Genomic DNA, 72,089 nt, shown 5'->3' with positions numbered 1-72,089 from the left:
CTTTTTGATGTCTGTCTGGCCCTTCCTTGGGCTTGAGGACTGTTTTTTTTCCCACTCACCTTGTAATTCTTTCACTTGGGGGTTAATTGGATCATTACAGTCTGTAGTGCTCCTATTAACCCCCAAGTGCAAGAATTGCAATTGGGTGGGTAAAAACAGTCCTTGGGCCCAAGGAAGGGCCAGACATCCAGAAGCCCCCCAGCCCCCCCCCCCCCCCAGCAGTCCAACCCTTCCCCAGCACTCCAACACAATAATGGTGTCTGCCAGCTTTAACTGAGGTGCCATTTTACCGGCAATCGCAGGCACCCGGAGCAAGATTCGGGGCCTGCGTGCATTTTTATGGCAGCCGGGAGCCTTGTGAGGCTCCAGCCTGTCATTCTATGCTTTCTATTATAGGCTACTCTATGTAGCCTGCAATAGAAATGCCAGATTTTTGTGATGCATGGTATTAGTGATCAGTCCCCTAGGCCCTAGCCATTAGCTGCTTTTTTTCAGCCCTCGCAACAACCTCTTATTACTCATGTGGCCCTCGGGGTAACCTGAGTTTGACATGCCTGCTGTAGATGGATAGGGGAAGTAGATGGGAATGTTGAAACTTTAGGCCAGCTGAATCTATGCATCTCCCAATTTTATACTTGATCACATCTGTTGACAGAGCCTGTTTAATTCTATTGAACTAAGGCTAGGTTCACACCTGCACCTGCTCTACCTCTGGGGTTTCCGTCCACAAATCCGCTTAAAGGGTGCATTCACACAGAAGAAAATGGTGAGGATTTGGTGTGGAATTTTAATGAAGTCAATGGGAGGGTCCATTCACATGGAGGAAAATGGCGCTGAATTTGGTGCTGAATTTCAGCGCTGAAAAAAAAGCTTCCCATTGAGTTCAATGGGAGGCTTTTTTTCAGTAGATGGTCAGTAGTATCTAAATCATCCACCTGGAGTCCTTCATGTCAAAAGATGTGAGGTCTTCCTTTCAAGGAGAAAATGGTGTAGTACTTGTTATTGAGAAAGCATGCAATGTGGAAGAGGAAGCCCCAGTGGTAGAATATCTGGGCCTTCTGTAATTCAAGAGTGAACAGGTTCATGGTTCTGCGCCTGTCCAAGATAGCCAGCGCCAGATTAGCAAAAAGTTGGAGGGTGGAACCATAGCTGGTAGAGGATACAGGTTAAAGGGGTTGTCCCATCACAAGGATTCTATCTATATTGCTTGTTAATGTGGATGTAAGACTTTTCCTAAATACATTGCTTCAGCAAAACTGCTTTGTTTGTCCACTATCTAACTTTATTCATTTTTTTTTTTTAAAACATCCCTTGACTTATCTGCTCGAAAGTCAAGTGATGTATCTGCTGCTCTGAGGGGGGAGGGAGGAGGGGCTAAGTGCACGGGAGCAAGCCTGTGTTTCTAGCTATTCCTGTGTCTCTACCACGTGACCTAGCTTCCTGCACTCAGATAGGGGAGAGGAGCTGCTTTCATTTCTGAACGTCTTCTGTTCTCCCAGTTATCAGGCTAGCTAATTCAATTGTGTTCATTATGGCAGAGACAGGCAGTCTCTGTATGTAACACAGAATGGAGTTGCTCCTGCCTGTACTTCATAGTCCAATATTGTGCATATAGTGTTTAAGGACCTTTGATGACATCACAGGCCCTTCAGCCGCCCCACAGGATCACGCTATGCGGTGGGCGGAGCTACACACTAATTTGTGGGCGGAACTAAATGGCAGGTTGCATGTGAAACCCCGCCCACCAAATGATGCAAGAAACCAGGAAGAAAGAAGATTTTACAGCAGTGAAGACTGGTGAGTATGCGACGTGGGAATACCCCTTTATGGGCTGCAGACAAGATTTGGTCACAAAACTCTGGGTAGTGCAGCTTAAGAATAATGTCCCTGTGGTTCTTAAAGGGATTCTACCACTAAATAGCTATTTTTTCTGCTTTAGAGGTCGGAATAGCCTTTAGAAAGGCTATTCGTCTCTTACCTTTAGACGTGGTTTCCGCAGCACCATTCCTTAGAAATCCAAGTTTTTACCGGTATGCTAATGAGTTCCCTCGCAGCAATGGGGGCGGGCCCCAGCACTCAAACGGGATTTCTAAGGAACGGTGCCGCGGAGATCACGTCTAAAGGTAAAAGACGAATAGCCTTTCTAAAGGCTATTCCGACGTCTAAAGCAGAAAAAAATAGCTATTTAGTGGTAGAATCCCTTTAAGGTGACCTATTGCTCTATGAATGTGATCTATACGAAGTTATGTGGGGTCGCCCTGTGGGAAAAAGACTGAAACCAAAGTTGTAATTGTTTCCTTCAGGGTAGACTCCGATTCAGCTATGCCTCTGATGCCAATGTTAGCTCTCCTAGATCTATTTTCTAAGTTCTCCAGTTTTAAAATAGCCTCAAATGTTTGAGCATAATCGTCAAGGTGGGTTTTTATGCTCCTCCATGGTGCAGTCACCTCATCTATTCTACCCTCAACCTCCGAGACTCAGGAGCCAAGGTCAGTGGCATAACTAAAATCGTGTGGCCCCGATGCAAATATTTGTCCAGAGCTCTCTAAGCCCACCCTACAGCAAATTTTTGATAGTGACAGTTACAGGACCCCACACAGTATAATATGCCCCACAGCGGCCCCCAAACAGTATTATATGCTCCCCACAATGGCTCCCAAACACTATTATATGCTCCCCACTCCTCTCCTCAGACCCCAAAGTATAATAATTGGAGGCCCAGGGAAGGTAATTAAAAATAGCAAACACTTATACTCACCTTTCCTTACTCACCTTGGCATCTACGCTCTGTCCTGCTGTCTTCTGCATCTTAGGCCCTTTTCAGACATCACTGCTGGGGCCTGGGATTGGGTCTCAGCACTTACATGTGGCACATTGACATCATTATACCGCCGCGCCCCATGTGACCTCTGAGGCTTAATCCCAGGCCTCAGTCACATGATGTAAGAGCGCCGGAGAGGCCAATAAGCCCAGGAGAGGTATTTATTACACAGGTCAACAGCATTTTTGGGGCCAAAGATATTTCAACGAATTTAGGGTAACTTTGGGGTGCTGATTCTGAATATGTCATCAGTTTTGCCAGATTGGCTCAAGTTTTTGAGATTTGAGATTCCATGTTAGGATACTCCCATTTTCGTTTCTTATGCTTATTGAATCCTTGCACTTGCACTGCACAGAAATAACAGTCATCATGATGATTTTTTTGCTCTCTCCACACCATTGGAACACCAAATTTGAAGCTTTTTCTTTGTCCTTTGCTCCATTTTCGTAATAATTCGATGCATGCTTTGCACACTATGTGTGGTGCCCAAGACTTGTCTTGGTCCCCAAGCATAACCTCAAAATAGGCCAAATACACTTTTTTTATGAAGTCTGTTATGTTTCTTCTATGTTTTTGCAGTGTATATTCACCACAAATGTAACAGAATGAGTCTGGATCGTTAAGACAACTTCTTCTTGATGAGTTCATGCTTTTCATTGGAAAACAGACAACAACATAAAGTTAGTGCAAAAATCAAGCTATGAACAAACTTTTAGAACACTAATTAACAAAAAACTATATTGAGAACTGTTCAGTTCAAGTACTAATCCAAAGAAATTAATGAGATGATGCGTCGCATTTACCAACAAGTGCTATAAATAAGATACCAAAAATCTCAAAAACTTGAGCCAATCTGGCAAAACTGATAACATATTCAGAATCAGCACCCCAAAAATACCCCAAATTCATTAAAATATTTTGGACACCAGTAAATTTTTTTTTTTTTTGTTGACCTGTGTTATTTTTAGTCAGGTCCCCTGGGCTGGCATCGATTGGAAAGGGGCCTGGTGATATGGCAGCACCCATTTCCATTAACAGTATGTATAGTAGTCGGGAAACCAGGCTTTCCCCGACTGGTATCATAGTGGTCCGGGGCCCTAACCATTTCTATCTGGTCGCGGGCCCGGTCGCACCCCCTGCGACCGTGATCATTACGCCTCTGGCCAAGGTCCTGTATTTGTTTAGTAAAGTCAGCGTTTGCTTTGCAAAGTTGAACAGTAGTCTGTTGCTTAATTTTAATGAAGAGGGTAGTGGGGACTAGATCAGCAGTCATCCCACCTACCATAGGCTCCTGGTCAAAAGTGGCCAAGGAGGTACTGTTATCGTGAGCAGAACCTCTTCCAGTAGATCCAGTCGGGCATGGTGATCTGAATAATTCTGGGAGAGTGTGCCAAGCAACAGGATCTTCTCTAGTTTTTCGTGATTTCGGTTTTTGAGAGCAAGAGGAAATCTTAATTGAGGCAGGTGATTCCAATTTTTGAAAGACCAGTATCTGGAGCAAAGGTAAGCCTGTAGTGCAGGAGGGAGAACCGTGGTGGATATCTGAGAAAATAACCAGACATGGCAGGTAGGTGTGATCCGGTTCAAGAAGCAGGCAGGGGGCACCACCACAGATATAAATAAGTTGCAGGTGTAGCAGAAAGTGTGGCACAGCAAGTACTGAGAAGTGACTTTAGGAGTGCTGTTAGAAGTATGGAATATACAGTGAGAAAAATAAGTATTTGCTACAATGGTGATTTAGCAAGTTTAACCACCTACAAAGAATAGAGAGGTCTGTAATTTTTATTGTAGGTACACTTCAGCTGCGAGAGACAGAACCTAAAAATTTCCCTAAAATCCGATTGTATGATTTGTAAATAATTAATTTGCTTTGATACAAAACAAAAACAGAACTTAATATTTGGTGCTGAAACCTTTGTTTGCAATTACAGAGGTCAAACATTTCCTGTAGCTCTTGACCAAGATTGCATACACTGCAGCAGGGATTTTGGCCCACTCCTCTATACAGATCTTCTCCAGGCCCTTCAATATGGGGCAGTGATCCTGTCCCCTTTGCAGAAAAGCACCCCCAAAGTATGATGTTTCCATCCCCATGCTTCACTGTCGGGACGGTGTTCTTGGGGTTTTACTCATCCTTCTTCTTCCTCCAAACACGATGAGTGGAGTTGATAACAAAAAAATTTGATTTTGGTCTCCTCTGATCATAATGACCTTTTCACAGGCCTCTTCTGGATCATCCAGATAGTCACTGGTGAATTTCAAACAGGACTGGACATGTGCTGGTGTGAGCAGGGGGATCTTGCATGCCTTGTAGGATTTTAATCCATGACGGTGTATTGTGATACTAACGGTAATCTTGGAGACTGTGGTCCCAGCTATCTTCAGGTCATTGACCAGGTCCTCCCATGTAGTTCTGGGATGATTCCTGACCTTTATCAGAATCATCCTTACCCCACGAGGCAATATATTTTCCCATGTCAAGAAAGATTGACAGTCATCTTGTGTTTGTTCCATTTTCTAATAATTGCGTCAACAGTTGTTGCCTTCTTGCCCAGCTGCTTACCTATTGTCCTGTAGCTCATCCCAGCCTTGTGCAGGTCTACAATTTTGTCCCTGGTGTCCTTAGACAGCTTTTTGGTCTTGGCCAGGGTGGAGAGGTTGGAATGTGATTGCTTGAGTGTGTGTTTATACAGGTAATGAGTTCAAGCAGGAGCAATTAATATGTTAGGTTTGTGATGTCTGCTGTGGCCCGTTTAAGTCTGCTGGGTCCACAGAAACTGTGCTTTAATTTATGTGCCGGTCCAGGTCTCTATAACCCCCTCCATTTCTCTGTTCCATGCCGGCTATTGGTTTCACCCTGGTTTTGGCTCCCATACCTGTTGCTTGCTGTTCCTGTTTCTCTGGCTCTGACCTTCAGATTGTGTACCTGGACTTCTCTTTGAATTACTTACGTTCTCTGGCATTTGACTCTGGCTACATACCTTGACCTCTCTTTCTGTTATTCAATCCTGTACTTTGTTGCTATCTCTGCTGCCTACCCTGCTCTGTGGTATACTCCTCATCTGGTGAGTTGCTTGCGATTCTGATTCTGGCTTCTTCTTGCAATAAATCAATTTGTGGCACATTCCTCTGTGTTGTCAACTCTAGTCGGGGATTGCCAAATCCATCTCCACCATCAGGAGCTCTAGTGAAAACGTCCTGAAATTGGCTTTGGCTCCTACTGGGTGTGTAGCAGTTTGATTATGTTTTTTCCACTAGCGGTTGTTAGGTTCAGTTCTGCTGCTTCTCTTTAATCTGTACCTGCATCTGAGCATCTCCTTGTTGTTTCTGTGGCCATACTTAAAGTTCTGAGGGAAGATATGAAGGCTGATAAACTAAAAATGTGTCAGACTCAGTTTTATGTGCAATAGTTCATTACAGTTCAAGTCAAATACAATGAGTCGGAGCAGTGAAAGCACTCAGTGTATCGGGTAAATGATATAAATATAGATTGCTGCAGACAAGCTGTTCACAGCATTTTTTCTACTTTCGCCAGATGCTAGTGATACAGGTTTAGTTCCTCACGTGAAAGCCCAGAGTAGAATTGCAGTCAGCTTACTAGAACCACCCATAGACCACTTCCCTAAAGCAAGACTCATGATTTGTGTCTTACAGTACAAATATGGTGTTACTTTCACTGTAAGAAGTTGTCTTGATGATTGTGTTATGTCTAGATGACATTTTTCCTAGATTATAATATTATAATTCTTCCAATATCATTCTTTAGACTATAAATAAGTTAAGTATTGATAATGATTAATTGATAAGGGATTAAAATGGTATAAGTGAGAACCCTTCAGCAGACAGGGATTTATGTAAATGTGGCACAGATTTAATAGTAGTTAAACAATGTCCTATATTCCAAGTGGAGGAAAAAAAAATCAGTCCTCAAGCTCAGGGAAGGGGCAGACAGACAACCAAAACACCCCCTCCCCTTCCCCAGCACCCAGCAACTACTGCACCCAAAAACTCCGACCATTTTAATTTTTTAAATTTTCCAGTAGCTGCTGCATTTCCCCCCCTCGGCTTATACTCGAGTCAATAAGTTTTCCCAGTTTTTTGTGGTAAAATTAGGGGCTTCGGCTTATATTCGGGTCGGCTTATACTCGAGTATATATGGTATATGTATTCTAGGCAAAGGAGTGATTTTGAACTTTTATTTTTATTTTTTTGTCTTTTAGACATGATAAATCTGGTCTGTTTTTCTCTTGCCGTTGTTTTTTAACAAGCTAATGATTTTTTTAATAATTCAGGATTAGCTGGGTCTGACATTTTTTCAGGTTTTTTTTCCTATATATTTGATTGTAAGAAAACAGAAATGGCTGAAAAAAACATGTTTGGATGAGCGTTATATAATATCAAATGCTGCAGGGTTATGGTGTCATAGTATATGAAGCATTAATGTTGGGTGTCATTTTTTAAGTGAAAGTGGCAGAGGAAAAAGGCCTTTGTGCAGAACGTTTTACTCTGCCGATTTTTGGTGAACACAGATGTTAACCTAGCCTGATTTGCAAAGTGATGTCACGGTACAGAGAAATAATCATAATTGCCAACTTTTAGCAGAGGGGGTTCAGGAAAATGGCTGCACCTTTTCTTCTGTTTACAGTTCACGGCAAGAGCCAATCACAGGCCTCATCAGTGACCTTTGCACAAACAGCACGTGACTACTGGGGCCAGTCAGTCATACTCTCTTATAAAAGTAATATTTCTGTCTCACTTGGAATCCTACAAAATGAAAATTCTGAATGTCTTGATATAAAATCATTGGTTTAAAATTTACAGAAGGGCCAGAGACATATGCAATTTACTGAATGTAGCTATTGCAACTAGAATGTTTACATTGCTGGATCCATTCTGGGAACTAGAAAACTGATTTTTATGACATTTTAGGAAATCATTCTGGATTCTCAAAATTAAGTCATATTACAAAAAAATCTGAACATGTCTGATGGAATGCAGGATATGATGCCTTTCAGATGTGGACTTACAGCACTGGGCATATTCTGATAATGCTGTTTGTGGACTCTAGGGATAAATGTGTTCCAAATTGCTAGGAAGCTGAATGTGAGTCACAGCCTCATGTCATTTCCTAGAATGCCTCATTTCTTGAGATGTGTGTGCTTACTGCATTCTACAGTGCAGCGTAATGATGCTTTATATATTTTGTGTGTGCGTCACCTACTGGTAACAGAACCCAAATATTTTATACATCTATTCAATCAGTGTGGGTAACTATATACCCACCTGGTGCCCAAATCTGACTATAACGTGGCAACTTTTTTCTCTTTTCTAGCGTGTACAGTAATTCTCTTTTACTGTATATACAGTGACAGATAAGACGCTGAGATCATACTATAGCAATAATTTATATACATTGAAAGACAAGATGAGATATCTCTTCAGCAATACTGTATATACATAGACTGCCTTTAAATACGTCAATCGGTGAAAGTCATTTTTAACTGAACACACATCGGAATAGCCTTTAGAAAGGTCATTCTACTCCTACCTCTTATTCATTCCTGCTCACCGCCATTTTTGAATTATATTAATTTATTCAGATATGCTAATGATGTTTAGGGAGCAGAGGGGGTGCTCCCACTGTTCTCTGAGCATAATACCGTGCTTCCCGAAAATAAGACAGTGTCTTATATTAAATTTTCGTCTTGAATATATGACCTGTCTTATTGAGCGGAGGACAACCGTCAGTCATGCTGGAGTGCCTTAGCGGAGCGCCGGCATCACTGCCAGTCGTAGGTGATGCTGAACGCTGTGCTCCGTGTGCACAGGAAACCCGGCTGCTTCCTCTGCTGTGATACCTTACATTGTATCCACTGTTCCTGCTGCTGTGGGAAGAGCTGGGAGAGTGGACTCCACGCAGCATACGATGCTTTCCCAGCTCATCCTAGAGCAGCAGGAACAGTGGATACAACGTACGGTATCACAGCAGAGGCAGCAGCACACGGAACATTGAGCACAGTGTTCAGCCGGCTGCAGTGTTTTTTTGGGGATGCCTTACTTTCGGAGGATGTCTTATTTTCAGGGAAACACGGTATCATCATATTTGTTACACGGCCTCCGTTGCCTTTTCAGCATGCCCCCTGCATCACCAGCTCATCCTTTTGAGTTTTGATGTCTTCAGCAGGATCAAAATCCCACACATGCCCTATTGGTGTGCTACTTTGGGTTCGGGCACAGCCGACAGCTCATGCTCTGCAAGCCATTCTGATTCTATTCCTACATGAGAATCAGGATGGCTGGTGAAGGATTCTTCAAATAAGGAGGAAGAGAGCAGCCTGGCAAGTGGAGTAAGAATCAGATTTCCATAAGATATAATACAACATTTACTATATTGACATGTGCTATTAAAAGTTGATTTATAATTGGAGGAATGCTTTAAATTTGAATTGATCACACAGTGCTTAGAAAAAAGGAGTACAGCCCTTTGAAAATGTAAGATTTTAATCAATATCTCACTTAACACAAGAACAATTTCCAAAATTTTAATAAGATTGAGTTTCATAGAACACTTATTTAAGCCATAACATGAAAGTAACATTAATACCATAACTTAGATTACAAAATCTTCCATTTTCTCAAATTAGTCTAGGCAAAAATCAATGAACTCCCCATCAAAAACTACTACATATAGTATTCTGTATGACCTCCAGAACCAAGTCCTCTAGACATGGAATGAACAAGTTGGCGACATAGTGCAGCATCTTTTCATTCTTAAATGAGTGGAATGGAGTGATGGTAGCATTTTCTTTCAATACAGAGCAGTACATGTGAATTTATGATACCATCAATGAAATGCAGTTCCTCGACACCAGCAGTACTCATGCTGCCCCACATAAGAAAGCTATCACCTTCATGTTTCACTGTAGGCACAATGCATTTCTCTTTGTACTCCTCATCTTTGCAACACCGTTTTGAAGCCATCAATTCCAGTAACGTTTATATTGAACACATCACTCCGGATTACACACTCCAGTAGTCTTCAACTTGTTCAGCATGGGTCCTAGAAAGTTGTAGGAAGACTTAATTGTGCATGGGCTTCCTTCTTGGTTGAAACCCATTCATGCCATTCCTCTGCCATGTAAGATGTATTGTTACAGGAAATACACTCTGATTTCTTTAAGTAACTGCAGTGAACTTGCATGGGGATTTTCTTCAAATCTTCTCATCAGAAGATGTTCCTAGGTGTTAAAGAGGACCTTTTATCACTTGGGGCACATGCAGTTTTATATACCGCTAGAAAGCCGACAGTGCGCTGAATTCAGCGTTCTGTTGGCTTTCACAATCTGTGTCCCTGGTGAAGCGTTAAGAATGCTGGTACCGTAGCTCTTCACTGTCAGAAGGGGGTTCCCGACAGTCAGTCAGGAACGCCCCTCCCAGTACTCGTCTATGGATGACTACTATCAAGAGGGGAGGGGGAGTTCCTCCCCGTTCTCACAGTACAGCGCTATAGGCGCTGCTGTGAGGAAGGGCGTTCCTGACGTTCCTTCTAACGGTGAAGAACTACGGTACTGGCACTGATAGCTCTTCACCTGGGGCACAGATCTTTGTTAGATGTTTGCATCACTTTTGATACAGTTTTCTGACTAATAAGTAAAGCTTTGCTGATCTTCTTGTAGCTTTTATTTTTCTTGTGTAAAGAAATTATTTTCTTTTTAAGGTGTAGCAACATTTCTCTTCTAAGGGGTACCATCAATGACACTACAAAATGGGAAGGGGTTTTCTTTCTTAAGAAACATCCATTTCAACTGTTTGATTTACACCTGTTTAACCCCTTTCTGCTCTGTGCCATATTATTATAGTTATCGCTTAGGGCCATAATAGTACAGCGCTGTAATGCCATGGGCACAGGAGCCCTGTCTACAGCATTACTCCCGGCACTGTGACACAGCCAAGAGCCAGGACCAGCCACTGGAGTTTGAAAATACTCTGACTCTGGTCAATTAAACTCCTGGATGCCGTTATCAATAGCGCTCACAGCCTCCAGGGTGTCCAGGGGTAAGATGCCCTAAAGTAATCTGAGGATTTGCCATGGCAGCCAGGGGGCTAGGAAATAGCCTCCTGACTGCCTATGCACAGTTCCCATAGGGAACATATGTCTGATATTCCATTGTATTGGGGATCTGAGATCCCAGGTTCAAGTCACCTTATGGGACATGTAAAAAGTAAAATTCAAAAAGTTTAAAACAAAGACTATAAAATACAAACAAATAATAAAAAGTAAAAAAACAACACATTTACATTTAAAAAAACACACAGCGTAAACAAAACAAATTTGAGTATAAATCCACACTATGCAAAAAAGGATTTATTTATCTGATACGGTAAACACTGTAAAAAAACGTAATGTGTAAATTAACATCTTCACTGCTGGGACCTGTCATTATGGTGGCATGCCCCACGTGCCTGCTGGGGCCCAATCGCAGGCCCCAGCTGTGACCCCTGGGGCACGAGACCTCAATCACAGGCTGGAAGAGCCCAGAGTAGGATGCTGGGGATCATCGGATGTCCAGAAAAGGTGAGTATAAGTGTTTGCTGTTTGTTTAAGGTTTTCTATTGCTAATGGTCCTCTTAAGGCTGCAGCACATTTTACATTTTTCTCTCAGGCTTGGGTAATGTAGAATAAAGAGCAGTCTGACCTCCAATCGTTTACTACTACTGACTCCTTTACATGTAATTGTGCCAGGAGTATCAAAGCAAACAAATAGCTGGGAAAATCTTAAGTACCTGTAATATAGGAGTTCCAGGGACACTGGAGGGCAAATCCAGGTTATAATGCGACTAAAAGGCTCCCTGACAGAAAAAGAGAGATCTGAGCACAATCAGGAAAGCTACTTACTGTTTATGACATCAAGCCAGCAATTATACAAGGAACCAGTACTGGACTGGGATGTCCAGTGGAATTGACTCTGGGGGGACCACCCTACTGCTACTACATACAAGCCATATAAAAAAAAAGTTGCGTCAATTTCCTGGCCCTGTCATATTTATCATCATTTACTGGAATAAATGGCAGAACTATACTCCAGCTAGTAGCTGGTGTGGAGTTCTGTATAGGCGCATGGACCTCGTACTATGTGCCTAATTTATGACAAGGTGTGCACTTCATTATAAATTAGGCACAAACTTTGGCAGGTGGAAAGCATTGTTCCTGACAAACTATATATATATATATATATATATATATATATATATATATATATATATATTTGTACACACTGCATATTCACTTATATTTTCTATATTACCTAGAGATGTTGTGATCTGTATTGATTGCAACATCTGAAGAGTTAAATGGCTGAGATTCTTATCTCAGCCACTATCACAGCAACATAATGGTACTGTGGTTGTCAAGAATAAAACTACAATTCTTGGCACATTCTAAGGATCCTGGACTGTTGAGGGTTGTAGTTCTCACAGCATCAGAGAAGAGTAAGGGCCTGTTCAGATGGCAGAACATGAAAATTTAATTTAATTTAAGCATTCTGCTGTCTCAGACTCCTCTTCATTTTCCACCCCCTCGGCAGAAAGCAGAAGCAGAGCTTCACCCACTGATCGTCCCTTTACTGTCCCGCATATGGCACAACGCATACGTGAGCTACCCATTTAAATCAATGGGAGGCACGTATCACATTGAAAGCAATAGGTAAAAAAGCCTCCCATTGATTTCAATAGGTAGCGCGCGTATGCCGGCACCCATAGAAATCAATGGGATCTGTTTTAACGCTGCTCATTCTGAACGAGTTTACGTTCAGAATGAGCGGAGCATAAACTCCGTGTGAGGGCTCCCTAAAAGTTCAAATAACCCCTTTCCCTAGAACAAATATAAAAATACTTAAACACTGAAATACATACACATTAGGTATTCCTGTGTCCAAAAACGCGAGCTCTACAAATCTCATAGATTGTAAGCCCTCGCGGGCAGGGCCCTCTACCACACTGTGCCAGTCAGTCATTGCTAGTATTATATCTACCTGTATATTCTGTGTGCTATATATAACCCCCAAATGTAAAGCACCATGGAATTAATGGTGCTATATAAATAATCAATAATAATAATCTATAAAAATATTTTTACCAAACGGTAAATGCTGTGGCGAGAGAAAAAAATCAAAAGTGCTAAACTGCTGTTTTTTCACTGTTTTGGCTGTGCTAAAAATTTTAATAAAAAGCAATTCAAAGCAATTCCCCAAAATAGTATAACTAAAAAGTACACCTGGTCCCGCAAAAAAAAGATGCCCTATACATCCCTGTATACAAAACGGTAAAAAAGTTACAGATATCACAATATGGAGACTTTTAGAAAAAAAAAATTTTTTGCACAATTTTGGATTTTTGTTAAGGGGTTAAAATGTAAATAAAACCATAGAAATTTGGTATCCTCGGAATCGTAACGAAAAATAGAATATAGGTGACGTGTCATTTTGGCTGCACAGTGAACGCCATAAAAAAGAAGCCCATAAGAAAGTCCCACAAATACACTTTTTCTTCAAATCCACCCCATTCTGAATTTTTTTCCAGCTTCCCGGTACATTGTACATGAAACATGGTGGTGGCAGCATCATGCTGTGGGAATGCTTTTGTTCAGCAGGGATAGGGAAGCTGGCCAGAATTGTTGGGAATATGGATGGAGCAAAATACAGGGCAATCCTGAAAGAAACCTGTTGGAGGCTGCAAAAGGAGATTCAACTTCCAGCAAGACAATGATCCTAAACATACAGCCAGAGCAACAGTGGAATGATTTAGATCAAAATATATTCATGTATTAGAATGGCCCAGACCTAAATTTGGCCTTTCCTGGCCTCCACACAATATAACGCCCAGTTACACACACTACAATGTCCCAAAGTGGCTTCCAGACAGTATAATGTCCCATAGCAGCCCCTCCACACAGTATAATGTCCCACAGCGGCCCCTGCACACAGTGTTATATTCCATAGTGTATAGTGTCTCTTCCAGTATATCAGAGGTTCAGGAGAGGTGACAAACATAAAAACCAGTGATACTCATCTCTCTTGGGCTCCAGTGCATTCCCTGATGTTTTTCAGCCCTCTTCAATGTCAACACAAATGTCACGTGGGCCAGGCCAGCATTGTAACGCATAATGACTATGGTCTGGGCCATGTGATGTCTGGGACGTCACTAAAGAGGCCCGAAGATTGCAGGGATTCATGCTAGAGAGGAGAGTAAGGGTGCATTCACACTGAGTAAACGCTAGCTTATTTTGTAGAGTAAAATTACACTTGTAAATTTTGCTATCCCATTGACTTCAATGACATTTTACAGGCGTATTTTTACAGGCGTATTTTTTACAGGCGTATTTTTTACAGGCGTATTTTTACACTTGTAAAAAAATATCATTGAAGTCAATGGGATAGCAAAATTTACAAGTGTAATTTTACTCTACAAAATAAGCTAGCGTTTACTCAGTGTGAATGCACCCTAAGGGTGCATTCACACTGAGTAAACGCTAGCTTATTTTGTAGAGTAAAATTACACTTGTAAATTTTGCTATCCCATTGACTTCAATGACATTTTACAGGCGTATTTTTACAGGCGTATTTTTTACAGGCGTATTTTTTACAGGCGTATTTTTACACTTGTAAAAAAATATCATTGAAGTCAATGGGATAGCAAAATTTACAAGTGTAATTTTACTCTACAAAATAAGCTAGCGTTTACTCAGTGTGAATGCACCCTTAGGGTGCATTCACACTGAGTAAACGCTAGCTTATTTTGTAGAGTAAAATTACACTTGTAAATTTTGCTATCCCATTGACTTCAATGATATTTTTTTACAAGTGTAAAAATACGCCTGTAAAAAATACGCCTGTAAAAAATACGCCTGTAAAAATACGCCTGTAAAATGTCATTGAAGTCAATGGGATAGCAAAATTTACAAGTGTAATTTTACTCTACAAAATAAGCTAGCGTTTACTCAGTGTGAATGCACCCTTAGGGTGCATTCACACTGAGTAAACGCTAGCTTATTCTGAACGTAAAACACGTTCAGAATAAGCGGCGTCTAAAGCAGCTCCATTCATTTCTATGGGAGCGGGGATACGAGCGCTCCCCATAGAAATGAATGGGCTGCTTCTTTCACTCCGTGCAGTCCCATTGAAGTGAATGGGGAGTGCCGGCGTGTACGCTCCGGCATGAGCAGAGCTTGCCGTATACGCCGGCACTCCCCATTCACTTCAATGGGACTGCACGGAGTGAAAGAAGCAGCCCATTCATTTCTATGGGGAGCGCTCGTATCCCCGCTCCCATAGAAATGAATGGAGCTGCTTTAGACGCCGCTTATTCTGAACGTGTTTTACGTTCAGAATAAGCTAGCGTTTACTCAGTGTGAATGCACCCTTAGGGTGCATTCAGACTACGTAACGCCGGGCGTGTATGAGAGCCGTACACGCCGGCATTACGGCAGACTGCCGAACACTTCCCATTCACTTCAATGGGAGCGCTCGTAAACGCCGCTGTTACGAGCGCTCCCATTGAAGTGAATGGGAAGTGTTCGGCAGTCTGCCGTAATGCCGGCGTGTACGGCTCTCATACACGCCCGGCGTTACGTAGTCTGAATGCACCCTTAGGGTGCATTCACACTGAGTAAACGCTAGCTTATTTTGTAGAGTAAAATTACACTTGTAAATTTTGCTATCCCATTGACTTCAATGATATTTTTTTACAAGTGTAAAAATACGCCAGTAAAAAATACGCCTGTAAAAATACGCCTGTAAAATATCATTGAAGTCAATGGGATAGCAAAATTTACAAGTGTAATTTTACTCTACAAAATAAGCTAGCGTTTACTCAGTGTGAATGCACCCTAAGGGTGCGTGCACACTACGTAACGCCGGGCGTGTATGAGAGCCGTACACGCCGGCATTACGGCAGACTGCCGAACACTTCCCATTCACTTCAATGGGAGCGCTTGTAACAGCGGCGTTTACGAGCGCTCCCATTGAAGTGAATGGGAAGTGTTCGGCAGCCCTGCTGTAACGCCGGCGTGTACGGCTCTCATACACGCCCGGCGTTACGTAGTGTGCATGCACCCTAACACTGGTTTTTATGTTTTCTTCCATCCCCTGGGTCTGAAAAGACCCCAGAGTATAATAATAGCAATATTTGTTGGGGTCTGTCCAACAAATACTCTTGCTGAGGACCCGCGACCTTCCTTATTGATCCCCACTCCTGCTCACAGCCACATCCACTTTCCCATCTGCCCTCCAGGGGGCCCAGCGACATGATATAGGACACATAAGAGGAAGCAGAGACGGCTGTGAGCAGGAGCGGGGATCTGTAAGTAAATAGGGCCAGTTACCTGCTGCTGTTACACCAGTGGGTAACGGCCCATTTTTGAAAAAATAAAACCCACCAGGCAACCTAAGGTCCCCGGCCCTGTAGCAGCTGCTATGGTTGCTACCCCGATACTTACACCACTGCCTGTTATGATTCATATAGAAGGCTGCTTAAACACATTGAAAACAAAAAAATTATCTGTCTCCCCAACATGGATTTATTTTTTTTAAACATTAAAATTTTTACTAACATTTTCAAAGAAAGATACAACAGTATCATGAAAGAAAAAGTGTAAGAAAATTTTCATAACAGAGTACAAGGAGGTAGGTACTGGGAGGTGAGTAGGGGGAAACGATGCAAGGGGGAGACCAAGAGGGGATATGGGTATGGAAAGTGGGGAGTAATCCTGTCCAGTAGGGCATTAACCAAAAACTTTAACTGCTTCAAAGATAACAGGAGAAAGGAAGTGTGCAAGAGGGAGAAGAGTCTCTAAACCTGAAGGAGGGGTGCGAGGAAAAGGGGTATGAAACAAAGAGTGAAATCTAGATAAGTAATAGAAAATATTCCATAACAGCTACACTTTCTGGTGGGCGCTATCATCCCGTCCAAGTGCCCCAATCAGGTCTTCCATTCACCGAATATGAAAGAGCTCTTGGAATCGATCTGATATCAATGGAGGTGAAGTGGATTTCCAGAGTCGGAATTGATGGACCTGTCCACTATCAGCATGAAACATCTAATCTGCAAACATATTTCTGAATTTTGAGCAGGAAGATGAGAGAAGAGGGGCTGGATAGTCTTCCAATGCAACACCAGTGACTCTTAATGACTCTGCAGACCTCATGCCAAAATGAATGGAGTAGTGGACAGTTCCACCAAACGTGCAGCATCGTGCTTCAACCAGCGGAGAAGCGCAAACATTGATCAGAGGTAGAAGGAAAAATCTCATGGAGGACAGAAGGAACTCTGTATTAATGTGAGAGAATTTTTTGATTGCTTTACAGTAGACAGAAAACTTAAGACAAACGCGGAAGGCGGAGCGTCATGCTTTAGGTAGTTCCAAGTTCCCTCTCCCAGCTGGCTACAAATGCCGGGTTGCCGTTATTATCAGAGAAGAGGTCATAGATGATAGGGTATCGGATGGAGTAGCATTGTAGTGCACTCGTATGGTCTATAAAGGCTGTGTGTTTTTTTTCCAGGGATGAGTAAAGGTAGTGCAGTTGAAGGTATTGCCAGTAAGAAACTAAGTTTCCAGTTCATTGTGAAAAAAAAGTTGAGTGCAGCGCAGCTGTGGGAACCCCCTGGTTGATTAGAATACTTTTCTTGTTGAGACCCTTTACTCCTGCCCATAGCACTCATTGTCTTTCCCTTCCCCACGTTCCATTTCCCGTTGTGTCTTTCATTGCTTGATCTGCAGTTATTTACAAACACTTTTGAATGTTTTATCTGTGTCTGTACCACCACACTTATTGTTATCAACGACATATATATGTTCATTGTTGTCATTTTAAAAATTCAATAAAACATTATTTACAAAAAAAAAAAAAGTTGAATACAGAGCCGCAGGGAAGTCTGGGTTGCTCGAGACAGAAGTCAATGGGCTTTCGTTAGTGATTAGTTGAGCGACGGTGTGGTATATTTTGACACACACAGGGGAACTTGTTGAGTAATATATTCGAGGTCAGAGGCAGCTTTACCCAACCAGCATCTATGGAGCTATGGAAGAGATGTAAGAGGTAAAAGGCTCAAAGAACTCTCTGGGGCAACCCAAAGTTTGGAGTTAGCGAAGTGGTGCCAATCTAGGATTCAAGCAGTAATAGTAGCTAGGTAGTAATGGGTACAATCCAGGGCAGCTAGACCGTCCAGTTGCTTAGGTTTGGTGATGACTTGTCTGGCTATCCTCAGGGATTCCCCCAACATATTTCGAGGCTAAGCCGGCGTCCTCAGGGGTATTGTGGCAAAAGCTATTGCCCCATTACCCCTGAGGAGCTTAACATGGTCCCTTAATTGGTTTTGAAACATGGACAATGACTGTTATGAAAGAAGGATGCTGGAGGATGAGACGGAAGACTCAGCATCGTGCAGAGGGAGTCCAATACAGCCTGCATGGCAGGAAGGTAGTTTGCTCGGACTCAGAGGTGAAGTCAGAGGGGTCTGCCAGAACAGCAGGCTGGCACCAGAAGTCATCTTGTGAGGAAGTGGCCAAATGGGAGGGACGGAGGACTCTAGTACCGTATCAAGCCCCTCCTGGGAACTGTACCTTGCTCTAGAGACAAAAGAGGAGGGAACAGAAGTAGCGTTAATCAGAGCCCCGACCAGGGGCCAAAGGGGGCTGCAGCAGACAAAAAATTATTCTGAGAGAAGAGGATCCCAGAAAAGCAACACCCCCTAGCTTCATGTAAAAGATGACATTGGGCTGAACTGCTAGGATTTCATCATTGCATGCCATTGTGCCTGGCACTGAACAACATTATTACCTGAGAGAGAGGCAAGGTAGGCCAAGGTGCTAGTCCAGAGTCCTGTAGTGGAGAAAGTGTCTTAGCCCAGCTACTGCAAGGGTAGTGAAGGGCCAAGAACCCCTAGATTAGAGGGAGGGGTTTGTCCCAGGGCGCTGCTCACCAGTTCTGGGTGCTGATGAAGAGATGGTCACTATTGCAGAGCCCAGGGTCAGTAACTAAACGTACCTGGAGGAGGAAGCAGGCCACATTTGGAAAGAGGCCTAATCTAATGGGTCTGGAGCGCAACACTTCGGCCAATATGAGTCTGTGGCAGAGATAGGCATTAGAGCCAGTTTTCCAGTGAAATGCTGAGGTTTCCAGATGCACGCAGTACAGGTGCTTCACGTGACCTTGCTGCATGGTCTATAAAAGGACCATAAACCCGTGTGGCACACTACCACTATATGCTAGCGTGACACTATAAATGTTTGCCAATTTTTAAACAGAAAGAGGGTGAATAGAAAATGGGATAAGTTTTATTTCAATATTCTATGGAAGAGGGGTAGCTTGAGACTCCTGGGCCCCAAAGCAAAACCTGTAATAGGGCCCCTACCTTATGCCATGTAGATGAGTCGCATAGTTTATATGGAGGTGTGACCTTTGAACCCAGGGCCTGGTAGTAACTGGTACCCGTGCACCCCCTATAGCTATACCCATGCAGTACACAGTTCCAGGCCTTACTAGGGACAACTACTAAGCCTCACCTCACCTTACCATAACTTGAGTCAGGACTCAGGATTAGATGGCTCAGCCTGAACCAAGGGGCTGCAGTGACAAAAAGAAGCGCCCCCTGCCCGCACTGGAAGGTAGAACCGTGCACCAACTATGGCAGGGTTAGCTTGGTGCAATGTCACCCCCATGTCCACATCCAGTCCTCAGCACCTGCATACACATTATAGTAAGAATATACGCTTTTGGATTTCCATGGCGGTGTGGAAAATTGTCCACGAAACGTATTTGAATAAAGATTGAAGGGAAAAAAAATGACGATTCCACACCCACTGCAGCAAAGCGTGAGGGAGGTCCCGCCTCTATGGCCCCGCCCATGTGCCCCTCCCCACACACACCCAGCGGGCGGGAAGGCGTCAGCCAGGCAGCGCCTCACACAACCACCGACCGAGCGACAGAGTGAGTCCCGGCAATCATCTCGCCTTCAGCACCCGAGCAGGACAACACCCGCCGCGGCGGAGGCAGCGAAAGCCAGCCCTGCACGGGACAGCGCCGGGAGATAGAATCGCTTGACAGCAAATATGGCGGCTGCGGCTGGGGCCTCGTCAAACCCCGGAGGGGGACCAGAAATGGTGCGGGGACAGGCTTTTGACGTGGGCCCGCGATACACCAACCTGTCGTACATCGGGGAAGGAGCCTACGGCATGGTGTGGTAAGTGCAGTGTGTCGGGTGTGTCTCACTTCACGTCGCCCCCCTTGCTGAGAGGCTGCAGCGTGCTGGGATGTGCCTGTCCCGGGCCTGCAGCCACCTCTCCCCGGAGCACTCCCTCCCCAGACTGTCACTACCCCTCCCTGAGTACACAGGGCTCTAGCTCAGCTGCCTGCACGGCGTCTAACGTGCACGGACGCCACTATGTCTTCGCCTTTTCACACGGATGCGCAGCTCCTGCATCTACTTTCCGTGTGTGACAGTTGTCGGGCACTGATCTAAGGATTGGGCGTCCGTGGCTCAGTCCCTAGATCGCTGCAGGGAGCCCTGTCACATGTATGATTGATGTCTGCGTTCACACTGACGGGGGCTTCAGTTGTCATGCGGCTTATTGATCAGAGTGAAATGTCAGCCTTGTGTATAAGGCATCGCTTTGCCTAGAGCCTTCTGGAAATGGTTGCAACATTTCTAGGATTCTATCAGTGTGTGCAGGGGGCTCCATAACACTGCTGCATGTCTGTCATTGTGCACCAAGCCCAGCCATGTATACAGCCTGCTGCAGCACTCTGTATATAGCTGGCCCACAGTAATATGGGGTAATGTGTTGTCGTTTTATATGGCTATGTAGCTACTTGATGGATCCTCTTGGGACACCGAAATAATAATAATGTCATCTAATTGGATGGAATTATCTTTCTGACGATTGTAATAGGAAGTTATAGCTTGTGGGGTGCACTGAACCTCAATACATAAATGGGCATTAGTAAATATGGACGCATCCCATTGAGTCAAATTCAGCCTAATAAATTGGTGCAAACTTTTTCTGCATCAGGCAGCCCAAGCAGGATTATATTCACACCGCACGGTCAAGCTCCATTTTTGGAAAACCACAACACCACCATGTTGTTTTAATAAGCCTTAACAGTGTCTTGGGTTCTAGTGGAGTGTCAGCTGTGTGGCCTACCATATAAGTTTAGGACTGCTGGCCCATGTTGACAGATCGAAGGCCATATTTCTCATTGCATTTATATTTTAGTTTTGTGGGTCAGAGGACAAGCTCAGCTGAAATTTATCGCTCTACAATAATACAATTTAAAGAATTGCTTCCTTTTATTTGCAGGATGGATCCAAGAGTAGATCAGACAAAACAATTCCAAATTCCATGTAGTATTCACATGAGCGACTGACCTTTAGAGTATTGCGTAGTCATCTATGATCTGATCATTACATAGGGAGAACGATGTCATCCGCCACACCAGTGAAATATTCGTTCTCATCCTTACCTTTGGTTCCTACTTTAAATTCTGCGCATTCTAAACTGAGTGATCTGGAAATCCAGCTAATGCACATTTGGCGTCTTGAAGAGTATTGGCTATCTGCCTTGCTGAACATTGAAGACTTGGTCTGTGTGTGAGTATAGGGCACAAGCAGCAACACATATCTACTGAACAGCTCGCCAGGCGGGTTGGAGACTTTCGGACCTGTCTGTCTTCCTATTGTATATCCCAATTTTTGAGCATTGCTGATGCATAAAGTTATAGTGATAACAATGAGCCTGTCACCGTATAGATTCATCCCACTATATGGACCCTCATGATCTAATGAATCTCTTCCCACAAAAAAACGTGTAACTTGATTCATATCTGGGCACTCTCCATGCTTAGAAATCCAGTGGACAGTCGCACTTCATGATGTATGGGCATGCATAGAAGGATAGCTGTCAGTCATAGAGTAGGGCCATATGCTGACTTTTTTTTTTTCAGAAAACCATATCAATCTGATAATCTCAGCTCCCCTTGCTTTGTCCTAAAAGGATTTTGTCAGAAGATATGGTATTGAGGTCTTTCCTGAGGTCAGTGACTACACATCCATTTATCATAGTCATGCTATGAATGGGGCTGAGCTGCAATACCAAGCACAACCACAATATAATGTGTGGTGCTCTGCTTGGTAAGTAATGATGAGGGTGCTACATTTATTTTGGCAGTCCTTGACAATGCTGCTTACAGTGACTTGTCTGCTTTACGATAAATATTTTAGAAGCCCACAGACCTTTCAAATCAATGTAACATTGCAGCAAGTATCGTCATTGACCGTTCCTGTGCCTATTTCGGGTTCATACTGTTACCATCACTACTGCTTTGAGTTCCATTGACTTTCTTAATTTTCTTTTTTAACACCCCTTTATTTGTATTGAGTGCTGGATAGTATTGTAATCTGCCGTCATAGTATAACGGTCATCAGTGCAGGGTGGAGAAGATCGGACTCTTTCAGTAGTGGTAGCTATGGCAATCCATGCTCTAAACTCGCTCAGCTCTCTGTCATTTAGAAGACAAGTATCTTCTATTCTATAAATTGAGATTGCCTACTTTTAGAATGAGGGTTACTTTGACAAGAAGAAGTAATTGTGTACTTCTGTATATTTTCTTAGGAGTCAGAACATTCCAGTCCATAAGCTTAGAAATCCTTATTTGGCAGTGACAAAATGTCTGACTTCCAGAATGTGGAAATGGCCTTTTCTCTAGGTCTAGGGTGCTTCTAAAAATGAAAGCTGGTATACGGCATGGTATGTCAGGAGATGGATGCGTGTTTGGTTACGTCTAGTTTCTTTTGAGTTTTGCGCTTTGGAGATTGTTCCTTCTAGGGGTGTTATGGCATCTGTTAGAATATACCAGGTTTGTTTGGTTTTTTTCTCGTCAAATTCTTTATTTAATCTGATGAAGAAACAACTTTATTGAGCAAATTAGGACACTGACACAGCCCATGGGTTGTCATTTTGGGGTATTTCCCCCCTGTACCTGTCTTGATACACATGCCTTCAGCACATTGGTCATCTGAACTCTGGCTGAAGTAGTTCACCTTTGCAAGGCTGTGGAGCCAATAAGCCAAACCATTGCTCAACTCGGACTGCAATTTTTTTTGTCGTTTCCCCTTCCCCCCACAGTGCCACTCCTGAATTGCTTTAGATTCCTGAGACCCACCGTCAACCGGACGCAATAAGGGTCCCCTAATTTATTAATTAGCTAGTACTTGAATTCCTATAAAAGTAAAAAAAAATTGTGTAAAAGAAGTAAAAATCACTTAATTTTAAGTCTCCATTGGTAATTTTTTTCAGCCACATTGCTCCTGACTTTTCCAGTCCACAGCCGTGCCTCTGTGGCTATTGGCAGTGTAGGTATTTCTTGGCATTCCCTCTGTGTTGAGATGGGATTGTGAGGTAGAGACCAGGGGGCTATTGGGTTCTTCAGTGGATTTACTTTTATATCACTTTGGGCCACCACTTTTTTCTTTGATGGCTTAAAATGATACAAATGTCATTAATTAAGGCGAGTTAAGTTGTAGATAATTTTAAGGCAATAGGTTAGGGGTGGAAAATTAACCCCAAAATAACTGAAATTGAAAGCCAGCTGAGTTAATCGATATGAGCCTGCTCTTATTTTCCAACCATGCCATCCTGTCTCACACTTTATGCCATCCAACCAAGATTGTTATGATTGGTGAATAAATTAAACCAAAATTCAGTGGCTTTGCATGGCATTTATTTAGTGGGTGTGCCATATAAATGGGAGTGTTCTGAAATAGTCATTAAATGTAATAGAGATAAAATGTTCAATTAATTATGATGTTGATTTGGGTCATAATCGCCCAACCCTACAATAGGTTATTCTTTTCAATACAATATTATAAATTTGCGGTAAATGACTTGACTGCTGTTGACGCTGTAAACGCTTTTTAATTTGTGATCCAACAGCCTCTCAATTTCTGTGTGAGCTCCCCAATAGAACGGAAAATTTACACACACAAGCTATGATCAGTTCAAGAGTCCTTTGCTTACGTTACAAAAGACTTATTCTATTTTCTGCCACGTATTGATTTAGTTGTTGCTGTTTTTCTTCTCGACAGTATAAAAGTTGTGAGAATCTAGGTCTCTGCTACTCAAAAAGTTGTGAGAATCTAGGTCTCTGCTACTCAAAAAATGTCCGTGTTCATTTTTGCCACTCCAGTGGCCCCCCCCCCCCCCATGTAGTAGCTATAGCAAATCAGTGGTTACGTGTGATGGCTGGTTATGTCATCTTTGCAGTGTAGATGTACCCGACCACGAAATGTGTCCACTGAGGCCAGTGATTATCTGCAATGGACACTCACAGGGAGGGGGGGTGGGGGGTTGGTTTGCTGGGTCTTTTGGTTTTTGTTTTTATTTCTCCTTTTTTTTTTTTTTTTTTTTTTTTTTAATCATAGGGTGTACAGCAATGTGAATGAGATTTGTGGGGTAAAAAAAAAAGCTGTTGAAAAGCGGCAGTATATTACAGTAACTTCCGCTTAGAGCAAGTTTTTCCCTATATACTGTGTGTTAGATGGAGGACACTGACACGTGCCTGTGCTGTCTCACTACATTGTGTCAATGAGGCAGCATTGTAGTAAAATACTGGTGGAAGACTATACATGCTTGACCTGAAGAAAGCACTACAGGACTTGCCTACTGTCAGCCAAGTGCTAACAATGTCATAGCATGGGGTAATGTTGGAGGAGACCTGTACTTGTCAATTTGACTTATATTTTACTGCTTGGGAAAAAAAATAAGCAAGATTAGTATTGTAGGAATTTCGTCTTGTTTTTTTATGTTGACTACAAGAAGTGTACTAATAAAGTTTTCTCATTAGGTTTGTGGGTGTATTTGGTATGTTCAGATTTGCAGTTTTCATAACTCAGTGTAGAACACTGTCAAATGTTTGAGATCTGAGGAATGCGCTGTCATGTCTGAACTAGTTTCAGCTACCTTGTCTCCATTTCATAGTATGCATCTATCAGGCTGAATTTGCTTGAAATGTTTTTTTTTGCCAAATGCAAGTCCTCAGTACAGAGAATATTTGCTATGAAGTTTGTATTTGACCATTGATTTTTCACTGGTTTGCTTGTTTTTTTAATTAATATATATATATATATATATATATATATATATATATATATATATATTAGTGTGTGTGTGTGTGTGTATGTATATATATATATATATAAATTTCTGCCATGTGTGGATGTATCGTTAGTCCTCTGCTGGGGAGAGAGTCCTATACCTCAGGCAACAGCATGAGACTTTGCAGCATAGGATTCTTGTGTTTTAAGTTTTTTTTGTTGCAAGGCTGTCTGATCTCCTTATTTCATCTCCTTGGTGGCAAATGTAACCACTTCTCTTTCAGCATCTTAGTATCATGGCCTCCTTTCTTTCGTGTGGAAGTGTTTTAGGTCCTGCTGGAACCAGAACCTAATACACATCTATAATAATGTACTATATACTGTACAGTAATTTCAGTGTATTGTACAGGGGATCAAGAGATCTATGTTCAAGCTGCCTTGTGGAACAGTGAAACCATTGTCAAAAAGTAACTGAAATCAAAGTTCCAAAACCTCTGCTTCCCTATTTCTTATATGATTAAAACAAAAAATACAATATTAGGTGATGCAAAGATCAAGACCGCATGTGGCTTTGTAAAGAGGAAAAATAAGTTGTGAAATTTGGAATGTGACAATGGGGACAAAAAATAAAGCTGCAGACCCTTAATGCCTAAACATGGTTGTGTCCTGAAAAGGTTAACATGGTTGTACAGCCCAGAACAAGTTAAGAATCGGTGTGGTGAGCATGTCTCTCTTTTTCAATGTAATTCTGAGCCAGTTTAATTCCTCCATGCTCTGCACTTTAATAGTATATTGTGGCAAGAAGGTAGTTCAAGCTGCTCACTGTGGAATTACTCTGGGTTGGACATACTGGGTGTTTAACTTCATAGAAACCACAGTCTATACTGTACAGTTGTCGTGGCAGCCAGAGGTTCACAAAAACAATAGGCAGTGTTAGATTTACAATACTGAGATACAGTAATACACTGCAATACAGTAGTATTGCAGTTTATTATATAAGGGAAAAGAGGATTGTTTGCTGAAATCTCCTACTGGCAAACGTTAATAAAAATTTACTTGCAAAGCCCTCGCACGGCTTTGTATGGAATAGCAATAATGTTGTAGGTCTTTAAATGCAGACACACGTTAATCTCAAAACAACATAACACATGCATAACAAAAACATAAAAAATACACAATTGGTGTTGTCTTAATAGTAAAGATGTACAAATAGAATTTTACCTGGAAAATCAAGCCCTAAGAATAAATGTTAAAGTTGAAATTTCTTACAGATTTTGCTGCAGTTTTTTGAGCCAATGCCAAGAGTGCATATAATAGGAATGGAAAATATAAAGGAGGCTCTTATACTTCTCCATTCTGCTCAATCTACTCCTGGTTTTGGCTAAAAAATTTCCACAATATCCGGCCTGCACTTTATAAAAAGATTGGCAAGCAATGCAATAGCACTCTGGACCTCCATTACAGTTTGGTGAGTGAGCTGCGCTGTCTCAGTAAAGGTGATCTGTGGGGGTCCTGACTGTCGAATCTGTGCATATATGATGTTGATGGTATAGGCCATCAATACTAGAAGCCAGAATAACCCCTTAAACCATTAGAACAACATACAAATTTTGATCGCATTTACAATAGGGACTCCTAACACAGAAGGAAATGGAGTGTCGTCACAAAATTTATATATTTAAACTACCTTATTAGGGAGCGTTCACACTACCGTGGGTGTCCAACAGCTAGTGTCTGCTGCTAATGTCCGTTCAAAATCTTGCGCGGACATTGGCATCGGACACTAGCTGTGTCTGTGACATTTTTGCATTGATTTAAATGGACATCGGGTGCGTTCTTTTACTGTCTGTGGGTGTCCTTAACTGTCCGTTCCTAAAGATGTCCGATTTTTCAAGCGGACAGAAAAAACCTACATGTCGGGTTTTGCTGTCTGCTTGAAAAGTCGGACATCTTTGGGAACAGGCAGTTAAGGACAGGCACGGACTGTAAAAGAACACACCCGATGTCCATTTAAATCAATGCAAAATGTCACAGACACAGCTAGTGTCCGATGCCAATGTCCGCACAAGATTTTGAACGGACATTAGCAGCGGACACTAGCTGTTAAACACCAACGTTAGTGTGAACGCCCCCTTAGGAAGAATATGTTCTGCACAGTCTTTTTAAGATGGTTTGCACAACCTACTCTTCATAATAGCTAGGTACCTCCTCACCAGTACATAATGGCTAGGTACACCGCCACACAGCTTTTACCATATACATCACACACTGCAGTACACTCCAGTACATTTCTTACATGCTAACACAGCAAGGGATCTTGGCATTTCAGGAACACATCCCTTGCAGCACAGTACATATTTTCAATTGGGCTTACGCAGAACTGTATCGTGTATGAGATGTGATAGCAGGCAGGGAAGGAAAAAGCCTGTGCAATGCTCATACCTACACTATGTGATCAAAAGTATCCAGACATCCCCAAAAACATACATTTTTCATATTCGGTGCATTGTGCTGCCACTTACTGCCAGGTACTTCATATCAGCGACCTCCGTAGACATTAGACATTGTGAGAGAGCAGAATGGGGCGCTCCGCGGAACTCACGGACTTCGAACGTGGTCAGGTGATTGGTTGCCACACATCACGCAGGTCAATACCAAACGACGCCTCGCTTGGTGTAATGAGCGTAAACATTGGACGATTGAATAGTGGAAAAACGTTGTGTGGAGTGACGAATCACTGTACACAATGTGGCGATCCGATGGCAGGGTGTGGGTATGTCGAATGCCCGATGAACGTCGTCTGCCAGCGTGTGTAGTGCCAGCAGTAAAATTCGGAGGTGGTGGTGTTATGGTGTGGTCATGTTTTTCATGGAGGGGGCTTGCACCCCTTGTTGTTCTGCGTGGTACTATCACAGCACAGGCCTACATTGATGTTTTAAACACCTTCTTGCGTCCCACTGTTGAAGAGCAATTCGGAGATGGCGATTGCATCTTTCAACACGATCGAGCACCTGTTCATACGGCACAGCCTGTGGCAGAGTGGTTACACGACAGTAACATCTCTGTAATGGACTGGCCTGCACAGAGTCCTGACTTGAATCCTATAGAACACCTTTGGGATATTTTGGAACGCCGACTTCATGCCTGGCCTCACCGACCTACATCGATACCTCTCCTCAGTGCAGCACTCCGTGAAGAATGGGCTGCCATTCCCCAATAAACCTTCCAGCACCTGATTGATTGAACGTATGCCTGCCAGAGTGGAAGCTGTCATCAAGGCTAAGGGTGGGCCAACACCATATTGAATTCCAGCATTACCAATGGAGGGCGTCACGAACTTGTAAGTCATTTTCAGCCAGGTGTCCGGATACTTTTGATCATATAGTGTATATTGGTGAATAGTTAGCTTCTAGAGAAAGAAGCCAACACAGTGCCATATTTATGGCATTCTATAGAGCTGTTGGTCTCAGCATGTTAGATCAGCTGTATAAGACATGTCTGCCTCCACAGAGTTATTGAAATATGAGAATAAGGTATGCCTGGAAAATGAGTTTAAAAAAAATAAAAATAGAAATATTTAGCTTAGTCTTAGCTGTGTATATTGATAGTCTGCCTTATCTAGGAATCTATCAGTACATTACAGTCCACCATTCAGTCCTCTGTATTCATCTGCCCAGTCTACACAGCAAAGTGGGCCATAGAAACAAGAAGCTGATTGTGTATGTCACCCAGTATTTTTGTTCTCCTTGCATATGAAAGGAGTGACGGGCAGTAGTTGAGTTTATTTGGATGTTTATGCAGCTTTTAGTTACTACCTTGTCTAATAAGCAGCACTTCGTGCATAGCTAACAAAAATAGGTCAACTTGGCTGTCAATTCTGCTGCAGATTTCAGTTTCTGATCTTCAGTGGGTGAAATCTCCAGTTACTGTGATCAGTGTTCTGAAAATTCCCATTTACTTTGTTTTAAGGTTTCCAATATATGTACCATACATCTGAAAATGCCATTAAATGGGATTTCTCTAGTACAGTATAGGTGAAAACAGTCTGACTTAAGGTAGTTCCACCACTGGGATCCTAACCAAATATGAGAATGAGGCGTTGTGGGTGGGAAAGTGGGTATGGTTAGCCTTTCTAGCTGCCTGTACTCGATTTATCAACCACACCTTTCAAAGATGTTCTCTCATGTCAGCGAGTGGTTGGTGTAGAAAAGCTGACTGAGGTGTCATTTTCAGGTGGATTGCCCCTCTTCCACAATTTTGGGAAGATTTTAGAGTGCATGGGGGGATGTTCACTCATCCGGAAGAGTATATGTGAGATGTGTTCTGGTTCTGTTTGGAATAGTCAAGTTCTTCCAACTTGTCCAACCATACCTTTATGAATCTCACCTTGTGCACTAAGAAACAGTTATGGTGGCACAGAAAAGGGCTTTCTACAAAGTTGTATGCATACAATTGTATAAAATTTCTTGGTATGCTGAAGCAGTAAGGGAGCCTTCACACAGAGTAAACACGTGTGTATTTTTGAAAATTACATGTGTAAAAATACACGTGTAAAAATAAGACTCCCATTGACATTCCGAATCAGCGTATCCGAAGTGTGAATGCACCCTTAATTTTACACGTGTATTTTTACACGTGTATTTTGCAAAAATCCGTGTGAAAGCTCCCTAAATGTGTTGTCCAGGTCAAAAAAAAAACCTTTTTAAATGCGTCAGGGGCGGTGGAAAAAAAAAATAAAAAAAATCTTACTCTTCTTATCCCAGTGCCTCCCAGTGTGGTCCGGGTTTCATTTCTGTTGTTGTCTTCCAGCAGAAGCCCTTGTGGGACATGACAGCTGATAATCAGGTGGCGTCACTATCTGTGACATCCCAGAGTCTTTTCCTGAGGCCGCAGGTTGGCTTCAATGGAAGGAATCCTGGATGTTGCAGCCAGCGAGACGTTTCACTTTGAGAAGACTGGAGCCTCAGGACTGGTCCACACTGGGAGGATACTGGAGTTCCCAAGACAGGTCATGTTTTTGTGTTGGCGCTCATATGACCACTAACACCAATCATTTTCCTTAGCGATTGCTGATGTCAGTTAGGTACATCACTGATTCCATACTGGCAACAGCTGAGGGGCTACTGGTTGGTTTCATCAGTCAAGTGAGTTCCTCTGGCCCGGAAAGTCTCAGTACGGGAGGAAAGTGGACCAGGACTGTACAATAGAGCACCAGGGAAATGTGTTAACTTTGTTTTTGCATTATACCCACCCCGGATGGGCCTGAAATTCTTATAATTTCTTGACATCCCCTTCAAGCAGTTCATTGGTCCTTTATCTAATGTGCCATGAGTTTACTGTCTGAAGCAAATAGAGACAGATGAGGGAATTTTACAGCAGAAATTTATGGTCTTAATATGCCACAAAACATGTCAGTGGGTGCCATGCCAAGCCTGCGAATGTGACAGTTTTAGATCCCCCCCCTCCATTGGAATAAATGTGATTTGACTTAAATTGCTCAGCTAAATCAGAATGTAAGACTAAGCAGAATGCATTATAATATGAAATACCTTGTTTTAATATGCTTACTGTGTGGTGGTTTAGGACAAATGAGGTTATTGAGGGGTTAGTACACTGTTGTGGAAGTGATGTTCAGCGACAATGAAATCATTGTAATTGATAGTGGAAAATTCAAGTGTTTTCTAATGCTGTACCACACCCTTGTATGTTTGCTAGCAGGTCATGTAGATATGGTGCTTATAGCTCTCATAGTTTAACTTTGACAATGTTAAAGATTAACATTTGGCAATGAATTTTCCTCGCCTGAAAGAGAACTATTACACAGACATCTATGGATTACTGAAGGGAAAACAAAGGGTGTAATATTGTTTAAATTGTCTTTCTTATTAGCCTGACTTCTGAGAACTCAAATGAGGACAAATAGAGGTTACCGTTCCCTTTGTCAATGGGATGTATTCTAACACATTGTTGAGGTGAAAGCTGTCAAACAGGGCTGACATGAGTAAACCAATCTTTTAACTTGGACTCAAATGCCTTCACTAATAGTAGCTGACTTTTCTTTTTTATTAGTAACATTAGAATAATCAAAACACTTGTTTTTGATTATTTTAATGTTCCTAATAAAAAATATATATATATATTTTTAAACTTTTCTAAATTACCAAGAAAGTAAATTTGTAACAATACATTAAGTAAAATATGCAATATTTATGACAACATTTCACAACCTCTAACGGGGGTGTTTTGTCTGTCTGCTAATGTCTGTTGCTGTCTTCCGTCATATAAGACAGCAACAGACATTAAACTATCACAGAGAATGGTCACATTCTTATTAACACTAATGTAAACATGACGGAAGCAATCTTCCATCATGTTTGTTTATTTTTGAAGCGGAAGACGTGCATGCAGAACCATCTCCAGTAAAGAATTGAACCTAATCCACTCTTATGCCCTGTTTGACCTGAGGCGTGTCGGTAACCGCACAGGTTGGTACCACACGCCTCTCTCGCCTTCATAATACTCACATAACAATTTACTACTCTTTGGTAACTCTCTTGGTCCATCAATGCCCCTTGTTGCTCCAAAGAGCTCGTGTGCATATTGATAGTCCATGGTATCCCTCAGACCAGAGAACGGATTGAAGGAATACACTGTTAGATAGATTCAGGTGAGCCAAGCCTGTTTGTAGGGCTGGGTTGACATGCTGGATTCTGGTGACAAAATCCCAATAAAAATTGTATTTTTAAGCCAGCGTTAAAGTCAGTACCTTTCTTATAAATCCAGCCAAAAGTGGCACAGAATCCATAGACCTGAATTTGAACCTATGACCGTTTAACTTTACCAACTATGTTCTGATATGTGGATTTCTTTTTGAAGGCAGAGGACAGGGTGATAAAGGATTGGGCACTTTGACTTTCACTTTGAATGTCCTGTATTCTCTCAAAGTGTCACACTAGTAGTTTGGTTTGGCAGCACTTTTTGCCTAGCAATAGAGTGCCATGCAGTCAAAAACTGTGCTGCAAAAATGTTTGCCTATTGACCGCAAATTGTCATAGTTTTGCAGTACAATTTTGCCAGGTGTAAATTGTTCTGTGGGTTTCAAGTATTCAAAACATGCATGTGTTATGCAAGTGCACTTTTTGACTGTACTTACCCTTTATGTTGCAGCCACAGTTATTGCACTGACTTTATACATTCTTACCGCTTTACTACTCTGGAGTGTGTATTAGGTGTCAAGGAGCTGAAATACACACGCAAAAGCAGCTCAACCTAGTAACTTTATGTATGAGGACGTTTTGATTACCTCCCATGAATGGCAGATGGCATGTGAAAAAAAGTGTGTGTGTGGGGGGGTTGTTTTGTTTTTTGCATGCCTGATTCTATTTGTTTATAAGTCATAAAAAATATTGCCTATATAGGGACATAATTTTCTCACATTTTATATCCAATTTTCAGGCATATATGGCTGCGCAGGCATTGCGTAAAACAGCTCTGCTTTCAATTCTTAGCATCCCATTTGCCTCCATAGAGTTGTCACACTTATACGCAAATACGCTTTCAATGTGGATACCAACTGTGCATTTGCTGCTGATCTCTTTGATGCAGCTCCAGTACCCACAAGATCCTTATGATGGATATGGCGCTTGTTTAAAATCCAACATAATGGGGTCAAGTTTTTGTGGTAGATCGCCATTTGCTGTGATTTATGTTTAGATGAGAATTATGCTGCATGATTTACGGTAACTTGTTGCCACAAATGGGGGCATGTAAATGTAAAATGGCTTTCATCAGTATTCTGCTCAGTTTCTTGTCATTGTTGCTCTAGTAGTGATTGTAGTCATTGGATGCCTCAATAAATTTGTGGACTTTTATTTTTTTTATACAGTATAAAACTTTTAGATGCTGTGAACCATCTTGATGTAGTGTCTTTGGTTACTGTCCCAACAGTAAAGCATAACGAATATTTTTTTTTAAAATAAATCCATAGTGCAATTACAGTTGAACTATATGAAAGGAACGTGCCCGATTCTTCAAAAAATGGATGTAGTTTAATAATCTGCCCCAGTGCGAGTCTCATAGGAATATAGAAAGAAACTGATTTCCTGTCTACACAATGTTATGTCAGTTGGAGAGACTGATCATTGATCACATGACACAGCTGAGGACCCCCCAACTCAAAAACAGTCTGCATTAGGATCAACTTCACTACACTTTATATGGCATACTTTTCTAACAGGCTAGAGAAATAATTTTGTGTGAGTCCTACTTTAACTTCATAACTACCATATATACTCGAGTATAAGCCAACTTTTTCAGCACATTTTTCATAGTGAAAAAGCTCTCCTTGGCTTATACATGAGTCGGGGTCCACATAAAACTGGAAGGGGGAGGTCCTTTAGTGCTACTGCTCTGTGATTGGCTTGTCATGAGGTCACGTGACTGATGTCATCAAAGGTCCTGTAGCTACTGATATGTAACATCTGCAGATAAGGTTGAGTCTAAATCCTAGTAGCTCCGCCCACACCAGAGTCCGATCACATGGTCATGATGTCATCAGAGGTCCTTTAGCACACTAGGATTTAGCATCTACCCTGCAGATGAGTGGCCAGGATTCATTGTGTCTTATGGAAGATGTCTACAGTAACGTGACACACACAGGTACCTTCCTTTAGTTAATCTGCTATTAATGTCAGGCATTTGGGGTTATTAATTTAGTTTCAGTAACTCCATGTGCCTCACATTAATAACAGTTAACCCCATCATGTCCCTCATATTAACCCCTGTGTGCCCCATATAAGGGTTACTAATATGTGAGACACATGAGGGTACTAATGATGGACCTTAATTATGAAGAAACCTAATTATTACCTCCATATGTCCCACATATCAGTAACTCTTATGTGAGGCACACGGGGTTAATGTGAGGGACATGATGGGGTTAACTGCTATTACTATGATCCCCATGGAGTTACTAAACTGCAATGCACATGACCAGACTTTTTATCTGCAATGGTGGATTTCCCCCTCTGCTTATGCTCGAGTCAATAAGTTTTCTCAGTTTTTTGTGGTAAAATTAGGGGTCTCTGCTTATATTCGGGTTGGCTTATACTAGAGTATATATGGTAGGTGAAATCAAGAGGGATATCACACTGTCACTGGAGCAAAGACCTGCTCCATATTGCAAGGGAACCAACTCTATTGTACAGCTCTGAACGGTGATGACTCCTAAAGGGGTGGCATACCAGGCACTGGTGGGTTCTCTCATTGATCAGTGCTCATCATGCTCTCAGAAGAGGGTGTTGTTTGGTTGTTGCATATTAGGTCTTTTGCTGCTGTAGGCCATGGGCACGTGGCGTTCTTTCAGCTGCAAAGTACAGTAATGGATGGGATTTACACAAATTTCATTCATGCACCATGCAAAGTGTCTTGTGTTGTGGGCTTTGAACCCCTCAGCTTGCTAAGTACGGTTGCAGGTTCAACTGGAACTTTTATACTGTGTAATATATGGGCTGCAAACCAAGCCTGGAAATCAAAACTGAAAGCTGTGACAAAAATGTTCCAATTCGCATGTTTTTTTCCATGGCTAGGTGTGCTGTGGGATGTTTGCAGCCATTCTGACCCATTTGGCCTTAGGTTGTCTGTAGTAGACCAGGAAAGCTACAATATAATGCAATACATACGTTTTTCATTATATTGTGTGAGTGAACAAATTAATGCTACCTAAGGGGGGACTAAATACACAAGTTTAAAAAAAAAAAACAAAAAAAACACCTGGGCAAATGATTGTGGGATCAATAAATACTATTATTCTGTGGGTCACTATTCATTGCAAGCCATTTTTACCAAAAAGAGAAAGTAGTAAAAATGAAGTATGGAAATACAAATTGCACAATTGCATTTAAAAAGTTTGTTTTACAGTGATATATGGAAAGTGTGTGTAATATTGAAAAGCTGCCATTGCAAAATACAGCCTGTCCAACAAAAATAAGCTCTCACATGGCTATGTTGGCTGGAAAACAGTATTTGCTTTTGGAAGTTTGGAGCAAAGAATGCAAAAGTGGGGGGAAAAAAACAAATTGGTCTTCTCCTGAAAGGGTTAAGGGAACTCATCCACTAAACCTATATGAATAGAGCACCATTTTACATGAATGTAGCTTCTAGATATTATACCATGTAGTTGAGGTTCAGGGGGATAGACATCCCTCTATTGTTACATTACTTCTCTTACTTGTGGTTGATTTACACTCAGCTCCAAGCACTGTGAACAAAATTGTAATTTTTTTTTCCCTTACAATTTGGGAATAAATCCATGATCAAACTGAATATGTTCCGAGGTCATGTAGGTGGAAATATACTTTATATGTTGTGCATGCATATGCTCCTGTCCTCTGTAGCCCAGTTGTTATAGTAACTAGGACCTCGGGCATGTCTGCATGCATCACATTCCTCCATCAGCACATCTGAGCTTGTCATTTATTAGATAGCAGAATTGTAGAGAGTGTGCCGCAGTGGTTTTCATCCACTGACTAGCCCACTGTCCCCAAAATCCAGGTCTGCGGGGCTATAAAATGGATACTGCTAGTAGCGCATTTATTTATCCTCAGCAGTGTAGCAGGTTGTGGGCACAGTAACTGGCTTTGTAAGGGCAGATTCCCTTTAGATGACTGTTTATGTTGTTACTAAGAAATGAGAAAAAGCAGAAAGTGTCTTATCCGGAAGTGGTTTCTTTTTCTTATTTCTCAAGACACAGGAAGCATGACTCTATGTAACAGGGATCATGTCGGTACAGATATGTTTATCAAGTACTGCAACTTAGATCATAAGATTTGGCAAGGTGTAAAAGTCACTTGGCCACTAGAAAACTCAGGTTGGCTCCTAGATTGTTCTAAATTTGCTATTTAGTTCTCTTTTCCTCTTACAGTTTTACGATGCAGCCCAAGGCTGCAAAAAATGACACAGAATTAATTACTTGTATTTCTTCTACGAAAATATAATCCTGGAATCTCCCAGATATAGCTACACCTACTGGTAGAGCAGGTCTTTACATGATTTACCGAGAAACCTGGATGACTGTCATCCAAGTACATTGTATAGCTTGTTAGAACATGCTATCCAAAGAAGGTGAACGGTTTTTATAGCCTGAAAGACTGTATATGTATCTCTGCTTACTAACCATCGCCTTTGTAATATACAGTATTTGCATGGTATTGAGCAGCTGTAGATCAGAAGCACTTTCTGTGCTTGTCCTGTTTGGTGTACCTATCTTCACCTGCTTTTTTTACCTTCCTCTTTTCTGCATCTCGGTTAGGATTAATGGTGGCAGCTTTTATTGTAATATATGGAAATGCAATTCTTGGATAGCTTGTGGTAGGAGTCTGTCACATTTAAAGTCAAATGGGGGGATTTAATAAACTTGCCATGCCTAACATGAAAACGTAGGCAATGCATATGCAATTAAGTTAAGCAAATGTCCTGCTATGCCCTGCTCAGAATTGAAAAGCATGCAGGTCTTAGTAGAGGGGACAAGGCATCCCTTAGCCCAGAAAATGTACGGTTATTGTGCCTGAAACTAGCACATGGTGAGCCAAAGATGTCTGTACCTCCTAATAACATAGGTGTATCTTACTCCAGAGGACTGTACAAGACTGGTGTATGAAGTTCCCTCAGTTGCCCCTCAGTCCCACTCTCTTGAGTTTCTGTATAGCTGACAAAATTATGGGTAGGTTAGAAATGTATCTCTTGTCATTTGACAATGTGTAGTCCTGCACACACAAAGTAAGGGCCCCTTCAATGGGAAGCGCGCATATATCGGCATATACGCACGCTTCCCATTGAAATCAATGGGCTCTGTTTTGAATCGCTGTGCTCGGACACGTGTATACGTGTCTAAATGAGTGGCGCGCTATGCTGTGTGAAAAGGCCCTAAGGGTTCAGGAGAACTTGACAAGTTTTGTGAACTGACAAGCTTGTAGATAAATCATGTAGGACAGATAGGATTACATTACAGATCCAGATTACTGACCTAATAGGGCCATTTTGATTTGTCATACTGATTCCTATATAGACATTATGCAGGCCTAGTTTTAGCATACAGTTGATGCATTTCACACACCGCTTTATATTGCTGTTGCTCTTCAGGTCTACCAGTGTGTTGTTTTTTTTTCTTTCGTGTTAAGATACTAAAGTGATTTTCTTGAGGTTAGGCAGATATATCTGCAATTTAACATAACCAAACTTGTATTTACTATCATCTGACGCTCGGTTTACACTAGCAAATAGGCCTTTTGACAGCATGGAAAACAAAATCTTTTAATTGAAAAAAGTTAGCTACATATTTTGGTGTATCTGCAAGCCGTTGACGCTAGGTTCACACCTGCGTTCACGGTCTCCGTTCTATGGTTTCCGTCTTCTGCATGCCAGAAGACGGAAACCATAGACCGGGTCCGGCCGTGCGCGGCGGTGAGCGTTTTAGGCTCTCCGCCGCGAAACCGGATTTTTTTATCCGGACACAGAGTACTGCATGTCCGACTCTGTGTCCGGATTATAAAACCCGGTTTCGCGGCGGAGAGCGCAAAACGCTCACTGCCGCGCACGGCCGGACAGCTTTCTCACCCATTCAAATGAATGGGTGAGAGACTCCTGCAGGTTTCCGTCTCCTGCCTCTGTTTTAGGCAGGAAACGGAAACCTCAAGTACGGAGACCGGGCGCAGATGTGAACGAGCCTTTAGTTATTGTCTCTTCAGTTTAGCAAAAGTAAAAGTGGTACATGTGCTTGGGTAAGTATGAGAATTAGAAAAGAAAATGAACATGCAGTCCTGGTGTATAGCTATAGATGCCTGTAGCTATATAGGATCATGGGAGCTTGTTGTATACAGTTATTGAGTTCAATGTATAAGGCTCTGTTCACATGTACATAATGGTTATTTGCTAATAACTGAAACTACAGCAACATCACAGTGCTAAATTCAACATGTGACTGCTGTTGATATCATTTTAACAAAAAAAAGTCCTGTATATAGAGCTATTTTTCCTGTCAAGTGTAACCAAATTTGTGATAGAGCCTAAAAAAATAAAAAAAATAAAAAAAATTCTAGAAGCTCCCTCTACTGGTGGCTGTAGGGAGCCAGAATGTAGTCAGTCCCACATCTGGTGTAAATATTGGAGGGGTTAGTTACCATGACAGTTTTCAGTCGCATGGAAAAATATGGGGCAGTTCAGGACTAAATGCGGGATGCAGCATGGATATCTTAGTCAGTTCACACGTGAACTGCCCGCGCGGGTTTTGACACCGAGAGAGACGCGGTGAGCCGCGCGTCTCTCTTGTCAAAACCCGCCTGCCGCAACCGTCGCGGCTTTCCCCTCCGCTGTCGGCTCAAATGAATGAGCCGACATAGGAGGGAGCTGCCGGGGGCGGAAGCCGCGCGGCTTCCGCCTGACGAAAGGGCATATCGTTTCTTTTCTCCGCTAGCAGCAGCCCGCCGCTAGCGGAAAAAAAAGCCCGGTGGTCTACATAGACCACCATTGTAAAGGGGCGGATTTTGAAGCGAAATCCGCCATCAAAATCCGCCCCTTTGCCTACGTGTAAACTAGCCCATATGTAATAGAAGTCTTGCCAGTAAACTGTTATAACTGAAATTCATGGACTCCCACTGTGCACCAGCATCAGGGATATGGATTTATGCCATATTAAGTCAGTCACCAGTGATATGCCATAGGGGGTCAGTATTGGGTCACTTTTTTTTTTCTGTTAAAAACAAACGACCTAGTGAAGGGTTTACAGAATAGAATCTAAATATTTGCAAATAATTTGCTCTGAAAAACAGTAAGTGCAGAGGAACATGTTCTATTACAGGGGGATTTTTCTTGCTCTCTATTGCATTACTATGGTAGCCTTACAGATTTGACTTAATGGACTAATGTCTTTACCCAACCTTATCAACTACTTGTATGTTGCTACGTAAAGTCTGTTCAGCACATGTGGCAAAATGCTTGCTTACAAACTGTCATGGGGAAAATGATCATGTTGTGGTATGACAGTCACTGAGCTTGGCAGTGAATTCTTTTCTTTACAATCGTCTTCAGAGGTTGTACCAGGAAACAATTGATGCCTGTCATGTATCAATTTTTATATGCAAATATCTCTTGTTAACCTGTAAACTGCACATTGTGAAAGCAATTCCTGTTTTGTTTTTTTTCTTCTAGTTCTGCATATGACAACGTGAACAAAGTAAGAGTTGCTATCAAGAAAATCAGCCCCTTTGAGCATCAAACTTATTGCCAGAGAACATTGAGGGAGATTAAAATCTTGCTGCGCTTTAAACATGAGAATATTATTGGAATAAACGACATTATTCGAGCACCAACCATTGAGCAGATGAAAGACGTGTATCCTTTGATTTGTTTGCTGGTAGCTTTTTATGTATAGTTATGTAGTTTATGTACTGTGAATACAGGTCTCTTGTTAAGGTGGTATTCTCATGTATTAGTAAGTAATCTTGACATTCTTTATACAGTGCCATACTTGTCCATTAGCCATATCTAGTTTTGAGCTTCATTTTATTCACTTGAATGAGGATGTTCTGTAATTCACAGTCCAGAAAAACGAATGATGCAAATGCCTGATAAATCCTCAATATCAAATTGGTGGTGGACCAACACCTGTAAGACCCTACCATACAGCTGTTTGAATGGGTGCCAATGTCTGGACACACGCTGCATCCTCTTCACTGACCCCCAAGCACAGAGCTGTACAATGCATAGTAGTTGTACCTGGTATTGCATCTTAGAGCTGCACAAGCCCCATGACCGCTTCAAACAGCTAATTGGTTGAGGTGTCAGACCCCCACAAATCTAATATTGGTGACAGTTTATGGATCAGTCATCATTGTTATCATGTGGAAAACCTCTTTAAGAAGTAAGCAAAGGTACCTTGTTGGGCTCATTCACACGGAGTAAACGGCAGCTTATTCTGAACGTAAAACACGTTCAGAATCAGCGGCGTATAAAGCAGTTCCATTCATTTCTATGGGAGCGGGGATACAAGCGCTCCCCATAGAAGTGAATGGGCTGTTTTTTTCACTACGAGCACTCCCATTGAAGTGAATGGGATGTGCTCGCGTGTACGGCTTGGAATGAGCAGAGATTGCCATATACACGGGCACTTTCCGTTCACTTCAATGGGACTGCTCGCAGTGAAAAATGCAGCCCATTCATTTCTATGGGGAGCGCTCATATGCCGGCTCCCATAGAAATGAATGGAACTGCTTTATATGCCGCTGATTCTGAACTTTTTTTACGTTCAGATTAAGCTGCCATTTACTCCGTGTGAATGAGCCCTTAGTCGTGTTTCACTGAAGTACCACCTCGTGAGGAAAAAGTCCCTACTTTCAAAAGTAGCATTCTCTTATGAATTACTTAGTTATGTAATAGTCCACTTCATTGCCCCTATATGTAATAAAATGAGCCACACAGTGCCCCCGCATGTAGTATAATGGCCTCCCAAAGTGCTAATACACCCAGTGATGTTTAAGGAGCTGCATTCCTCGCTCTCTGATCTGCTCCATGTTTCCTATCTGTTCTATTCTGTCAGCACCCAAAGCAAAGTGGTGAGTGATGCAGGTGCCTGTATCTGTAAAGAGCGCCTCAGTCAGTACTAATGGAAGCATGCTTTGGATTTGTATAATAAGGATGACACTTGTGGCCAGGTGTGGGCATTCTTCTTCACCAGAGGGGTTGCTCTCATGCAGTCCAGCATGTAATATAGACCAGTAGTTCTTATCCTGCAGTATGTGTACACCATTGGGTAAACTCCACTGCTGTGAACCTCTGCTTTAGAACAATAGTCTCCAACTAGTGGCTATTTTTAAGTTTACTGTTCATTAAAGGGGATATATATATATATATATATATATATATATATATATATATATATATATATATATATATATATATATATATATATGCTATTAATAGCTTAATAAGGTTAAGGGGATAATGTCACACCTTGAGAAGAGACCACCTTGTCAGGTTTGTGGAGTCTTATAAAGCCATTTTAGCTCCACGTTGAGGTTATGGGAAGAACATGCAAATCTGTTTCCCAAGATGTAAATAGGGAGACTGTGCAAGTGCCTTTTTGCTGCCCTCTAGGGGAAGCTCCCTTGAACATCATGCCTGACTGCAATGATGTGGGATAATGCTAAGTCAGTATCCCAGATGTGGACATCCCCAGTGGAGCTAAAATGGCTTTTGTAAGACTCCACACGCCTGAGTAGGTGATCTCACCTCAAGAAGTTACATTATCCCCTTAACCTGGTCTAGAAGTCTCTCACCTCTGCCAAGTCAGTTCTCCCTAGGATGTGCTGAAGAGATCCAATCAGATCGAAACAGCGTCGTCCACAGTTGGGACACTGACTTGACAAATTCCCGCATCATTGCAGCTTGTGGGAAAGTCGGGCATGAGGTTCAAGGGAGCTTCCCCTAGAGGGAAGCAAACAGAGGCACTGTCTCCCTATTTACAGCTTGTTAAACAGATTTGCATATTCTTCCCATAGCTTAAAAAGTGCTCCCAAGTACCTTTAGCAGTGTTTTGAGTGATTTCTTTGCTTCTCTGGGAGCCCCTGGCATCTTCTGAATTGTATATGATGCATTGTGCTTCATTCAGAGTTGACTCACACTAGCTCCTCCTCTCACTCCTGCACACCACCTCCCTGTTTCCCTAGCTAGTCCACCCACTACTTGCCCCTCCCAACTAACTACCCCCTGCACCATATCATGCTTGCCTGTCTTCCTGTCTGGATCTTCTGGGCATGGGATATCACTTCTTTCTGTAGGGCCGGCTCCTCCTCTTCTTGATGTCTGTCTGCACAATAGCGCCGGAGTGCCAGCATGTGCTGTAGCCAGCACTCCGGTTCTATTGTGCAGGCGTGGGAGGTCGGCAGACATCAAGAGTAGGAGGAGCCTGCCTCTCAGAAGGAAGTAATGTTCCGTGTCTGAAAGATCCGGACAGGAAGACAGGCAAGTATGATGGGGTGGGGGTTAGTATTAATGACGTTAAGTTTCCAAAAACTGAACATCACTGCAAAAATCTGAAAATGTGCCTGGGGTTGTCACATGACAGCTAAAGATACATTTTTTTGTAAACAGTTAGAAGGTAGGCAGAGTGGCAGATTGTTTAGCTTAGTGTAGAAATATAACGTTATTCTGGGCAACCCCTTTTATCTTGTATTGGACTTGTCTGTGTGAATTATGTGCTACTACCTGTATCCATTCTTGTTTTTATGGATTGTGCAGGGAGAAAAAAAAAAGCACAATTTACCTTACATAAATGTTCTTAGATACATTGTTCAAGATCTTATGGAAACTGATCTGTACAAGCTTCTGAAGACACAGCACCTTAGCAATGACCACATTTGTTATTTTCTGTACCAAATTCTGAGAGGCCTGAAGTACATTCACTCAGCCAATGTCTTACATCGTGATCTCAAACCATCAAACTTGCTTCTTAACACTACCTGTGATCTCAAGGTATGTCATATTTTGTACAGCTCTGTTGTACAGTGTCAGCATTGTCGAACAAGTTAACCTTTGTCAATTGTGTGTTTAATCCCTTCCTGACGACTGCTGTTACATGTGTGGCAGATATCATGTGTTTAAATATGGCGTCAATTCATGAGCTGAATGTGTGCCATAGTTGCCAGGTCTCCTGCTTCTTTCACACAGAAGAGACCTGGCAGTAGTGTTAATGGTTGGCGACAACACCATTCCATGAACATTAATCCCTCAGATGCAGTGAACTTGTGCCACCATTGCATTTGACAGGTTAGCTTGTACTTTGTTTTGCTTTGGCAGCCAAACTGCTCCTCTGGAGAAAGATTTCAGGAGCTGTTTGGTTCCTTGTCAGTCTAGAGCGTTCCAAGTTTACACTTTGGGGGGGGGGGGGGGGAAGAAGGGGCCGCCAATACAGACCCGGCATCCACTGTAATAGGCGGATGCTGGGGAGGGTTAGACGCCGGCACCTGAGACGGGGCCTGAGACATCGATATTGCGATGCTGCTATTGCGGGGAGGGACGGAGGAGCGGAATAGCAGCATCACTCCTGCCGCTGCTGGCTTCATGCAGGGCAGGAGTGTAGTGATGTCTCAGGCCCCGACACATGTGCCGGCGTCTAACCCTCCCCTTCCTATTACAGCGGATGCCGGGTCTGTATTGCGACCACATTCGGACTATAAGACGCACCCTTCTTTTCCCCAAAAAATTTTTGGGGAAAAAAGTGCGTCTTATAGTCTGAAAAATACGGTGGTACTTCCCTATCTGGAACACTGCAACTTGTAAAAACTGTAATTTACTGAAGCATGAACAATTAACAAAAAAAAAAAAAAACAACACCCCTTTCCTATACATTGTACAGAATGTTAAATGTTGCCATTTGGAAGTACAGTTCATCTTGGTAAAACAAGCTTTTGTATAATAAAATAGAGCAATAAAAAAAAGTTATGGCTTTTGGAAGGCCGGAGTGTTTTTTTTTTTTTTTTTTTTAACTTTAACACTCTAGCTGTAAATAGGTGGTGTTTCAAAAAGACTAAGGCCAGTTTCATATCTGCACCGGAGTCTCCGTTGCAGAAACTTCAAACTCTGTGGAGAGAAGTCCTGCACATGTGGGTTCTGCTGATGTCTGTGTGTAAATGCTGTTTTAGTGGTTTGGGTCTCCTGGCGGATGCCGACCATGGTTCTAGTGTGAACCTAGTGTAAGCGAATAGCACAAGCGATTATATGAAAATGTGTAAGACTTCTTATTAGGAAGAGATGTCCCTTTCTGCTTTTATCAGGCTGTTTACCTGCTTAACCGCCTTCTGCTGAACTACCTTCCACACTGAAATTCACTGCTTTTTCTTTCTTGATGAACTGGTAATGAAATGACTTAGATGTCTATTGTCTAACGAACACTGGGAAGTTGGTAGTAGTGACCTAAAAGGACAGGAGTGAAGAGAAGGAAAACAGATTTAGTCTAGAGCATGAACTTGAAGCTTTCTATCACAACCAAAGTGCTTTACTTAACTACAGGCCATAACTTGTCCTACTTGATCCAGGGGCTATCTGAGTTAGAAGTTATGTAACAAATTCTCTTGTACCTAATTTGTGCAGTGTATGGCAGTTAAACTTCATCCACCTATTGTGAGGGAAATTATAGGTGTATCCTACAGAGGGAAAAGTTCACAAAGTCTAATTGTAACTGAGGCACTTGACTACACTGAGATGGTGAGTGGTGGTTCAGTGTAGTTGTGCTAGAACCACCCAACTGCTCAAATATTTAACCAAATTTTACAAGCTTTGAATGCTGAAAAACAGCAAAAGTTGGAAAATAAATATTACAGCATTCTTTATAATTTGTCACCTGGAACTTGCAAAGCAACATTTCTAGGGCCACTAGCAACGCACTCACTTGCACTCACAGATCAGGCCTCCATCAGGCATCTGCTTTCCAGGGTGGCAGGGACCAGAATGGAAGAAAGCATGGCTGGATCACCGAACTGCTTCTGCAAAGGCAATTAGGCCCTATATAGCTATAGTTCTGCCTTTCCCTTGGCACCTACATGAAAGAACAGCATTCACCACATAAGTAGATATATGATCACTACAGGAAGGTTTCTGACCTGTCTTGGCTAGGGATGCTGTACATGGTCTTCTTTAGAGGTTGTCCTCCACCCCTGTGCAATATAATGACCAAAAACCATGTTATTCCTCATGTAAACATACATAACAGCCCTGAAATAAGTATGATTATGCTGATATTTCCATATCTCATAGTTGTTTGATGCAGTCAATGTGCATACATCACTATGTACAACAAAAGATAAGGCAATTTTTAAAAGCCAGGGTAAAAAAAAAAAAAATGCAACTGCAGCCAGAATTGGGTTCAGGGAGAAGACGTGGTTCATTTGCTTTGGCTTAAAACACTGATGTGGAGGCTTAAGGCCAGGGCCCCACGGACCGGAGACACTGCAGGAAAAATTGCGGCGTTGTACAGTGCAGGCAAAGTGGATGGGATTCATGCGAATCCCATCCCCACTTTGCAGAAAAGCTGTTGCGGCTTTGCAAATCGCAGCATGTCAATTATATCTGCGGAAACACTGGCGGCTTTCCCGTAGATATAATGTTAAGAGAAAGTCCACAGAGGAAAACTCTGAACTTTCTTTTAAAAGCGCTACGGAAAGAACTTCAATGCGTTCCCACAGCGCTTTAGTGCTGCTTATATGGCCCGTGGGGCATTAGCCTAAGGGTATGTTCACACAGCGGAATTCTGCTCCTGATTAAGCCCGAATGGATGGGCCAAATCAGAAGAGATTCTCGCGCCGCGGGAAGATAGGGCGTCTCGCTGCTTTTTCCCGCTAGCAGGAAAATAAAAAGTGAGCAGCTCCCATTCAGATGAATGGGAGCTGTGTTTGCAGGCGGACTTTGAAGCGGTTCCACATCAAAATCATCCTGCAACAAACTGTGTGAACATACCCTTAAGAAAAGGCAATATGCAAATTAACTCTTAAGGATTGTATAAATCTGAAGCTGGCCATGGATCTAAGATCTGCAGGTTTTTGGTAGATGCAGCTAAACTTGTTGAAATCTATAGGCTGAAGTCTGTTGTGGTCATTCACTTAAGATTAGCAGCAACTTTTTTCTGTTCTATATGAGGACTTGTTCATGATGAATTGTACTTTCATTCTGCACCATTTTGTGGTACATATAATTAGCTTTTATTGTTTCATGGGGTCCATATGAAAAAAATCCAAAATTCTCTCTCAACTCATCGAGGGTAGTCAATGGATGCAGGGGGCCTCTGAGAGGTTAATCTGCTGAGTATTTTCCAACTCCAACGGCTAGTCTCAGGACTCGGCTTTGTACTACAGCCAAGTGCCAGAATTAATGCTGCAGGAACAGCTCCTGTGCCCGCAGCACTACTGTGCTGTTCTATTATGGCAATGAGCGTTAAAGGGATCCTCAGACACAATTTTTTTCTAGGTACCACGTCGGAATAGCCTTAAGAGAGGCTATTCTTCTCCTACCTTTCGACGTCTTGTCTGCGCCGCCGTTCACCTACAATCCTGGCTCTTTTCAGTATGCAAATTAGCTCTCTTGCAGCACTGGGGGCTTCCTCAATGCTGCGAGAAAACTCTCTCCACTTTTAGGCCTTGGGCAGAGCAGACTGCGCATGCCCACAGGCCACGTGAAAATGGCAGCTTACAATACCGTGCAAGCGGCCATTTTCTCGTGGCCTGTGGGCATGCACAGTCTGGTCTGCCCAAGGCCTAAAAGTTACAAGCCACCGCTGGAAGAAGAGGCTTAAGAGGATGCTGCTAAGATGGAGGCGGTGCTGGAGAGAGTTCTCTCGCAGCATTGGGGACGCCCCCAGTACTGCAAGAGAGCTAATTTGCATACCCAGAAAAAACAGGATTGTAGGCGAATGGCGGCACGGAGAAGACGACGAAAGATAGGAAGAGAATAGCCTTTCTTAAGGCTATTCTGACGTGGTACCTAGAAAAAAAACTGTGTCTGAGTGATAGGATCCCTTTAACTATTTTGCTCAGCGCAAAGTAATAGGCTGCAGAGTGGGAAGGGGTTAAGGCTTTTTTTTTTTTTTTTTTTTTTTTAATGCTGCTAAGCCAGATATCCTCTTTGCAGCAGCCAACTCACTTATCAGAACACGGATGATCACCAATATCATGTGTATGTAGATGAGCTGTGAAATTAGCTATCATGTCTTATATGGGGTTTTGACAACTCAATTTAACCCAGACCTAAAAAACCTTTATCCTTCTTTCCTCAATTTATAGAAATGTTGATTCAAAAACACATTTGCACATTTGAGAATAATCACCAATTTCTTCAAAATACTGATTAATGGACTAATTTTTATATATGTATAACAGATCTGTGATTTTGGATTGGCACGTGTTGCAGACCCAGACCATGACCACACCGGCTTCCTGACAGAATATGTGGCCACACGTTGGTACCGAGCTCCAGAAATCATGTTAAATTCCAAGGTAATCTTCCCGTTCCATTTTAAGCCTATTTGACAAGATACTTCTGTAAACTACTGATTTGTCTACTGTGGAGGCGTTACATGATTAAACACAGTCTGCAGTTTTGTCACTGTCTTTCGCCACTTAAATAACAAAACAAGCTCTAAAGTTGGTTATGTCTGAATTCCATGTTATCACGGGTGTTTTTATTTTAAGTTTATGCCAAATTTTCAACTAGAGAGATACGTACTTATGTACTTCCATGTCAAAATATATACTTTTTGTTAATAAAAAAAAAAAACTGCTTTTGTGTGCGCAACTACCTACTACTGAGTGATATTATTGTATTGATTAAGATGGTTTGTTTGCCTTTTTAGGGATATACCAAGTCAATTGATATCTGGTCTGTTGGCTGCATTCTTGCAGAAATGCTTTCTAATCGGCCCATATTTCCAGGAAAGCATTACCTTGATCAACTTAATCATATCCTTGGTAAGGGCAGATGAAAAAATTGTGCAAGAGGAATAGATAGAAAATAGATTTTCTTCCCATGAACTAAACCTTTTTTTTTTTTTTTTTTTTTTTTAGGCATTCTTGGATCACCTTCTCAAGAGGATCTGAACTGTATAATCAATTTGAAAGCTAGAAACTACTTGCTTTCACTCCCACACAAAAATAAGGTGCCCTGGAATAGACTTTTCCCAAATGCAGACCCCAAAGGTAAACCCCTTGTCTGTATCATCACCATTTCTTATAATTGATTGTAAAATATATAATTTTTTTTTAATTTTAATTATTATTATTATTATTATTATTATTATTATTATTATTATTATTATTATTATTATTAAACAATGTCCCCGGTGTACCAGTGTCTGCCACCGCTGTCTGGTCCAGCATGTGGAGATTTACTGGCAGAAGACCCGCACTGTCGGTCAATCAGCAGTCACAGGGAAAGAACTGGTGATGTGTGTGACGTCACAATTTCTTTTCCTGAGGCCTCAAAGGTCACATGCAGTGCACGACTTTGGCTGCTAAAGGATACCCAAGTGCTGCATCGGACCAAGGCGATGGACACCGAAACACTAGGGACAGGTGTCCTGAAATTTGTGGACAACCCCTAAAATCTCTCTTCCTGCTTGTTTCAGCCCTTGATTTGTTGGATAAAATGTTGACCTTCAACCCTCACAAAAGAATTGAAGTAGAGGCAGCGCTGGCCCATCCTTATTTGGAGCAGTATTATGACCCAAGTGATGAGGTAAAATTTAGTTTTATCTTATCTTTAGTCTTTTTTTGTTTAGAAGATTGTATTATGTAAACATACAAAATATAGATTAGCAAATATTATTTATACCGCTCACTGAATAAGAAATTACCACAGTATTTGTCTACTAGCAAAATTGCTAAGACTTGTCATTCAACATATATTGCTGTGTTGGTTCCTTTATACTTAAGTATCTCTTTGGAATCATAATAGGCCAGGTGGAATTAGAAGGTGTTTGCCATAGCCTTAAAGGGGTATTCCCACCTCACATACTCATCAGTCTTTACTGCTGTAAAATCTTCTTTCTTCCTGGTTTCTTGCATCATTTGGTGGGCGGGGTTTCACATGCAACCTGCCGTTTAGCTCCGCCCCCAAATTCATGTGTAGCTCCGCCCACCCATTTTGGACTATGAAGTACAGGCAGCAGCAACTCCATTCTGTTACATACAGAGACTGCCTGTCTCTGCCATAATGAACACAATTGAATTAGCTAGCCTGGTAACTGGGAGAACAGAAGAAATGAAAGCAGCTCCTCTCCCCTATCTGATAGCAGGAAGCTAGGTCACATGTGGTGTAGACACAGGAATAGCTAGATACACAGGCTCGCTCCCTGCACTTAGCCCCTCCTCCCTCTCCCCTGAGAGCAGCAGATACATCACTTGACTCATGAGCAGCTAAGTCAGGGCTGTGGCCACAAAGAATTGAATAAAGTAAGATAGTGGATAAACAAAGCAGTTTTGCTGAAGCAATGTATTTAGGAAAAGTCTTACATCCATATTATCAAGCAGTATAGATAGGATCCTTGTGATGGGACAACCCCTTTAACAAGTACACACTGCAACATGATAGATTTATCACCCATCTTGTTGATTCACTTTTAACAGCATCCGTTTATTTTCAAATAAAATTCTAGAAAACCCATTCAGGATGTGAAACTCAAAGATGGCAGCCGTCGTTGCCTTATTTGCAGATAGTAGATAAGTAATTCTGGATTTTTGGTTTGGCATCTCATTAGAATCTGAGTAAGTCCCTGGTGACATTAATAATGCTGTTGGGTAGTTTGACTTTGAGTTGCTACCAGTAGCAGTCTTTGAGGGGGTGGTTCTGGATCACAACCAGATTCTTCTCAAACATCAAGATTTCTAATTGGCATTCTGAAGCTCTATGTTTTAGGCTACATGAATGCAACCATACGCATGTAGTTAGGAAATTATTGAATAGTATAGACGGCACATGGATGATATCCGTGTACCTCCACGGCCCCATTCAATCTTTTTGAGCCTGGGCCGTAAAATTGAAAAGGAATTGGACCTGTACTAAGTTTTGCGTCATTCAAATACATTCCCGTGTTTATGGGGCCATAGATATGAATGGGTTCAGTGTGCTAGCTGTGAAAACACTGATTGTACAGTTACAGTACATAGTTGTGTGCATTAGACCTTAGACATTTTCTTTTGTCTTTTTATGTCAGAGTAAGTGGGTTGAAATCACACCCCAAAATAATTTCTATAGTGCTTAGCCAGCTCTGACAGTATCATATTAATATTATAAATGTGAAAGTTTGTGAGTTTGGATGTTTGTGGGTTTGTGTGTTCGGATGTTTGTTAGTCAATCACGCAAAACCCGCTCGACCGATTTGGCTGAAATTTTCCACAAACATAGTTAATATACCCGATTGCGCAATAGGCTACTTTTCGTCACAATAGCGCACATACGTTTGTGCCAGGACCCCCACAAAACCCAAACTCACACCACCATCTCTGCAATCTCACACACTTTGGACCATAGCAAGCCACAAAATTCATATTGCCCTCTACAGCTTAGCCCCTAACCCCACACAATCACATATACATATACTTTACCACTTTGCCCCTCACCTTAACGATACTCCTGGAGGCGCTCTTTAACGCTCTGGAGGAGCCATGTTTGCCAACCCCCACCGCTCTGACAATCCGCAACACCGCCCACCCATGTCAATACCCCTAGGCGGTCTAATAGATGCAAAAAAAAAAAAGTTTAAAAAAAGTAAAAAAATATTAACAAAAAAAAAAGGATTAAAAATTCAAATCACCCCCCTTTCCCTAGAACACATATAAAAGTAGTTAAAAACTGTGAAACACATACATGTTAGGTATCCCCGCGTCCAAAATCGCCCGCTCTACAAAGCTATACAAATATTATTCCTGTTCGGTAAACACCGTAGCAGGAAAAATGGTCAAAAGTGCCAAACCGCCGTTTTTTCACTGTTTTGATTCTGATAAAAATTTGAATAAAAAGTGATCAAAGCAATAACATTTCCCGAAAATGGTAGAACTACAAAGTACACCCGGTCCCGCAAAAAGAGACGCCATATACATCCCCGTACATGCACGTATAAAAAAGTTACGGCTGTCGGAATATGGCGGCTTTTCAAAAAAAAAATTTTTTTAACAGTTTTGAATTTGTTTTTAAGGGGTCAAAATATAACTAAAACCATATAAATTTGGTATCCCCGGAATCGTAATGAAACACAGAATACAGGGGACATGTCATTTTGGTTGCACAGTGAACGCCGTAAAACCAAAGCCCGTAAGAAAGTCGCAGAAATGCATTTTTTTCTTGAAATCCACCCCATTTTGAATTTTTTCCCTGCTTCCCAGTACATTATATAGAATAAATAATGGTGGCATCATGAAGAAAAATTTGTCCCGCAAAAATTAAGACCTCATATGGCTCTGGGAGCGGAGAAATTAAAAAAGTTATGGGGTTTAGAAGGAGGGGAGTCAAAAACGAAAATCAAAAAATGCCATCGGTGGGAAAGGGTTAACTTCAAATACCTCTGTCCCAAAGTCACTATGTAAAGTTTCTCACAACACCGTATAGCAGCTCAAATACAAATTAACTTCAACACAAAAGTCTCACGTATTCTCTGAATTAAAGCAAAAACAAGATACAAACTTACATTTCTTATCCCATACCTTATACACAGTACGAAAACCTTACCCGCGCCTGTATATACCCACTACTACAATCACCGCAGACGAAGTCGCGGGTACCAGCTAGTTATAGAGGTAAATGGAATTGGAGCATGCCTGGTCAACCATTGCTTCATTTAGACAGTGGTACAAAGAACCCTCGTCCCTGAAATTGGTTCAGTCTACAACTTAACATATAGTTTGTGCTTAAAAGCTGTCTGAGTTGATCCTCCCACTGTCCAGAGGGATGAGCTGACTGCAGGATGAGCATGTTTAATGAATTCCCCTTCTGCACCACAATCCTCATTTGAAAAAGAATAAAAATGCTTTTTCTACGCATCCCTGGGGCTCTGAAACATAAGAAAGGTATAGTTTTTATTCTGCTCGCAGCATCTACAGAACTATGTTGGGGGAAGTAATACTATCTTTAATACCACCCACACTGCCTCATCAAAAAACATACTTGTTCTTGCATAACTGAGTGATCAGATGAGCATGACCCACACTATTAAATGACTGTTGTTTATTCTACACAATAAACACTGTAAAAATCCAAAATGAAGTCCAGAATTGCTGTTTTCTTTAACTGGAATTAACACTGATCAAAACGTCACTTATACCCCAACGCCGTGCACCCCTAAACACATACACACACAAACCCTTGCACAGCCGCGATAGTGAAAAATAAAAATGTTATAGGTTTTGAAAAATGGCAACAAATTAATTTTTTTTTTTAATGCTAAAAGCATTTTCATTATGCCAAAGTATAATGTGTAGGGAAATAATCCAATTTTAATGTGGTCAGTTTACAGTAGAATGAGAATTATTGTAATGGTAAATTCTAAATGATAACTATTTCCTGTTGTAAGTACAAAGAGGATCTATTAAAATGGACCTGTCGCCAAGTGCAAAATGCTGAATTACATTTTTTTTTTTTTTTTTTTGTTCACCCCCTTCAAAAGATATGGCCTCCAAGATTTTATGTAAAATCAGCTCTTATTCTCCAAACGGGTGGTAAACTTTTGCTTTCTCAGAGAAAAGAAAAGGTTATGGTCCACTTAGCAAACAAGCTAATCTTCCCGGGGCCATAGGTTTTGAACGGGTGGACCGATTTTCATTGTTACACTTTATCTTTTTAAATCCAAATTGTTCAGGCACAGTGGGAATCAAGAGTTATGTCATGTGGCATTTTTTGCTTGGTGACGATCATATTTAACTGATATTTACTGTAGTGATTGTTTTGCTCCATTTTTATTTTTAATCTTCTATGTTTAGCCTGTTGCTGAAGCCCCCTTTAAGTTTGAGATGGAGTTAGATGACTTGCCCAAGGAGACACTGAAGGAGTTAATTTTTGAAGAGACTGCTAGATTCCAGCCTGGGTACTGACTTTAATATGACCACAGGTAAGCAGTTACAGGGTGTTTAATGAAGGTTAGTGTAGAACTGGTAATACTTGTACTAATGTAATCTAGACTACTGCATTACCAATGGGATGTCTTGTATTATTTTATTGAAGAAAAAAAGCCTTTTTTTTTTTTTTAAATTTAAAAAAAAAAAAAAAAAAGAAGAAACATGTATCTGGCTCCTTTACTTCTCCCCTCCTCCCTCTTGTTCATGCAAATCTTTGTATAAGGCTAGATTCACACCAGTGCTCGCTTTCCGTTTAAGGATTCTTTCCTCTGTTCTGCTTTAAAAATGCAGAGAAAAAACCTGCAACCAGGACTCTTCTCTCTGCATTTTTCAGGTGAAAACCCCATTATAGTCTGTGGCGTCTACGGATAACCGCTTTTTAAGCTGATTGGGTTTCTGTTTTTCAGGTCCCCAAGCAGACCCAAAGAACAGAAACCCAAGCGCAGGTGTGAACCTAGAGTTAGGGGAGTAGATTCTCCTCTACTCACTGTGCAATGTGTGCAGTATAAGTTTCTGGCCTCCACCCATCATCTGAAAATTGCCTGCAGAAGGGAAAACTGCTAAAAATCCAGAATACAAATTGTGTAATTACCAGAAACTGTGTTATTCCCCATGTATACACAATGCACTATAGATTTCTACAATGATTTGTAAAAAGTTAGGCATGCTTTAGGAAAGAGAATTCTGAACACATCCTAAAATAATATTAAACTATACTGGCAACTCAAGTCTTCCTGTCCATAGAGCGTGGGCTAAGCTTCCCCTTCATTTCCACTAGAATCAAGGCAGCCAATTTCCAGCATGGTTTGTGTAGGGGAGGGCGTGCAGTGCTTTTATGTATAGTATTAATGCCCTGAATAGACTGGCAAAAAGCTGACCCCTTGAGGTTTGCCCTTTTAAATGATTGCTCTCAACATTTATATTCCTTACCAATATGGTTAATCCTACAATTCTGCTCTGCAAACTAAATGTTTGTTTTTTAATTTGTTGTTCACCAACTGTTGATTCTTGTTCTTTGGCACCAAGAGAAACAAAATATGTACAAATGTGAAATTCAGTGACAGTATGATCCATGTGTGGGTAGAATCCTCATCATGTTTGGCAGTAGCATTTTGTCCCATATTTTATTTTTTTTTACATTTTTCTAATCATAAACATGGTTTCTTATAAAGCATACAATGTTAAGCTGTTCTTTATAAACATTTTTGATACATGTTAATCACGTTTACATTTTTTTTTTTTTTTTTAAGTCTACCTTTTTGTTCAGAATGACCAGAGAGGACATTTCATGCCTTCATTAATGTGCGGTATTATACTGTACTGTCAGCCGGGCTTTCCTTATAGTTCAGCGTTATCGTTTGGCTCTGACAGTACACGCTATGTTGGGGCAACACGGTGGCTCAGTGGTTAGCACTGCAGCCTTGCAGCGCTGGAGTCCTGGGTTCGAATCCTGCCAGGAACAAAATGAAAAAAAAAAAGTACATTGTGATCACTATATGGGGCTCACAATCTACATTTAAAAAAAAAAAAAAAAAAGTACAAGCTATGTTAGAGTACAGTCAGTGGGAAGGTTGCAAGGTCCTTAAAGCCCAGTGATGACAGTGGGGAGATATCTGTGCTGAAATTATTGGCACCAATATTTCCAGCACCGGGACACATCCTGGGGAAGGCAGACAGTGTGCTGAATTCAGTGCACCGCACATTGATGAGGACATGAAAGGTCCTCTTTACAGTTTTGGATGCTTTTGTATATTTGGATAAAAAGTAAATACACTAAATTACAAATCATATTAGTAACACTACTGTAGCTAATCCCCCCAATATAGTATTGTCTGAACTGCTTCTTTGCAATGAAACGATCCATAATGTGGTCTTGCGATGCTGCCTTCATATGTTTGTTTTTATAGCAGTCCATTTTTAGTACTGAGTGCTCACAGAAGTTGTTGCTGTTGCTTAGAATTGAGCAGAATTTCTATAGTCACCAGAACGGTGTGTAGCTTATATTTTGTTCTTCTCTGTGTCACAGCTGTCATTTGCTTGTTTTGAGCAGCTGGCTTCAACATGCACCATAAATGAGCAACGATATTGATTTAAAGGGGTTATATAGAACTAGAAAACCATGTCCACTTTCTTACAGAAATGACACCATACCAGTCTACAGATTGTCTAGATTTGTGGCACTACTCCATTGATATGAATGAGGCTGAGCTTACATAATCACATACAACTTGTAGACTGCTGTAACACACACACATATACATACATACATATATATATATATATATATATATATATATATATATATATATATATATATTATATTTACACATATTAATGTGATGAAAAGGACTATGCATTCATGATGGATTTTACATCAGCACTGCTTTATACAGTTGCAATACTAAAAAAACCAACTAATTATGTTGTATTTATTTTAAAGGGAAAGGCTGTGAAGGACTTCGCACTCCGACATCTGTGTTCTTGACAGTTCTTCCTCATTGGCCATGTCCTGTGACCCATCTCAGCTTGTCCAGTCTAACTCCTTTGAGCCATTAAGGAGGGCGGTTCCTGGTAGTTGTGGCTTTTTATGCTTATGATGAATTCTTTCAGTCTGGAGAAGTATTCTTGACACTCCTTTTGTAAAGCCCAGTTGCAGTACGGTGCAGCAGCAAACTCGCTGATACCTTAACTAACTGCTTGTATATTCTTTTCTTTTTTTTTTCTCCTTTTTTCCCCCCTTTTTTATTTTTAAATTGATTTCTTTCCCTCCTGTTAAGTGGACAAATTGTGTACTTATTTTCACGGGCTTTACATATTGTGTCTAATCCACGTTACTGATGACTGTGGTAACTGGCATTATTTTTATTTGTTTTGTGTATTTTTTTTTTTTTTCCATTGGGAAAGTTATTACTTTGGGCACTTTAAGTCTAATGAAAGCCCCATTTACTTACACATATCATTTTAAGCAGTTGCAGTGAAAAGCTCTGAAAACCTTGTCGGAAATTGTTTCCGGGTTTTCTCTAGCACTCTGAGCTGAATAAGCAATTTTAACCATTTATGTGCTTGAGGGACCTTTAAAAAAAACAAAAAAACTTATCCATTTATATATATAATATATATATATAAAAATTGCTTACTTTGTAGATCATTCAAATCATAACAATGAAGCTGCTGCAGTATACCATCTATATAATGCATACCTGAATATAAATCAGTGAATATATGCCATGCACTGGCTTTTCAGTTTGAGGAAGTTGCATTTACACAGGAGAGATGCATAAGCAACACCTGAACCTCTCAAAAAAAAATAAATTAAATTACGGTTTTGAGGGTTGACACACAGCTTCATGTTTTTCCCATGAAGCAGCATGCTAGTGCTCTTTTGAATGGTGCCGTGCTCATTGACTGTTGAGGCGCTTGCATTAGTCCTCCCTCCTTTATATAAACACACACGACTTGAGCAATACACTGTATCGGTATGCAACGGTCGGTGTATTTCTCATGTCATTGGTGACTGTAGTTGGAATAATTCTGGCCTACAGCTACATTATCGCACCAAGTCCTGACGGTTGAATCCAATTTCTTTCCTGGCCTCACAATGAGCAGAAATCAAGCAAGCACTAAACTCTTTTACACTGTAACCATTACTTCCTCTCCTTTCTGGTATTTGTTCCTGGAGTTGTAATCCGTGGAGTTTACTAGATGTTATGTCGCTGTGCAGTGCCTCCTCCTTTCCTCACTGCTCTCTGTGGTGAACGACTTGCCTTGTTGAAAATGACCGTGCCCTCGCATGACTGTTAAGCTTTTCTGTGCAAAGATTGTCTAAGTGCCACATGCATATGACTGGTTGAAACAAGATCTCTTACCTCTAAATTGTGTAATAATGAATTGTTCTCCTGTGACCTTCATAAGAATGGAACAGCTCTTTTAAAACCCGTTTTGTTTTTCTTCATGTCTGTGTTTTTTTTTTTGTTTTTTTCTTCCCCCTCTAGCAATTCTAGTGACTTGTCTGAACTGCCTAGGAAATGAGCAAAAATTGCACTTGTATTTGAAAATAAATTGGGAAAAAACTCATTTATTTTTTATTTTTTTCCTTTGGCCAATTTCTGTGACGTGGGTTTTGTAAAGATTTCCCAACTACTTGGTGAAAAGGTTTACCTGCTAATTTTTGTCCTGCATATCTCATACTTGTTTGATAAGATGCTATATTAAGCAGTAGTGCACAATATCTTTATGGAAACATTTCTAAGGTGGTCTGCTGTTTTTGGAAGGTGGTGAAAAACTGAGCTTGACATATTTGCTTTATATTAAAAGGGATGTCTTTGCTGTAATGGGATGGCAGAACTAGTCTAATCTTTTAGTTTGAGGGAACCATTAGCCATACATCACTGCAGGTATTAACCAGTAATTCCTTTTATATATTTTATTCAGCTAGTTCTCTGCCAATGTTCCTGTATTGTGGCTGCTTTTCAGAAGAACCTATTGCATTCTAAAATGGTTCTAGTTACCAGAAAAAAAGTCTTTAAACATTTCTTCCACACAACACCCCCCTCCACAACAACCCCCCATCATGACACCAAATGCGTTAAGAAAATTATATTATAAAAAAAACTGTTCGTTTTGCAAAAACAGGGAAAGAAATGTACTATGCACTAGCAAATTTTACCCCTTAAGTGTAATGCATGGATCATTCAATCATGCAAATTGCATCAGGGAAAGTAGAAGCCATATTTAAATCTTAAGAGGCATGTTGAAAAATTTCTTAAGTATATGATAAAAAAATATTGGAATTGTCTATAGATGGCGTGAGTTTCTTATGCTTTTGATATCACAAGGGTATTGCTGAAATTGTTTCAAAGTCTTCAGTTTGTTGCCTAAATTTCCTTTTTCAATACATTTCTTTCAATTAGTTTTGGCAAACATTTTTCCATTCCAGTTTTAAGTATTGCATAATTCATCTGAATGGCCAAAAAAATGCTTGCTGCTTCCCCTTTAGAGGTTTCTCACTACAAATGCACTTCACCTACTGCCTTCAGATCTGCTCTTGTTCCCATGTAGACTCCTGCAATAACACACCAGTGTTAGTTTTTTTTTTTTTTGTTTTTTTTTCCTGTCGCTGACACCCTAGTCATTCTTTACTTTTTTTTTTTTTCTTCTCCTTGCATAAAGGGCATTTGCTACAAACTAACTAAAATGCAACCGATCTTCAGAAATGATTTATTTCCCCCTTGACTTCCCACATTACCTTTTGTGTTGTCCATATCCAAACAGTTAACAGATTACTAAAAGAGCTTTGTACTTGCTTTGTACTGTTGGTGCCTTTTTAGTCTTGTATTCAAAATGTGTGTAGCTGATTTAAGTAGGTTGTAAAGTTAGAGGCTTCACTGCTCAGATTGCAATTTCTTTTTCGTTTTGATGAAAGCATTTAAGGCTGACTCGGGTCTGTGAGCAGTGAGTAAATTAAGATAAAATATTTTATAACAAATTCCTGTATGTTCCTTTAAAATGTAATGTAACAGCTGAACATGTATTTTATTGTGAAAGGTATGTAACCTGGTTAATCAATTAAGAAACAAATTGTAAAAGGTTTATAATTTTTTTGTTAATTCTATTGATGTATTTAACTTTTTTTCCTCAATTGGTTGGATGTTCTATATTTCTGGCTTAAAAATTGTGTAAAAAAAAAAAAAAAGATAAAAAGAAAATATCTTGTAAGACTCCACAAATGCAGATAAAATCATTAAAATTGTACTCCTGTATTACCAAATAGTTCTACTTTGATCTACATTTTTATTTTCAAATAAAATTTTACTGCTACTCCGATAGAGGTCCTTGTTTGGGCCTATCTACATCTTACAGAGAAGCATGGCTTCATCTGAGAGCTAAGTGGCTTTTTTTTTTTTTTTAAGTGGATTGTTGTGGATTGTTTTTTTTATTTTACTATAGGGACTCTCGTACATAGGAACCCTTGGCACAGGTTGTGAGCCTGCTTATATTGGACAAAATATTTAACCACTACCTCCATTCGAGATTAGATAAATTTGCAGGATACAGCCAGGCCCTATTGAGGTTAAAATGGGGTGCTTCTACTCATGGGGTGTATGTTTATAGGTGCTTGGCAACTTGCCTGCTCTAAAAGTATGGGATTCGCCAATAGATTGAGCCAACAATATGCATCTCACACTGCCATGTGACTGGTGCCTTATTAGCCATATCAGTGAGCATTTTAGTAAGACTCTTATGAAGGAAATTGGCCATTGGTAGTGTTCCACAGGTCAATATGATGACAAGCGCTGTTTGGATTTTATCTTACAAATACAGAGGTATAGAGTAGTGGTTCTCAACCTGTGGTACAGTCACTCATACTCTCTACTCTGATCTGGGCTCTGAGTGCTGACGTCCCAGCAGGCCCTGGAGCAAGGAGCAGAGTAGTCAGTAGTGAATACAGCCCACCACTCATGACTTAGACATCACTGAGTGTGGGGGCACTGAGGCAGGCCATTACATAACTTGATGGAGACTCCAAGCAAAGTCGGATTGTAACACTTACAAGTGATTGCTACTTTGGGGTATGGGGTGGGACATTTACTCATGCAATTCTGGAGCACACTTTTGGAGAATTCGGGGGGGTTTTTTGTAAAGGTTTAGAAATTGACAGCTGAAGGTGTCCCTGCACTATCCAATCCATGCTCACTATGCCAGACAATGGGAGCAATAATTTTCTAATCTCGATTAATCAGTTTAAAATTAGTGTAAATCTTATTGATAGGTTGCAGGGTTCCCAAGAAGTCTCAAAAGATCTTGCAGCAGGCTCATGAGTGGTAACAGAGTATATTTGTTGGATATTTTAACATTCAATATTGAAATTTATATAAAACTCTTAAATGACTTTTTACATTTCAGTTTTCTTTAAGTCTGTTTTGCTGAGCACAAAGCTTGGACAATGCACATCTTAAACGTAATATGTAACAAAGTTGAAATAAAAGAAAATGCATATCCTACAAATCAGATATAGTTTAAGATTGTCTGAGAAATACATGCATTTTTGCAAGTCATGGGTAACCAAGCTCGGGCAGTACATATCATACTGTCACAGGTAACAATATTTAGCAACTGTACTGTACTGTAGAGCTAATGCAACTTCTCACAAATAAAGCTTTGTGGCTAACCTGCATGTGGGTTACATAAGGCCTCGTTCATATCTGCCTTGGTATTCCGTTCGTTGGAGTCCACATGAGGACCCCCCGAATGGAATACCAAACGCATTTGCAAGTGTTGTGCAGTGAAAGTACACAGATCCCCATAGACTATAATGGGGTCCGTATGCTTGCCGTGAGATCTCCGCAGGGAACATGTGGAGAGGAAAGTACTTCACAATCTACTTTCCTCTCCACATGACTTGTGTGGAGATCTGGCAGCAAGCACTCGGACCCCATTATAGGCTATAGGATCCGTGTATTTTTACTGCACACTGCTTGCAAATGCGTTCGGTATTCCGTTCAGGGGGTCCCCATGTGGACTCCCTGAACGGATTACCGAACGCAGGTGTGAACCAAGGGTCAATCTAGAAGTTCTGCAGATGGCTGACAACAGGAGTGCATCAGTGGTACCCAAGTGAGGTGCATTATGGGACCCAAGATTTACACAACATAAGAACACAACCCTTTCATCCGGATTTGATTCATTCATTATAGATCTCCTTTGCAAGGGGTTGTCCGGGGGGGCTGGGGATTGCAACTGTATAATCGGTGTGATGGCGTTCAGCCCAGAAAGAGGGATTCTTGAAGAAGAGTCCTTGGAGAAGCCGCACTGGGTCCATCATACAACATTCCCAGAAGACACTCTTCAAGATACAGGAGTTACAGGCTGCCAAACCATTTCAAATAGGTGACTTCCTCCGAAAAGGCGGTGTGCATATTCTCATATTAAGTGGCAAAACGTGGCGTTATGTCTGTGGCAGCAGATGTCCTCTGACCAGTGGTGGGAAAATGAGTAGTACTGGTGTGTTATGTATAAGTGTATCATATGTCTCTGCCTCAGTCAATCACAGACTAAGCAATTTCAAAGCGTCTCGTCTATTCTCTGCAAAGACTGCTGCCTTCTAGACCATGGACTGAGACTCCACCCTAGAATTCAGTAAGTATATGTATAATGTATGTGCCATGCATAAAAAGATATACACTGGTAACATGTTGTCCCTAAGTCTGTAATATCTTGGTGCCTGAATGTTGTTCTTTGGTCTAACCTTGTTGTATACCTTGAGTTTTAGCATTGGGTTTACTTTCCCTGTAATTTAATTTTAGAACTAATTTTTATAAAGGCTAAAAGTTGAGTATGCTGGCATTGGTTAAACATAATGTTGTCATATGGGAAGCCATGGGATACACGGTTAGGTACTGTACATCACATCCTCTGACCACCAGCTGATATTACCAGTTGGCTAGCCCAGCTTTCAACCTTTGTATTGTGAAAGTACCCCGTAGGCTACATTGGGCAATATTGCTACAGTTAACCACTTATCAGATAACCCTTGACTATTTACAGTTGCAGCTGTAAAGCTCAGCCACATCCTGCATAATACACCTTCACTAGGTCTATTGTCACCTGCAAATTTCAGGCATGGAAAAAGGGGGCTGCAGAGAAGTAAACTCCCATATATCTGGATAGTTTTTGATGTGGTGAGTCTCCATTGGTAAATGCTTTTGAATACCCCTGTGGACGTTCAGCAGCATTTTCACTGTGTGGCCTTAGTCTGAAACCACTCCCATTGAGGAAGCCAGGTTTTGTTTTTTCTTTCTTCATGCAATGCTGTAGCATTGTGTAAGGGGAGCAGGGTCTTTAGAGTTTTGTAACAGGTAAGAGTGCCCACCTGTGCAGGGATATACTATGAAACTAAAATCTGCACCAATATTTTGCTGCATTTCCCTTGCCAAAATTAGGAATTGTCATACGCAATTTGTATTCATGTAGATATTTTCAACTTTACGATTATTTTTGTTTAGGGTGAAATCAATGACCAGTTGTCAGAACTGACAATTTAAAGCTTTGTAGGTCATTTGTATTTGTTGTACGTGAGCCTTACATCGCAACATGCTGGGTCTTTTAAAAATGAACAATGCTCCTGTTCATTACCTTTTTATGAGAGCTATAAAATCACACGTTTAATAAGTGTTATCTTTCCTGTAGGTTGTATAGCCTTAGGCAGTGGTAATTTTGTGTAAAGGGTCATTTAGGCTCCTTTCTGATCACATCTTTTACATCTGTTTAGCAGATCCGTGAAATGGACACAAACTGATGGTCATCTGTATACATAAAAAGCAATGTTTAAAGAAAAAAAACATCAGTTTCTGACCTTTTTTATTTAACAATGAAATCTACATACAGGATGGCCATCAGTTGTTTTGTTTGGGGTTTTTTTGCATGTTAAACAGATGTAAAAAATGTTATCTGAATGGAGCCTTAGGCTGATGCTAGGACTGGTCATTCTTGATAACTGGCTCATGTGAAGGTGCCAGAGATCAGGCGACCAATGAGCAGGTTCTTGTTTGAGTGTTTTTTATCTTATGCTGTCAACACGTGCAAAATGTAAGGGGTGAATGCATGGCCCCATCATGCACAGTACCTAGAGCACTAAATACTTCCCAGCCAATGTTTTGACTACTCTAGTTCTCTCCTTGCATAGATTTGTGATTTTGGTGTAATGGGGCATTTACCCTCCTTTTCCCACCACTTTTCTTTTTATCCTCCGCTTTAGAAACAAATTGGGATTTATTTAGTTAAATTCAATTTCAATTGAAAGTAAAGTTTTTAGTGGCTTCCCTTATTTTGCAGTGATTCGAGATCCCCTTAAAAGAAACATCTCAACTCTAACATATCATGTCACAGTGATGTTTTCACCAACCCCCCCCCCCCCCCCAACCAAATTAAAAATGTAAATATTTATTGTTTGCCTCTATCTCAAGGCTTTTATGCAAGGTCCATCAACTAGTTTGCACTGTCTATTTTGAACATGCAGCATGCCAATTGTTACTGTATTTTTGGCTGCTTTGTTTTTTGTTTGGGAGGGGGGGGGGATTTTTTGTTTTTGGGGGTTTTTTTGTTTTGTGTTTGTTTTTTTGCAAAGGTTGAACGACATTACAAAAACCAACTGATCTCCTGCAGCAGACCCAACCCATGAGTATAATAGTGCGAGTTACTTACAACGTACTTCATGTCCAGAAAAGAAAACAAAAAAAACCTATGAAAGATGCTGAGTAATCTAAAGATACTTCCTGTCTGTGGTCTATTTGGCTAAAAGTATATCTTTAACCCTTTGCCAATATATGCTATAATAGTACAGTGGATGTCAGTACTTCAAATATGGCACATGCTCAAAAACAGACTGGGTGCCCCCTGATTATGGGAATTAGCAATCTTTGCAGGACACTGATCCCCATTTTTATCCCCTTGTATTTATTTCACATTAGTTTTCTAGGGTAGCTCTCTCGTAAAGTGAGATGTTCTATGGCAGCTAGAAGCCTTCTGAATGCAGGGGCTGAAATTTTTTTTTTTTTTGTGTAAAAAAATGTAAACTTTCAATTAACCCCCCTTCTCCCTAGAGTCCCAATTAAGAGTAAACAAATTTAAGTATTTGCATCCAAAATGGCCATGCAACAAACGAAAAAAAAAATCACACAGTGAACACAATAGTGAAGAAGAAAATGTCTGAATCGCTTTTTTTTTTTTTTTTTTTTTTTTTTGCATTCAACCCCCCGCCCCCCCAAAATAAGATAATGTTAAAGTGATCAAACCAGACATTCCCTAAAGTAAAAATAAGTACATCTGGCCCTGCAGAGAGACCCTATGCAGCCCCCTATAAAGAAATATAAAAGTTTAGGGGGCATTCACACGGAGTAATTGATTCTGGAAACGATTACTCGCATAAGAATCACTGCTGCAAAACAGAATCCCATTGACTTCGATGGGTTCCGTTTAACGCGCATAAGACATTGAAATCAATGGGACAGTGTTACGCGTGTTAAACGGAACCCATTGAAGTCAATGGGATTCTGTTTTGCAGTGATGATTCTTATGCGAGTTATCGTTCCAGAATCGGCGCCACATTACTCCGGGTGAATGCCCACTAACAGGTGTCAAAATATGGCAAGTTGGTTTTACTCAAATTTTTATTTAAACACATTAGTTTGGTATATTCATAATGGCCTTTTTATGGCTGTATTTTTGGCTGTATTGTGAGTACTTTATAATCAACCCATATGCAAATGGTGCAAATGCAATTTTTTTTTTCTCTTCCCCCATCATTCTGAATTTTTTTTTTCCAGTTTCCCAGTGCCACAAAAAGTAAGACTCCTACAGCATTGTGGATGGAAAAACAAAGTTATGGCTCTTGGAAGGGGACTCAAAAAAAAAAAGAAAATTGAAAAACTGCTGCAGGGGCAGAGAGGGTTTAATGTGTTTACCAACATTTCAGGCAAGATGGCTGCCTTGTTATATAGAAAAGAACTTCTGAAATCCTGTTAGACTTGACCATGTGAAAGGTGATCGTTGTATATAATGCATATATCCACAAAATACATTTAAATGTTATATTGCAAAATGCCGTGTGATACTGGCACCAGCTTGCGTAGATTAAAAAAAGAATCGGGGAGGGGGTGTCCTGAAACACAATAGCTTTGCAGTTTTCTGAATTACACCAAATAATACTGCCACTTTCAACAAATGGTTTGCTGGCATGGCAACAAGCTGCGGGGAAAGAAAAAAAAAAAAAAAATCCTGTCACACGAGGGAAAGAAAAGCAGCCTCCCAGTCTTCTGTGGATGGATTAACTGCCTCTACTGAGTTTGTCTATACTTTCCTAGCACTGACTAATATACGGGTGGCTTTTCTGGAGCACATTGGGTTAAAAGGCTTTGTTGCTAGAGGCTGTAGCACACAACTTGTTGCTGTGGCAGCATCATGTCCTTGGATACAGCAGCTGCATCGGGGAATTGTGTAAATACAGAAGTGCTTCTCCCCCTTACTCCCTAGTTTTTATTATTTGCACAAAACAAGGTGTGAAGTGGCTGGAAAGGGGGAGATTACATTTACCCTTCAATGAAACGTGACCGTAGATTTGCACTGTTTTGGTGTTAAAAATCCAGGCCGATAATGCAGTGAAGCCCTAAAGTGGCATCAGGCCTGGCTTCTATAGAAAATAAAAGAAACAGGTGGCTGGCAACAGATTGACTAAGAAAAAAAATCTGCAGTGGGAAGCGAATCTGTTGGTATAGAAACCAAGTGTACATCATAGCGAACGCTGTATTCTGCTTCCTAATTTGTATAGTCGGGATAATTAACGATGAAAATCGCTAAATCCATAAGTGCAATTCAATAAGAGGAGTTTACTAGTGGCTAGGCAGGGTCTTGGGTATGGCGTAGGGTTATAGTCACGTATGAGTGTCCATATTAAGGAAGTACATCCTGCTCCATCATGGGTCTTCTAGGAGCTTATATTCAGATGACGCTGTGACTTCAAGTTGATAAACCTGCACTCAACTGAGTTGTACCTCCATTAAACAAATTCATAGAGCCAATATGCTTGTCTGAAAGGGTCAACATTTGGGCAATAGTCACAAGCTGCATTTTTTTTTTTCTTTTTTATAATTCTTGCATATGCAGGAAAAAAAGTTGAATTTAGTAGCTGAAATTTCTGCAGCATGTGAACATAGCCTAAATCTATTTCAACTATTCATATAGAATTTCTATATAATTTATCATATGGTAAGTACATCTTTGAAAGTAATATGTGTGTCATAGTAAATGGATTTTAAAGCCATTCAAAGATTACAATCTCCTTTTTTCAGCTTTAAAATGCATTTCTTACACACCTGGGTGCAGTAGTAAAGGCAGCAATTGCTAGCTTTATTACTGTTAAAAGATGGACTGTGGAGGTGGCAGCTCCTCTCCATCTTCAGGCAGCCCCCGGCACTGCAGTAAATAGGGCCCGTTGCGTGCTGGAGTTACACCAGCAGGTAACAGCCTGTTTAAAATTAAAAAAAATCTGCAGCGGTAGCAGCTGTCACCGGGTCCCTAGTGTCCCGGGCCCTGTGGCAGCTGCTTCCCCGGTAGTTACGCCCCTGAATGGGAGTCTTTTTTTTCAGCGCTGATTCTGACCTGAGTCCGCGCCAACTTCCTCTGTGTGAATGGACCCTAAAGCTGTACAATAGGCTGCTTATTGGAGGCCAGTCTTTGTTGCGAAGTGTACGGCATCTCCTGTAGGACACACTGGTTCTAATCAGTATAACCCTAATTAGCGCTTCACTATAATGTCACTCTGAGCATATAGTTAAAACTCGGCCCCGTAACAGCACAGGAGCTGTGCCTAATGCCTGAAACTTCCGGTCTCAGCTGACCAAGTTATAAAATACACCAACTCCAGCAGTTTAATCCCTCATGCCATGACCAACAGCGGTCTCAGAATTTGGCCAGGTTAGGTGATAAGATTGCCCCTTTTCAGCCACTTGGATCACCTGTGATGAAATTGCAGGGTCTGGGGGCTTGCCATGCCAGCCAGGAGGCTAAACAGTTTCTGGCTGCCTTTACATATTGTACATTGGGAGCCTGTGTGCAGTATATTGCAATATAGATGGTAGATTAGCCATGTATGTCACTGAGAGAGTTCTTGGTGAGTTGACAAGTTACCTGCCTCAAGACCCCTTACCCTGAAGAGTGCAGCCCAGCAGCCTCCACGCCATACCTTCAGAGTGGTGGATGCCAGCAGAAAGTATTTGTTGACGAACCTCGCAAGATTCATCCATCAGTTTTGTGTATTGAAACTTTTATACTCTGGGATCTGATCAGAGGCCCAGGGAAGTTGATCAAACCTAATAGTGTTACCGCTCTTGGGCGCCAGCCTTTGGGCCTTTTTGGTTAATAGAGATGCCATGAATGATATCAGAGACCATCACGTTATGTTGACATCATGATGCCAAATGGCTGCACAATTTGTGATTGTCATTTGTGATGACTCTACAACCCAGAGAGGCTGGAAGATCACACCAGAGGCCAGGAGAGGTGCATAACATGGTTTGTTTAAAGAGGTTGTCCCATCTCAAGGATCTGATCTATACTGGTAGCTTATGTAAATTGAAGCCTTTTCCTAAATATATTGCTGTAGCGGTTAGCTATGAAAGCACACGGACCCCATAGACTGTACTGGGGTCTGTGTGGTTTCCGCTAGTCACGCGGATAGAAAAGTGGTGCTTGTAATTTTGAACTGGGCCCAACACTGTATGAGTCTTTATCAGTAAACTGCAATTAGCTGGATTTAATGTCCACACTACAGAAGAGAACGGTCCCCTCCCTCTCCCCAAGTGAGCAGTGAGACTTCATCCAACCTGTTATTGACAACTATGTGTATAAAAAAAAATAATAATTGGAGGACTAATTTGACATAGCAGGAAAACAAAGTAGCACTGGTAAAGCAATGTATTTAGGAAAACTCTAGAATTTACATAAGCTAGCAGTATAGATAGGATCCTTAAGATGGGTAAGTGTGACAGTGTTATGCCTGTGCACAGACATCCCGCTACAACACACATTCATGCTAGATAGAATATATTTTAAGTTAGACCTACACACGACCGTAGTGGTTTTTACTGTCCGTAAATACTGATCCACAGTCTGCAAATAAACATGTCTGCATATTATCCTCACTCACATATCCACAAAAGACTTGTATGATACCCTACACTTGTCTGTGCTGCAATGCGATATGCTTCGTAATTTGCCATCCTTGTATATGGCACAGACACACGGCTTCAAAAACTACAGCTGTGTGTATGGGCCTATACAAATGAATGGGTCTGTACTTTTATCCACAATTGCAGATAAAGACTAGTATCTCTTACATGACGCCTCAGAAATAGGTTTCAAACTTTAGGGATTTTCACCTTATTTTTCTATTTTGGATTGGTTGCATTATGGTATGACACAGTAATATTATTTAGATTCTATTTATGCTCTTCACACACCTACCGGTATACAGATGTAGCAGAGTTAACCTAAACTTCTGCAATGGGTTAGATTACTGCAGAGTGATATCTTATCACAGAAGACCATTTTTTTTCAATGCTTTTTCATGTCTTAATCTAAGACATCACGCTGAAACAGTCTAAATGACACATATTTGAGGATATTAATGGTTATTTTGTATAAGTTTGGTCACCATGAAGTATTATCTGTATATTAATACATATTTTTTTTTTATTTATTTTTTTTTATTTATTTATTTTTTTTTTTTTGGGGGGGGGGGGGTAGACACAATGTAGATTTGCCTTGATATGGGTTCTTTTCTCTGTGCTTCTCCGAGTCTTCTGGCTTTGGAGGAGGTGGGCTTTCTGCTACTCTCCTGTCTGACACTGGGTTCACACTAGCGGTAGGCTTTCCATTCTTCAAGTCTGCTTGGGGACCCCAAAAATCTAAAGCTAACTCACTTAAGATGCAATTACCTGAAGAAACCGGAGGATCACATACTATTTATATTAGAGAAAAAAAATTTAATGGGGTCCATTCAAAAAATGCTTTTTTATTAAGCGGGTTTGGGTCAAAAAAAAAACCCGAACGTAGATTAAGCGCAGGTGTGAACCCAGCCTGAGTGTTGGTGAACTCCTGGAGCTGCTCAGACTATGGATAAAGAGTAGCAAAAGAGTTTGTCACTTTATTAGTGGTGCTAGTTATTTTATTTATATAGCACCAACATATTCCGCAGCACTTTACAAAATGTAGGATTCAAGTACAGACAAAAAAAGATATACAGAGAAATAGTCAATTCACACAATGGGTTATGTAATATTTTGAGATCATTAGTAATTTTACATGAAACTTACAAAGATTAAACTTCTTGGTTCACTCTGTGGCTATTATACAGTATAGTTACACCTTACTATATTGAAAGATTATAATTAGAGGAAGGAGACTTTTCCCTCCCGGTCCTTAAATATGGATCAAACTAGCATTGTAAACAAACTTCTTTCCATCGTTTGCTTTTTTATTTATCCATTGGATTTTTAGCACCTCAGTGTAATTTTGTATTTTCAGTGGCTTGCTAACCATGGGGGTTAGGCAAGAACTATTCCCTCTGAGGGTCTTGCATCCGTCAGATATTTTCATTTGTGCTTCAGTTCTATCCTGCAGTTAGATCACCAGTATCAAATATGCTCTGATTCTGGACATCGCCTGTAATACTAGTTTAGGAATGACCGGTCTCAATAAATTTCCCCATGAGTAGGCTTGCATCTTAGATGGAATTGTTGGAATAAATGTGAGTTTTAGGCCAATTTCAGACTAGCACATTAGACACATTCTTATCTCTGTGTTATGCACAAACATTCCACCCCAATCAAAGATTTTCCAAATCCAGACCTAGTTCATTAGACCTGCATTTGTACTGAGACCTGCAGTCATAATGGAGGTGAGCAAATGTTATCCTCATCTGACACGATTTAAGAGCTTCGAGTATTAGGCATATATATATATATATATATATATATATATATCACATAAATGTATATGTACACATATATTTGTCTGGGGTATGCTGACTCAGGACACATATGTAGTAAAAATGTATACAAATGAAAATCTGTGCACCATTCATGCGAATGGGTTTGTTTCTGGATAGGTCAGGCAGAGAAATGGAATTAATGCTAAGGATTCTGCAGCAAATTTACCACATTTGATTACATCTCTATTATGGCTACTGAGCATTGATACTTACAACTTGGACGGAAAAATTGTGGAAACGCAAAAGAAGCGTTATTTAAAGAGTTGGTGGATTTTCTTGTAGCCACAAATAAAGCATGAAGATGTTTTAGAGAAACGTGAGTGCTGCTTCGTTTTTTATCTAACCCACGTCAGTTTTGATGGACTGTCCTGGGAAACGTGAGGCAGAGCACCTTGGAATCCTGTGAACACCTGCAGACCTCCTAATTCTTCTAGACAATGTTAAGTAGACCTGTTTTTTTTTTTTTTTAATAAACCTTATGTGATAAATACACCTGTTCTGTGAAGACCTTCGTGGTTTGTTAGCGAACACTAATGAACAAACAGCATCATGAAGAACAAGGAACTCGCCAATCAGAGATAAAGTTGTGGAGGTTTAAAGCAGAGCTAAGTTATAAAAAAAAAAAAATCATATCCCAAGCTTTGAGCATCTCAAGGAGCACTGTTCAATCTATCATCCAAAAATGGAAAAAATATTCTACAACTGCAAACCTACCACAACATGGCCATCCACCTAAACAGATCAAGCAAGGCAAGCACTGGTCTAAGAAACCCAAGGACACTCTGGAGGAGCAGCAGAAATCCACATCTCAGGTAGAATTTGTCCACAGAACAACTAGAAGTCATGCACTCTACATATCTGACCTTTTATGGAAGAGTGGCAAGAAGTAAATCATTGTTGAAACAGACATAAGTGCCGTTTGCCACAAGCCATATCTGGGACACAGCAAACGTGGTCAGATGCGATGCAAAGTTGATCTTTTTGACCTAAATGCAAAGCACTATGTATGGTAGAAAATCAACTCTGCCCATCATGCTGAACACACTATCCCTACAGTGATACATGGTGGCAGCATCATTCTGTGTGAATGCTTTTGTTTAGCAGGGACAGGGAAGCTGGTCAGAGATGATGGGAAGATGGGTGCAACTAAATACAGGGCAATCCTGGAAGAAAACCTGTTGGAGGATGCAAAAGACTTGGAAGGAGATTCACCCTTCGAGAAGACAATGACCCTAAATATACAGCGAGAGCAACAGTGAAATAGTTTAGATCAGAGAATATTTATGTGTTAGAATGACCCAGGCAAACTCCAGCCCTAAATCCCATTGAGTATCTGTGGCAAGACATAAATTGCTTTTCACAGGTGTTCTCCATCCAAACTGGCTGAGCTTGAGGGTAAGTTCATACAGGGTTTTTGGTCAGGATTTTGAGGCTGCATCCGTCTCAAAATTCTGACCAAAAAGACAGCTTCCATTGAAATCGGTCGGAGCCAGTCAGTTCTTTTTAACGGGAGCCGTTTATTCCAGCTCCTGGAAAAAAAAAGCGAGATGCTCATTCTTTCAGGTTGAGTCGCCTTGCAACATCCGCCTGAAAACCCTCCCTCCTGACTAGGCGCATTCATTTGAGCCTAATCCGGAGCGGAGTGCACGACTGGATGCTGGTGCACTGCATTGGTAGCTAGTCTCAGCACCCGTATTTTGGTCCAGAACCTCGTGTGAACTTACAATGGGCAAAAATCTCAGTCTATAGCTGCGCAAAGTTGGAAAACCTACTCCAATAGACTTGCAGTAAAAGGTGGCTCTACAAAGTACTGAGATTGGGGGGCTGAATACTTTTGCACATCACACCTTTCAGATTTTTATTTGATTAAAATTCTGAAAACCATGTATCATTTTCCTTCCACTTCATAATTAACTGCTACATTGTGTCAGTCTCTCATAGTCTATCAGGAAATTTCATAGTCTCTTCATACATAATAATTCACAGCACTGTCCAATTTTTGTAGTTAGACCTCATGCACAGTCTGTGTGCTAGCTGTGTTTTATTTTCTTTGCCGAAGTGTTTCTGCCATGGCCCAAATGTTGCATTTTTTGCAACGTGGATCTCCAGCCCACGTGGGAAGGCCCCTTATACAAAAAAAAAAAAGTGTGAGTTTTTTTTTGTTGTTAGCTTTGCAGGTTTACTTTTAAGTCACTAACAATTACCAATCAAAAATAATTTCTAGGGGTACATCAGAATACCGCAGCAACTTTTGTCTAAATTGAAGCCTTGTACAGGCTGTCACTAATGCTTAGTTCACACATCAGTATGCCATCCGTCCAGTGCCGCACCTCCCATGAGGCGACCTGAAGCGAGCGCTTCAGGCGGCGCTATGCCAGGGCCTCAGGGAGGGCGGCATTTTTGCTAACCTAAGCCAGTCCAGGACAAGTTGTCCTGGACTGGCTTAGCACGGAGCGGTGGTTTGGGGAGGCCACTGGAGCAGCGCTGCTCCAGCAGCCTCCCCTCACGCTCAGGCAGAGCGCAGGCAGTCTCCGGGCCTGCTCTCTGCCGGCGAACAGTGTTAAGCCCCGCCCCTTTTGAGGTGCCACGCCCCCTCCGCTAAGCCACGCTCCGCCCCCTCCTCCCGGCAAGGGGGGGGGGCGGCTTTCTGTACTTCGCTCAGGCGGCGAAAGGAGCAGGTTCACCCCTGCATCCGTCTGTTTGAATTCAGTTTGAGACTAAAAACGGACTGATGCACATACTGATTGTATACGGACACCTTTTTATGCTGATAGCAAACGCTGTAGGGATATAATAGATGTCCTTATCTCTACTCTGTTTACAATTTTCTACTTTTAATCCCCTTATCTGTCCTCTAGGGGACGGACAGCATTTGCTATCAGCATAAAAAAAGTGTCAGTATACAATCCGTATGTGCATCAGTCCATTTTTAGTCTCAAAC

General features: G+C 41.2%; 1 protein-coding gene across 1 annotated transcript; it reads left to right on the top strand.

The window, feature by feature from the left end:
• The first annotated feature begins 19,719 nt into the window (after window positions 1–19,719).
• MAPK1 (mitogen-activated protein kinase 1) lies at window positions 19,720–57,199 on the top strand. Its single transcript, XM_075275861.1, has 9 exons — window positions 19,720–20,056; window positions 39,167–39,349; window positions 42,298–42,487; window positions 46,882–46,998; window positions 47,355–47,469; window positions 47,566–47,697; window positions 48,126–48,235; window positions 52,471–52,598; window positions 55,046–57,199. The coding sequence occupies exons 1-8, from the start codon at window positions 19,926–19,928 to the stop codon at window positions 52,579–52,581; spliced, it is 1,089 nt and encodes a 362-aa protein (XP_075131962.1). The 5' UTR covers window positions 19,720–19,925; the 3' UTR covers window positions 52,582–52,598; window positions 55,046–57,199.
• The last annotated feature ends 14,890 nt before the right edge of the window (window positions 57,200–72,089 follow it).

The sequence above is a fragment of the Leptodactylus fuscus genome, chromosome 1 (genome assembly GCF_031893055.1).
Source record: "Leptodactylus fuscus isolate aLepFus1 chromosome 1, aLepFus1.hap2, whole genome shotgun sequence".
In the NCBI taxonomy this organism is placed as follows: domain Eukaryota; kingdom Metazoa; phylum Chordata; class Amphibia; order Anura; family Leptodactylidae; genus Leptodactylus; species Leptodactylus fuscus.
This window is presented reverse-complemented; position numbering and strand designations above follow the sequence as displayed.

Excerpts from the sequence above, each read along its gene's own strand:
- MAPK1 (XM_075275861.1), top strand. The coding sequence starts at position 19,926 with ATGGCGGCTGCGGCTGGGGCCTCGTCAAACCCCGGAGGGGGACCAGAA. Across the intron at positions 47,698-48,125 it reads CCCAAATGCAGACCCCAAAG|CCCTTGATTTGTTGGATAAA; the intron begins GTAAACCCCTTG and ends TGCTTGTTTCAG. Across the intron at positions 48,236-52,470 it reads ATTATGACCCAAGTGATGAG|CCTGTTGCTGAAGCCCCCTT; the intron begins GTAAAATTTAGT and ends TTCTATGTTTAG.